General features: G+C 46.7%; 2 pseudogenes; both read left to right on the top strand.

Moving 5' to 3' along the window:
- The first annotated feature begins 20,638 nt into the window (after positions 1-20,638).
- LOC144108549 (uncharacterized) lies at positions 20,639-21,781 on the top strand (annotated as a pseudogene).
- A 191-nt stretch (positions 21,782-21,972) lies between these two features.
- On the top strand, positions 21,973-49,895 carry LOC144108550 (uncharacterized; annotated as a pseudogene).
- The last annotated feature ends 22,194 nt before the right edge of the window (positions 49,896-72,089 follow it).

A 72,089-nucleotide genomic window follows, 5' to 3' on the forward strand; every position in this document is an offset into this window, starting at 1 on the left:
AGCGAGGCTCCAGCGCAGGAGGCGGCCATTTTCGGGAGAGATGGTCTGCAGCCATTGGAGAGGGCAGTGATCCGTCTCAATGATAAACCTCGAGCCGGCTAGGTAGCATGACAATTTCTGAACGGCCCACACGAGACACGCACACTCTTTCTCGGTGGCGCTGTACGCCTGCTCACGACAGGTCAGCTTACGACTAGCATACAGGACGGGGTGTTCCACTTCTCCATTGTCCCTTTGGCACAGTACAACGCCCATGCCTCGCTCACTAGCATCGCACTGAACAACGAACCCTTTTGTGTAGTCTGGCGATCGTAGCACAGGCTGGCTTGTTAGGGCGCTCTTTAGGGCGCTAAAAGCTCTTTCCTTTGTCTCGCTCCAGACGACTGTTTGGGGCTCTGTTTTTCTTAGAGCATCCGTCAGGGGAGCCGCGATATCGGAGTACCTGGGGATGTACCTCTGATAGTAGCCGGCGACACCTAAGAACGACCGAATATCGGTCTTCGTGCGCGGTTGCGGGAAGTCTCGCACAGCGGCCACCTTTATTTCAGAGGGGCGGCGACGACCCTGTCCAATCACGTGACCGAGGTAGACAACCTCGGCCTGTGCTAATTGGCACTTGGGAGCCTTGACTGTCAAGCCCGCTTCGCGCAGGCGGGTTAGCACTGCCCGCAAGTGTGCCATATGCTCAGACCAGGATGCGGAGAATATCGCTACGTCGTCTAAATACGGTAAAGCGAATTCTTCCTGTCCCCGCAACACTTTGTCCATGAGGCTTGAAAAGCAGTATGGCGCGTTCTTCAAACCAAAACTCAAATCTTTAGGACGGAATGTTCCCATTGGTGAAATGAACGCCGCATACCTACTAGCCTCTACTGTAAGTGGAACCTGCCAATAACCCCTGACAAGATCTAGGGTGGAAATAAACTGAGCGCTACTAACTTTCTCAAGGCGCTCCTCGATGTTAGGGATCGGATAAATTTGATCCTTAGTGATGAAATTAAGCCTGCGGTAGTCGACGCAAGGACGAGGTTCCTTGCCCGGTACCTCAACTAAAATCAAAGGGGAGGTATAATCACTCTCACCCGCCTCAATAACTCCGAGCTGTAGCATTTTCTTTACCTCAGCCTCCATAATATCGCGCTGGCGGGGTGACACCCGGTACGCCTTGGATCGTACTGGCTCTGGGGAAGTAAGTTCTATATCATGAGTAAGGACAGAAGTCCTACCAGGCCTCTCAGGGAACTGACCTTGAAACTCTTGTAAGAGTTGGTGTAGTTCGGTTTTCTGCTCAGGTGACAGCGGTGCTTTACTGAGTAAGTCACTAATGATTTGATCGGTGTCTTCCCTGTTCGTCACTGAGCCTAGTCCCGGAAGCTCGACCGGAAGCTCTTCGGGAACGTTCACCATCATACACACCACTGCTTCCCCTTGTCTATAGGGTTTGAGCAGATTACAGTGGTAAACTTGCTGTGCTTTCCGCTTTCCTGGCAGACTCACCACGTAGTTAACATCCGACAGTTTTTGAACAATCCGTGCTGGGCCCTCCCACTGCACGTCGAGTTTGTTTTTTTAGCGATGTGCGCAATATCATAACCTCATCGCCCACCTCAAAACGACGGGCCCTGGCTGTCCGATCATAATAAACCTTGGCCCTCTGCTGGGCCTTTGTCATTGCTTCACCTGACAGCTCCTGTGCCCTTCTTAAGCGTTCGAGGAGACTAAGCACGTACTCGACCACGACTGGGTCGTCGCCCCTGCCTTCCCACGAGTCTCGAAGCATGCGAAGCGGAGACCGCAGCGTGCGACCGTACACCAGCTCAGCTGGCGAAAACCCCGTAGCCGCATGCGGCACGGTCCTTAATGCAAACATCACCCCAGGCAGACACGGCTCCCAATCACTTTGTTGCTCAAAACACAGTGCTCTCAACACGCGCTTCATGACGGAGTGGAGCTTCTCAACGGAATTCGACTGTGGGTGGTACACTGAGCTGTGTAACAGCTTTACCCCACACCTTTCGAGAAAGGCTGTCGTCAAAGCGCTAGTAAACACTGTGCCCTGATCTGACTGGATTTCCGCAGGAAAACCAACTCGCGCAAATATGGACAGTAGTGCATTGACAATCTCAACTGAGCTGAGTTCTTTAAGCGGCACTGCTTCAGGGAACTTTGTCTCTGGGCAGATCACAGTCAAAATGTGTCTGTACTCCGTGGCTGTTACCGGCAGAGGTCCCACTGTATCAATAACGAGCCGTCTAAAAGGCTCCGTAATGATAGGTACCAACTTCAAAGGCGCCCTCGATTTGTCCCCTGGTTTGCCAACCCGCTGACAGGTGTCACATGTCCTCACAAAGTGTTCTGCGTCACGAAAACACCCTGGCCAATAGTACTCTTGCAAGAGACGGTCCTTAGTCTTCTTAACTCCTAGGTGTCCGGACCACGAACCGCCATGCGACAAGCGCAACAGATCCTGACGGTAACACTGAGGCACGATCAGCTGATCGAACTCCACTCCTCTGCGGTCAAGATACTTCCGGTACAGGACCTCACCTCTTTCCATAAAACGAGCATTTTTCTTGGCGATACCTTCCTTGACATTGCAGCGCATGTTTTCTAGGCTGCCATCCTTTTTTTGCTCGGCTATCAAAGCCGACCGGCTGACTTTTAGCAACCTATTAAGTCCATCGGACGTAGGCGCGATGAGCAAATCTGCAGATAGCTCTTCTAACTTTCCCGTGTCGGGCATTTCCTCTCCAGTACCTGGTGCCTTCAACGCTACAGGCTCAATTTTATTCAGTTCGGACGTGCTCTGAATATCAGCTTGCTGCGCCTCCGACCCTTTCTCATTGTTCGACAACGTCGGCCCCGCAACTACCGCCTTTGCAGCGAGCTCCCGAACTCTCGATCTGGTTAAGGTCTGAACGCTAGCCTCACCAAACAAAAGCCCCTTCTCGCGCAGGAGGTGATCGGACCTGTTCGAAAATAGGTACGGGTACTGGGGGGGGGGGCAGCATAGATGACACTGCGGCCTCCGTCTCAATTGCTCCGAAAGGTCCTTCAATAAGCACTTTTGCTACGGGCAGACACACGCTATGAGCTTCCACGGCTTGCTTGATCCATGCGCACTCGCCCGTGAACATATCGGGTTCTACGTAAGAGGGGTGAACTACATCCATTGTAGCTGCGGAATCTCGAAGCACTCGGCACTCTTTCCCGTTCATGAGGAAGTCTCGCATGTAAGGCTCGAGAAGCTTCATGTTCGCGTCAGTGCTGCATAATGACAAAAACACGACTTTTGTTTTTGTTTCTGGACACTGCGCCGAAAAGTGACCCGGCTTCTGGCACGTAAAACACACGCGCGCTTGCCTCGTCTCGAACCGCTTTCTGCGTTCGGCTTCGGCTGCCGCCGTCTCCTTACGTTCGGTCGGACTGCTTTCACTCGCATCCGCACTACGTGTGTCCCCCCTTGCTCTCATGGGTGTGAACTTCGGCCTCTCAGACTTGGAGCCAAATTCACCCTTTTGACCGTCCTTAGCTCCGCGAGCCCGACGCGTCACAAACTCCTCGGCTAGCTCGGCGGCTTTAGCCACTGTACTAACGTCTGGCCTATCCAAGACCCAGTACCGCACGTTCTCAGGTAACCGACTGTAAAACTGTTCCAGCCCGAAACACTGCAGAATTTTCTCGTGGTCACCAAACGCTTTCTCTTCTTTGAGCCACTCCTGCATGTTTGACATAAGCCTGTAGGCAAACTCTGTATATGACTCACTTCTGCCTTTTTCATTTTCCCTAAACTTCCGACGGAACGCCTCCGCTGACAGCCTGTACTTTTTTAGCAGACTCGATTTCACTTGGTCGAAATCCTCTGCCTCCTCTCTCTTCAAGCGAGCGACTACGTCGGCCGCCTCGCCGGGTAACAAAGTGAGCAAGCGCTGTGGCCACGTTTCCCGAGAGAACCCCTGCTTCTCGCACGTTCGCTCAAAGTTAACCAGGAACAAACCAATGTCCTCTCCAAGCTTAAACGGCCGCATCAGGTCAGTCATTTTGAACGATACTCGTTCTCCTGCACCGTGTGCCTGACTTCCATTACGAGCGCGTTCCATCTCTACCTCGAGACGCTTCATTTCCAAAGCGTGTTGAAGGTCGCGCTCTTCTTTCTCTTTATCTTTTTGTTCTTTACGTTCGCGCTCGTCTTTCTCTTTTTGCTCTATACGTTCGCGCTCGTCTTTCTCTTTTTGCTCTTTACGTTCGCGCTCGTCTTTCTCTTTTTGCTCCCTCTCCTCAATGGTCTCAAGGCATTCCGACAGCTCGTCATCCTCAGCCTCCAACTCAAGAATAGCCCTTAGCAGTTCTGGTTTTCTGAGTTTGTCTGAGACATCCAGACCCAACTCTCTTGCAAGCTCCAGCAATTTCGGTTTGCGCAACGACTTCAAATCCATGGCTGCTCCGAATGCTGCTTTCTCTACTGCCTACTATTGTCTTGCCGCAAACTAACCCAGCAGCAACGACAACACATTTACCAGCTCTGTTTCTGACACTAACAAAAGCCTGGCAAAACTCAGAAGAAGAAAGTCCCGCACTCACCAAACCTCGCAGCCAAGAATTCAGCGCAGTCGTTCCGCTGCAGGCAACCAGTCATCACACAGGGCTCGTTGCACTGCTCCCTGATGGTCGTTGTGCTGCTCAGCATACAGTTGACCGCATATCTTCGCTGCTGGCCTCCGTTGTCGCGATCTCACCGCTGGCAGCCAGTTGTTGCAAAAGGGTTGCAAGCCCCAAGGGTAGCGTTGGCCTGGCGGCCTGGGGCAAAGCTGGAAACATCCGAAGGTCCCGGCAAAGGATGAGTCGACTGGCAACAGAACAACTTGTTTATTCTGGCTTCGCAAAAGAGAAGCCGGTCAGGGCGACCACGATACTCGAAGGAAAAAATCGAAGTCTCTCTCTGGCGTCCGGGGCAGCGGCTTTTATACCCTCGGAGTCGAGGGCAAGAAGGAACGGCTTGGGATGAGTCGCACGAGACGGCGACGCACGGACATGTTGAGACGTGAAGTGACGCGTCCGCCGGGCCGGCTCCGGTCAGACCTCCTCGCCTCCCAGTTGGGGAGCTCCTACCCCGGCTGCCGCGCTTTGACAAGCGTGGGCACCAACATGCACACACACACACACGACGACACGTGGCATTGAAACCTGCCTGGACGCGCTTGGCGGGAGGCGTTACGGCAGCACTGAACGGGCCCAAAATGACCGCCACTTTGAACGAAGCCCCGGCGTCCGTTGCATCCGCGCCGGCTATACCGCGCGTCGTAGGCGAAACGTAACAGCACTCACTGTTTCGTTGGCTAGACGACGACTGTTGCCACACCATCTTTTTGGGACCATCTCTCGCCATTCAAGCCGGACGCCAATGGAATTTCTTCTAATGGGGCTAGTAAGGCTTCTGCCGTAAGAAAAATCGCAGGTCATGCTGGAAAGCAGTTGGCCACACTCACGACTACTTGGCCAATTTTCAGACTGCAAACACCATTTGTTGGCTACCCAAAACATCCCATTCAATTACTCAAATTCTGCTGCACCAATTCCACTAGCGTCCTGTTCACACCTCATCATTCTTTTTATTTTAGAGCAAAAGCTCTATTCATGAAGTACAAACGCAAAGAAAGGATAAACCTGGCAATTTCAAGTTGAAGCTCACGCCCTCGCTTTCGCATTTCCCACCCCTCCTGCCCGGTTCTCCAGCGAAACCTGGTCCTCCAAATGTGAGCTGGACAGCGCCGCCTCCCCGTCCTCAGTTTTCGGGTTATATAAGCTTGGTATAGCTGGGTTTTTCTGGCATGCCCTTAATATATGGTATAAGTCCGCCACTTCATCGCAGAAGGCGCTCTAGGGATCATAAGTATTTGTAAACATTTAGCGTAATTTTAGACGTTATAGACAAGTATTAGATCGTAATTTCGTTAAAATGACGCCTTGCTCACTGTGTACATTGTTTTGAGGTTCGGCGTATATTTCCTCGTTAATCTCAAATGGTCGAAAAATTCCCTGCAGCTTAACTTAATTGTGGTCAGAATAATTAGGTTCCGGAGAATGTTGCCGGGCCCAGGATAAAACCCCGCTGACAGCTGCGTGAGCGCCTTCGTTTCCAACATTCCCTGACTGTTCTGGGGTCCATATGACTCTGGATGGATTTACAGCCTGCATCTTCTTGAGTTCTTAGTATTCAGTGTTGGCGTTTATCAATCCTTCCTCTAGCATTGTTACAACATGCAGTTTGGGAGTCCGTAATAACACACGAAATCTTCGTCGAAACCATCGCCACAGCTATCGCCGCTTCGTCAGCCTTGGCAGTTCTCTGACATTGAATTGACGGTCTATTAACCAATTTTCCTTGCGCATCCGTGCATGCTATCGTTGATATTCCGTTGATGACTCCTGCCGCGTCCACGTAAACTGCCTCTTCCATCGCGCCCCATGTTCTCCTGATGGCATTGGCCCTAGCCTTCCTTCTTTTCTTATTATATTCGGGGTGCATTTTTCTCAGAATGGGCAGCACAGTCAATCTTGCTTCCAAGCTGATCTCCCAACTCCTCTCTGTCCTCCGTAGACAAAATGCATGGAAGCCCTATTCTATCGACTACGTTCCTTCCTGTACATCCTCCTAACAGCCGTATTCTCTGCGATATGGAATCGCCCTCAGTAATTCCATCTGCAGTATTGTGAATGCCCATGTGCAGTAATATTTATGATCCTGCGTTGACCGGGATAACAAGTGCTCTTTTATATAGTTTGTGTATTGTGATGTCCAGCTTGTTTTCATTTATCTTGCATTTCAGATAAGCTGCAGTGTGAGCTATCCTCCTCACTCTAAAGGCCTGTATTAACTTCATGGTTTCTTTTTTCTTTAAGTCTATGCTTTTGGTTTGATACCCTCATAAAAATTCTCGCCACTTGCTCAGTTGTTGCCTCCAGTGGATTAACTACTGCCGCGTTGTTGCCCTTGGCGTATTTTTAAAAGACCTAAGATTTTCGCAAGTGGCACCTCTTGAATTTGCTCTACCCCCAAAAATGCAACATCAAGGTCAGAGTCTCCTGTCTTCCTAAATATTAGTAACTCGGATTGGTTGGGTGCGCACTGGAGTTCACAGCTATTAGCGTATTCTTGCACGGTATTCGCCCCACAGTCTAGTTTTTCCTGCATGCTCCATATTGGCCCTCCGGAGGCCCAAATCGTAAAGTCGTCAGCGTACAGTGCGTGTCTGACACCCTGTATGCTGTGCAATTCTCTCGGTAGTCCTAATAGTGCAATGTTAGATAGAAAGGGGACAGCACTGCCCCGTGAATTGCGCCCCTAGTTCCTAGCCGCTTGAACTCCGACTTGACTTCTCCTTCTAGAGAAATTCTTTGATATAATTATACATCATTCGATCACAATTGCAGTCCTGTAATTTTTTGATTGAGATATCATGTTTGATATTGTCAAATGTACCTTTGAGGTCTATTGTTACAATTTCTTTGGTCGGACAGCCTCTAGTGTAGTCTGTTATTTCTTCGTTTGGTGGTACATGTACATCTTGAGTCAAAAAATTTGGTCTGAACTCTAACATTGTGTTTTGGAAGAGGCCACTTTTATTTAAATGTCTGTAAATTGTTTTATATTTAACTTTTTCTATTAACTTGCTGGTGCACACCTTTAGCGATATTGGCCTGAAATTATTGATATCGACCTTTTTACCGCTTTTCAAAACTACAGAACTTCTACCGTTTCAAATTCCTCAGGAGTTTTACCTTCCGACCTGCATTTGTTAAAAATTCTGTGATAGCCTCCAACGAGTTCGCGTCCAAATTATCTAGCATTTTGGTGGTACCCCGATCTCGTCTAGGCTCTAGGGCAGCTATTCCTTCTCATCTCCACGAGTGTGGCCCGCACCTCTCAGGTTGTGACCTCCGTGTACATTTCCTCATTCCGTGTCCCCGTGTTTTCTGCCAAGTCAAGACCTACACCCTTAGTTTTTGTGTATCTCCTTGAAAGCTCTGCAGTGACCTTCCTTTCGCTCCCCTTGAAGTTGTTTATAGACTTAGATTTGCTTTGTGCTCAACTTTGCCCTTTGCTGAGTCCTTGAAACGTCCGAAGCACGGACTGTTCGGCGATTGGTGCTTTGCAAACACGTAGAAGCGCACAAAAATACACGCGAAGAAAGAGACTGAGGCACCACGAACACTTACTTCCAACTGAAAACTTTATTGAGAAAAACACACAAAAATCGACCTTGCTGCATGACGTCATCTAACCGCGCTACCGACCTCAATTGCCCACGCTCAGAAAATTCATTTCTTTGGCTGTCAGTGCCACAGATGGTACGCTGACGCATGACACACACGCTTTCTTAAACAGATCCGCTTCTATTATTTCTCTTTCCAAATATTCTTTTCCAAAGGCAGGCGACGCGCCTCGAGTCAGCCAGGTATCCGATCAGCCTTATTGCATATGTGTGCGAGGGGATGCTGAAAGAAGCAAAGAAAATGGATAAGAACCCTAGTGACAGAAATGCCAACCGAACAGAGGTAAAACCACACTTGCATAACACTTCGCACCGCCTAAAGGAGATTGCGAAACGCAGTGACGTCATTTTGGTGCTCTCTGCTCCTTAAAAGCTGGAAAAGCTGGTTCAAAATGCCTAATCCTTTCCAATAGCCTAAAGAACTACGCAGTATAAAACACCGTGATCCTTTTGTAGCATGTGCTTCTGGTGTGGTCTAAGAAATTCCCCTATTGTGTGGCTCTAGGTGTATAGGTCAAACTGCCCGATGCCTAAATAAAAGATTCCTTGTGCACGGGATGAAAGTAGGCAATCACAGGGACAGAAATCTGTCCGTACATTGCTATGACTGCGCTAAAAAGAACAAAAAGCCATGTAAACCGTTTTTCAGTGCGTGCAAGATAGTAGCCAATCATAAATGCCAGGATGTAAGGGAAATAATAGAAGCTGATCTCAATACGAAAACGGGTGGGTCTTTCATCAGCGCACCATCTGTTGCACAGACAGCCAAAGAAATTAATTATCTGAGTGTGGCCAATTGAGGCCGGTAGCGTGGTTAGATAACGTCATGCAGCAAGGTCGATTTATGTGTGTTTCTGTAAATCAAGTTTTCAGATGGAAGTAAGCGCTGGTTTCGGCTCAGCCTCTTTCTTCATGTGTTTGTGTTTTTATGCGTTTGTACGTGGCTTCTATGAAACATCTCAGGTTATTTTGAAGTTAAGTCTCCCATGGAAAGAGCCGTAGAGGTTGTGCCAATTAGCACTGGCCGAATTCGAGGCATACTGCTTCGCGTGCTTCGTAAGGACTACTATTTTCTTCAGTTTGCTGTTTAGCTTCTGCCTCCTCCCTCTAGTTGTGATCCCTCTCCTCGCTTCCCATAGATGCTATATGTGCAGGTAAGTGGCCGGAAAGTCTTCTGATGTCTTAATCTTTTTGGTGTGAATTGTCACGTCCTATAAAAAGAATTTTTACTCGCGCCTTATAATCTTCAATTCAGTAATCCTCGATTTCGCTCCTGCAGTCCCTGTCTTTATCCGCAGTTGTAATTCTCCCTGCCGCCATCTTCCTGCTGCTCCTGTTGCTCTCAGCTGTATTCTGAAGGATAAAGTGATTAGCCCTAAGTGCACCTTCAAGTTCTCTTAAGCTTCATGTCTTAGATTTTTTCCTAGGCTTTAATCCGGACTGCTTCCCTTACAGACAATATTACCCACTCTAGTAGGCTCGCCTGGGTCCCTGAGGACCATTAGCGCCTCCTCCGTGATAGCATCTGCTAAGTGTTTTCTCTTCGAAATCGCATACGAGCAACCCCCTAGGTAGCTTGCGGCGTTCAAGTTCCCTACAATTAGTGGTGGACCTCTAATAGCCGGAATTTTTGGCTTTTATAATGATTTTCTCAAACTTGGCAATTGTATCCTTCGGCCTGCGATAGATATTTAAGGTCCAAGTACTCTTCTTTTCTCTACGAATATGCTTGCTTTCTATCCAAGTATATTCCACTCCCTCCACCTACAGGTCAAGGATTTGGCCCGTGTATTCTTTGCGTGCTACTATGCACGCGCTTCGGTGAAGCTGAAAGGTCTTGTATGTAATGAGCTCCGCGTCCGCATTGGTGTCCTGCAGCGCTATTTCCGCGGGTTTGATATCAACGCTATTGACTTATTGCTATAGTGGGGACTGTCTTTTCTGAAATCCTCTGCAGTTTCATTGCAAAACTTATTTTGATTATGGCGGTCCATCTTGTTCGGGGCGCTCAAAATCATCATCGTCTAAAAATCTATTTACCTTTCAAATCTTAACACAGGCCCTTTTCACCAGAGTTGTAATTAATATTTCCTGTTTAGCTTGATTGTAAGGGCCACTATTTTAATTTGGCCTATGCCTGCCGTCTGTTGGAGGTAATGCTGGTTGAGCTTCAACTGCTGGATGTCTACTTGCATTTGCTCCAAGGCTAGAACGCATCTGCAAACATTCCTCTCTAAATTCTGCGTTCGTGTGCATGATTATATTCTTGATTTCTCTGAGCCTATTTTCGGGAACTCCAGTTTGCGTTCGGAGCTTTTGGGACAGGCCCCGCATGACAGATTTTCATAGTTCATTTTAAGTTTTCCATTTCCTCCTCAAGGTAACCATTTCCTGTCCTAAGCTCTTCCAGTTCCTTTTTCAGTTCTCTAAATTCATTATTGTTTCCCAAAACTGCGGACCCCAGGAAACTAGCGTTGCCCAGCTCACATTTTTCGCTGTTTTCTCCATGGTCTTCTTGCATCCCTCCTTCGAACCACCACGGTTTCTGTTGGTTGACGCGCAGCTGACCGACTGTGAGTGGCTGCTTGATCTTTAACCGCGGGCTGCGCCCGCTCGAACCTTGTCCTGGGCCTTGACTTCCTGCCCTTTGCAACGCTGTTTTTACGCATCTTCTATGCCTCCCTCTCAATTATATGCATAGTCTTGAATTTATGCTCAAAAAGGTAGTTTCCCTTGCGTTCGCCGTTACACACTGAACAGCGGAGCACACATTCATGTTCGTCCACAGGATCCCCTGTCCCGCACAGTTCACATCTAGTTACCTTCGGTTTGGGGGCAAACGTCGGCCCTGTGGCCCTGCTTGCCATACCGTTGCAGGCCGGTGCCGTTTTCTTGTAAAGGTGGCAGTACATTTCCCCTCCGCTGTAGCAGACGTAAAAGGCAACTCTGCTACCGGAGAACGTGGCTGCCACTGTGGCAGTTTCCCCAAATTTTCTTACATCCAGGATTTCTGTGCCTTTCGCTCTGATATTTTTGCGGATATCCTTATTTTCCCCCGGATTAATGACCCTCAGTACTCCGTCGCACGTGTCGTCTGGGGGTTTGACGTGCGCGCAGGTCTGATATTTGCGCCCGTCAAACATTATCTATTGCACTCCGAGGATTAGACGAGTCAGTTCTATATTCTATGTCCTTACCACGGTGATATTCTGGTACAAACTCAGCCTGACTTTAATCTCAGTTTTTATTTCGGGCCAGCCAATGGCTGATGCAATGGCCTCTGCCACTTTCCACGAGCTCGCTCTGAATTTTCCTGATAATTGCCATTAAATCTCCTCTTATCAGTGTCGGGAGTCTCGGAAAGACTTTACTTTGTACTGGGCACCGCTTGGCAAGTTCCACGTCATCATTCCGGTCCGACAGCTGCTGGTCTCGCTTGGTTTTTCGCGCTGCATTCTTGTAATATGCCTCAATCCACTGAAGCGAGGTTGGATCCAGGGCATGCTTTTCTTCCACATCTGCTTCTTGAGGACTCAAAACTTGCATCTCGTAGGGACCCTCCAGGCCGAATTCCTCTGCATACTGTCGTACAATTCCAGTTTCTGGACTCGCATCTTAGTGGTTCGCACCCACGTACTTGTGAAAACTTCGTGTATGCAACCGCTCCTAAGGTGTGCTGTGCAACCGCCGATATGGAAGTAAGGATGGAAGGCCTCAGACGTTGCTGGCACATACCCACTACGGGGCTGTGGCGAAGACACAGGTGGTTAATTGCCGGATACAGGAAAGTTTTGTGGAAAAAGGAGTGGTAATAGTATGTAGTCTTATGCGCTTAGGCAACGTGTTGCCGGAATTTGTTGTGTCCAGTTACCCGGCCACAAATCGTGCTGTAACAGGTTTTTTGCGTGAAGTTGTGGCAGCCTTTCGCACTTTGAGCGCTCACTTTTCTACACAGTATCTATCTGCTGTACCCAGGAAAAAACTGTACAAAGATTTGCTAGATATATTTATACCTGCTCCCTTATACCGTTCCTTTTGCTGCGGAGGCCCAGGCAAAGATGTGTTAAAGCGAGTTAAGAAGATGCCGGTAAGACCGACTGTCAAATCCTTTTTCTTTAAACTTCATACCGGTACCCTTCCGGTGAAAACATGGCTAAACGATAAAGGCATTTTTGTGCCCTGGACCACCGACTGCATACTCTGCAAAAAACCCGAGACCATCGAACATGTGTTTATCGACTGCTGGGACCCGGTTTTCCACTGGGACATCTTGCAAAGAACATTGAAGAAAGAACTACCTGTAACTCCTTATGGCATCCGGTTTCTACCTATAGAAAGTGAGGAGGTTCCTTACGACATGTTTATGCTACTGGGCCTCCACAGCATCTGGAAAACGAGAATGGCGGCCAGGCACGCCGACGCAAATGTGCGACCAGTGAGAGAAAACTTTATAGAAAGTGCAGTTTTCCTGAGAGATGTTCTCCGCAGTCAACCCCAGCCGCCGGACTGGGTGGCAGTTATGGATGAACTGATTAACATGAAAAAGTTTTAACCCATTGTCTCGGCCAAAGTGTGGCTAGAGATTTTTATGTATTGTTTACCGGTAATAAAGAAAAAAAAAAAAAAAAGATTGGAAGACGGAAGGACAGGGGTCCTGTTAACTTGGAAATCAAGGACGGGACAAAGACTTAATGTGCATAATAGTACACAATGCCTGTAGAGTTTCAATGCCGTACTGACTGAGAGCGGGAAGAAGGAATTAGAAAGGGAGTCGCTGCGTTTCTTGAAGAACATTTTGCACAGCAGAGCGCACACTCCTGTCGCTTCGCCCAAGCAAAAAAGCGCCAATGGAAAGAACAACCGTGGAGGACACGGGCAAGCCCAGTTGATGAAATAAAATTTGCAAAAGACGCTTCCCCAAATGAGAGAAGCAGCCGCAGAACAGCCGGAAGGGATATATTGTCTCAGGTTCGGCACAAAAAGGGCACAATGGTGAAGCCGCCTGGCCAGATCTGTGAAAGTAGAAATTTAGGAGAACCCGGCAACGCAAAAGCGTGAAAGAGACCTTTAGTCTGCGCGAGCGGCAGTCTTAGCTACTCCACGGATGCAGAAGATGGTGATATTCGGGAGATGATATAAGAGCCGAGGCAGCGAACTCCTGCAATATTGTGTAGCTGCGAAACTTCACCGCAGCTGTATACGCACACGTTGGCAGGACAGCAACAATTGGGCCGCAGAGAGAAGTTCTTGCTAAGGAATCTGCAACCTCATTTAAGTGAAAGTCCGTATGACCTGGTACCCAAAGCAACCTTACCGAATTTAGATGGGGCGGAATCAGGAACTTAAAGAGGCATAATGCCCGAGACTCAGTGGTTGAGGATAATGAAGAGAAAATGGACAGAGAGTCCGTCATAACCACGACCTGGGAATCGGTAGTTTCTAATTTTCGTAAGGCTAAAATTACTGCTAATAATTCAGCCGGAAAAATTGCAGTGAAGTCAGGAAGACGGAGAGAAAAAGACAAATTCAGTGAAAGCGAAAAAATTCCCACACCTGCCTTTCCCGATCCTGCGAGGCATCGGTAGCAATAAGAACATGAGAGGGAAAAGACCTTAGGTGGTACTGCAACAGACCCTGAAGAAGCGGGAAGGGCTGCAGCTTTGCATTCGATGGGAAAATGTCATCGAATTCAATCTGGAGAGATGGTGAGTTGTCATACATTTGGCGCACATCTCTGAAACGAATATTTATGGGATCAAGGAGGGACTGCACGTTACATATCTGCTGGAGTTTGAAAACGAGACCAGGCGGCTCTAAAAAAGGCGGAAGGTTCACTAAGAAATATTATACTGGAAGCGTGAAGAGGTGAGTCGCACAATTTTAAAAATATTTGAACTGTTAAAAGGCGAAACCTAGCTGATAACGATAGGATTCGCGCCTCAAGGTGCAGAACAGCATTGGCGACATATTTTGGAAGCCCCAGACAAAGGCACAAACACTCACGCTCCAACATCACAAGAGGGCGAAGCTTATAGGCAGGAGCTCCTGAGAATGAAACACACCCGAACTCCAAAATTGGGCGGATGTGCATTTTATAAATCATCAGAAGTGTATGCCTTCTCATGCCTGACCTAGCACTACAAAGCCTGCGTAGGATGTCAATGGCCCGAACTCATTTTGCAGAAACTTCCTCAATGTGTGGTCGCCAGGATAGAGTAGCGTCATATATGACTCCGAGATTCTTCACCGTCTGAATTTGAGGCATTATGTTATTTCTATAGACCAGACAGATATTTACAGGAACAGAAACCGGAACTACTAACAATGCGCGTTTCTTCACATTGAGGGACAGGTGAATTCTTCCTAACCAGTTGTCAAGAACATTGAGGTAATTTTGCAGGGGTCGATGAAGAGTGTGAATGTCACCTGCTGATGCAAAAAAATGCAATATCGCCGGCGTGCACAAAAGTTTTCCCATTTTCAATGCATGGAATTGAGCTTAGAAAAATGTTAAAAAGAACAGGTTAGAGAACTGATCCTTGCGGTGCACCTCTTGTCTGTGGAATTCTCTTTGAGAAAACACCATTTTGGCAGCAGTAAAATTCTCTATCTTCCAAAAAACAGAAATCCAGGCTACAAAATAGCTTGGGAAATTCAGTTCCTCTAATCTTAGTATCAGTGTCGAGTGCTCCACGCTGTCGTATGCTTTACTGACATCCACGGTGACAAGCGCAGCAAACTCTTTTCTATTACGAGCTAATTTAATACGAATCTCTGGGTCAGTATGAGCACACCAAATTGAACAACCTACCCTGAAACCAATTTGACATGAATTCAAGAGAGCATTTTTCGAAATGAATGACATGACGCGGCAGAGGAGGACCTTTTCCACCAATTTCACTAGGTTCGATGTTAATGAAATTGGGCGTATGTTGTATATAGTTAAGCCCTCCCCTTGCTTTTTAAGCAGTGGAACTATTTCCGCCAGACGCCACTCATGAGGTATTCATGGACATTTAATAGAATGGTTAACTGTAGCCATCAGGTCTGCAGGAGATTCTTTGAACTAAACTTTAATCGTAGATGAAGTTACCTTACGGGGCAGGGAGCCGTTTGGGATAAGCGCAGAACACTTTGCGACAGCTCAGGCATAGAGACCCCAGTGAAATCACTTGAGGTGCATGTGAATATAGCAGGAGACGGTATAGCGGATGAAAGCGAAGCTCTAGGCCACACGCAATATCCTCTAAAGCCTTTCCGCTGTAAGCAGAGGACTGAACGAGGAATTCAATGTTGGCAGCCGGGGGAATCACCTTGTTGCGCCTCATGAAATTAAACAAAGCTCGTTTATTTCATGATTGTGAAAGGAAATCATTATGACTTGTATTTTACTCCTCCTTTGCACGGGCGACAGTGCGCTTAAATGTTGCTGCAACATACTTATAATCCAAACTATTTTTGGGGACTTTATTGATGAGAAGTATCTTCCAAGCTGCTTTTCGTCGTCTGTATGCACGTGTGCACTCAGCATTCCACCAATTGTTCGTGATTGCAGCCTTGGTTAACTTAACCAAAAATTCAAAATTTTGCCTTGCATGGTCTAGTACTGAACATGGATGTGCAGCCTAGCTTTCGGCACTTATCTCAGCGTAAGGGTCTGAAGTAAAGCAGCTGTAATTTATTAACGTGCACTGATGTCGCTCAGGAGGACTTAGTTTACACGCAAACTTCAAAGTAATTGGTAGATGATCACTGTTTGTTGCACAGTCAACAGGCGCCCAAGACAAAACAGAGACTCCTGGGGCAGAAAAAGTTAAATCGAAAGCCGAGCGGAATTGTCAAAGAACAAACGTAGGTAATCCGGAATTGTTGCAGACCAGGTTGTTGTCAGAAGCCCAATAAAAAAGTCTAGAACCAAAGCTGTCTGTTTTATACCCCCCCCCCCCCCCGTCACAGTGTGCGAATTGAAGTCTCCAATAGAACCTGAGATCGGCTACTAGACATGAGTGAGTCAAGGGGACGAGTGTCACGCACACCAGACGAGAAATATACATTAGCTACAGTAAACGGCTGCTGACCTGGGACACTGAGGTCAACCGCAAGGATTTCACATTCATTGTCCGCATATTGAAAGAAATGCATGCCCTGTGGCAAAACATTGTAGAGATGAGCACTAACCACCCTCCCCCTCGTGATGACCGGTCAAGCCGGAACGGACGGTAATCCTTGAGATGATAATTGAAATTTATAGTTAGCCATGTTTCCTGTAAAGTAACTAAATTTGGTAGAAGGTAATTGCATAGGCAATTTAAATCTGTTGAAGCTGAGAATATAGATCGACAATTCCACTGGAGTACACTTAGGAACCCTATCTTGGCAGCAGTGCCGCAGCCGCGACTGCTTTTCCTGAAATCATGGTCTTAGCATTTTTACTTGCGTTACTTTTCTTTGTTTTTGACTAGGGGCAAGATGCACCTGCAATATTCAGAGAAGACCCACTTCGTTTCTGGCCGCGGAGGTCAGACTCCATATCCATACTGTCCATAGAGGACTCGTCTGCAACGCTGTTCGAAGGAGAGGCCTGACAGGTCTTTTGTTGCTGACATTGTTCTTGGCCCTGTGGAGCGGAATCGATGACTACAGAAATAGGAGCAGCTTCCGAAGCCAAAGAAGGCAAGTGCGGAGCGGTGGACACCTGCAGAAGATTGGTTATCTGAGCAGCTATAACCTGCGAAATGCACGTGGATACGGTTTCCATAATGCGATCCATTGCATTTGCCACAGCCTTCTTAACTGCCGCTGTAATAGCCTGGGACCAACTAGAATCCATTATGGGTGGGCATTTGGTGGCCGCACTAGAGTAGCCTGAGGCTCTCTCCTTGACTGCGGAAAAAGCCTCTCTCCGCATGCATATGTGCTTGTCTATAAGCTCAAGCACCTGAACTTCTTTTGCTCGTGCAGGACAGTCATGCGAATCAGCAGGGTGAGCACCACTACACAAACATTTCTCTTGCTGTTCAGGACATTCCTCTCTGCAATGATGTTCCCCACAGACACAGCAGCGTAACGGCGATTTGCAGGCTTTGCCGCTGTGGCCAAATCGCCAGCAGTTTTGACACTGAAAGGACCGAGAGTTAAAGGTATCTACTCAAAAAACCAATTGCCACAGCTTAATCTTTGACGGGCAAAATATTCCTGCAAATTCGGCAATGACGGACTTCGTAGGAATTTTTACTTCGTCAACCATCCTGCTGCATCGATGGACAGCAATCACTCCCGCAGGCGAGAGGCTCTCAAGCGTTTCCACCGGGCTCAATCGAAAGTCGACCCCTCGGACCAAGCCCTTGGAACATGCTAGATGACGCGGAATGAATGCGCTCACCGGGTGGTTGGCGAAGGTCGTACACTTTAGCAGGTCTTCAATACAGTCTTTATCCGATGACCTGCACAAAATGCCAACCCTGCCGAACTGCCGGACATCGCTAATGCGCATGAAGTTCTTCGATGTTGACTGAAAAGCCACCTGTACTGCCTCCGGGTTGTTCAGTCGGATCGCGCCTCCATCGGAAGGCACTAAGGCGAACGGAATGCTCGAAACTCCACTGCGGAAAAAGAGATAAAGTGGGAGCTGGTTTTGAGGAAGAGATGCCGACCAATGTGAAAACCCACGGCCGGGAGAAGAAGTAGAAATTAAGCTCTCGTCCCGCACCCGATCACTCCAGAACAGGAGGAATCAGGCACAGAAAAAACAAGGAGAAATTTAGCGAGCTAGCGCAACACCGCAAGGTGCTTTGCCGCTGCCCCGCAGCCAGGGTTGCTGGGCCATGTCACCTTCCTCCAACGTCACCTTCCTTCAAAACAGCGTCCGAGTAGATGCAGTTCGTCTTCTCAATCTTAAACTCAGGCTCAAGACGAGCTCACAGAAACCGGTGCACCCACGCCAAGTGGCGCGAGCAGTAGCGAGCTCGGCAATCATGGAGGAACCAAAGAACTTCGGCAACAGATACAGCGAGATTCTACCTATGAAGAAAAAAAGAAAACTGTTGCGAACCAGTGGTCTCGTCCTTTGAAAAAGCAAGCAAACCAAATTTCTACTCGTCAAACAAGGTTTACTCGCGTTTTTGCCACCTAACTTTTAGCTGTCATTCGCAATAGCAGCCTTCTATAGGGGTGGAACAGGACAAACATAACACAACACTAAAAAACTATTAGCAGCTCTCGGCCGTGGCGGCCGAATTTAGATGGAGGCAAAATTCTAGAGGCCCGTGTACTGTGCGATGTCAGTGCACGTTTAAGAAGCCCAGGTGGTCGGAATTTCCGGAGCCCTCCACTACGGCGCCTCTCATAGCCTGAGTTGTTTCGGGACGTTAAACCCTAATAAACAAACAAACCAACCAAATAGCAGCTCTACAATCACAAATCTAACAATATTCAAAGCAGCTCTGCCGCTCAAATTCGGGAGAGGTAAGCGACGGCATCGCCAGGAAATCGTCCACCTAACTGCTTTGGCAGCTCCCTGGTGACCTAATCAATTCGTCAAAGACAAAAACGACCACTCTATACCATGTCACCCGGCTCATACATGGGAACATTAACATTCCCAATGCAGTCGTCGATACACTCTGCGATACCTACACATCGGTCGGCCTACCAAATCGCTTCCGCTCATACACACGATAGCCCAACCTCGAACATGACGGCGACATAACGAAGGGTACGTCAGAGCAGCCCTCTTGACTCTTCGCGCGCATTCCTCGCACAGCTCCGACCAGGTCATCAGCACAATGCTCCGTCATCTATATGATCGATCCATCTCCCACATTACGGAGTACATTAACCAGTGCGGGAAGAAGGGCTCCCAATTCCAGTTCTTGCTCCACGAGAAGGTAATATTCATCGCGAGGCTCAGAAAAACACTTAACGCTCCAAAACATTCACCAAATCTCGCTAATCTCATCTGTAGGAAAAAATTTGAGGGCATGTGGTTTTAGCGAATCTCACACAGCATATGGCGGACCGTGTCTTCAGCCTCAGAGCATTGTGAGGTTCCGCCCCCATTTGTCCACACTAGACGCCATGCTGCAAGTCACCGATGGCATCTTCGATCCTTTTATTCCAGGTCACACCAAGACAGTCTTAGCTTTGAATTTATCTAAAGGCTTTGATTGCGTGGAATGTCATGCGATCACGACTACACGCTCCACACTGAATGTGGCTTGACGTACGTATAACTACATTAATGCCTTTTTCACAGCACGCTCGGCTGAGCGTAACTTCGGCCCGTTCACTTACCTCGTATACTCTCTAAAGAGCGCCGGCACCCCTCAAGGGTTTTTCATCCGAGCTTTCTTACTTCACGTTAGTCTCAATCCTTTAGACCAATAACTGGCAGCCACTCCTGACCTGAAACTTGCCCTCCATGCCGAACACATAAGGCTATGAACCACAATGACAGTGATGGCGCCATAGAGGGCACACTAGCAACCTGAACCAAATTTAAGTAGTTATCGTCGGACTTGTCTGTTTCATACTGAAGTCTGAACTGCTCTGCATCCGTCCCAAGAACTGCATCTCCACCTGCTTCCTTATCGTCATAAAAATGTATGGCAGACTGGTACCATAGGTTGAAACACTCCAGATACTGTGTATGCTTATCCAAAGCAAAGGATTGAACACCACTGCCTCCCGGAGACTCAAGCAGGTTGTAGAGGCGATATCGTACCTCGCCAGCCGGGTGTCGGGCCTCTACAGAGGCATGAAGGAGTACGGCCTACATCGCCTTCTTCACGCCTTTGTACGCAGCCGAATGTTCTACTCCACCCCATATCTCCAGCTATCTCGTCCAGGCATCGACGTTTCGATGCTCACAATCGTCGGGCATTCAAAGTCGTCCTCCACCTTCCCATGAATGCAACAACTGCCAGCCTCTAACAAATACGCCTTCACAGAACAGAGAACATGTGCGCCGGCAAGAAAAACATCTTCGACTGACACAAGCCGCCACTGGCCGGCAAATCCTGCAGTCTCTTGAATTAAGAATACCGATAAATAATCCACATTACTCTTAATACTAAGACACTTACGCCAAGAACGGCTCAATAAGCCGCACCCGCATAACGAGCACTCTGTCTCTCGTTCCTTTCTCCTACTATCATCCTTCTTTCCTCCCTCCTGCCGGCAGCATATGCCCATAGCCTTTCCCCATTTCTATCCATATGCTCCTTCTCCTCTGCCCTGCAGAAACTCCATTACAATTCATACAGTGCCTCAAGAGTCATTCTTCCCCACTCCTGCCTGCACCGTGGTCCCAGAGCTTTTCGCCTTATTTTCTATATCAACTTCCCCTTCCCGGCGTACCCTCCACCATGGTCGTCAGACCCAGAGGGGGACTGGACATCGTAAAGACCGGCACCACCACCGTCGCTGCGGCCATACTCGCCGCGGCCAAGATCACGAGCGAGGAAAGCGCCGCGGACGCCATCTGCCCAACACGCAACAGAACATCATGGTCGTCAGTACACCGAACGAAGACAACGCGGCAAGGTACACTAAAATTCAGGAAATTTATATTCAAGGCAAACCCTACGAGGTCAGCGCATATCGCACGGCTCCTCACGACAATGTAAAGGGGTCATCAGAGGCATTCCCATCGACGCGAGCACCGCCGAGCTAGATAGGAACATCGTCAACGAGAAAAACCCGCTAGCAGTGGGCGCAAAGAGGATCGGCACCACGACCACCGTGATTGTGGTGTTCCAGGGATCCAAGGTACCGAATTTCGTCCGATACGAAGTCCCTGTGATACCGTGCCGCCTCTACAGAAAACAGATCGACGTTTGCCGCCAGCAGTGCGGCCGAGTGGGACACCGAAAGGACATGTGCCCGACCCCAACAGTCAAGACGTGCCTTGCCTGCGGACTCACCAACCCCAAAGATCATCGCTCTAGCCCAAAATGTAAGTTGTGCGGGGACGAACACCCGACTGGAGACCGAACGTACAAGGCGAAATACAAGATCCCCTACGTAGTGCGCAAGCGACAATGGGAGCGCCGATAGGCCGAACGCCAGCTGCTGTCGGAGAGCGATTTCCCGCCACTCGACAAGCCACCAGCTGCCGTGAGCGAGTCAGCTGGGTCGACGCAGCTAAAGAGAACAATATAAGGAACGCGCAGAAAATCAGCGAAGCCACGAAGAAAGACGATATAAACAAGGCGCCAGTAGCCAACCAGACCTTAAGACAAGAGAACGCGGCGTTGCGAACGACCATCAACAGTCTCACGAGAGAGATCGCCGAGATCTGTAATTTGCTGCTATGCAACAACGAGCCTCTACAGAGACCCACGCCAAGTACAAGCAAAACCGACGAAAAAACCATGAACACCCAGGAGACAGCCGTAGAGGAACCGGCACCGAAGAAGCAAGCCGTCGAGGCCACGCGCAAGCAAACAGAAAACGATCGAATCGACAACCCCGAGGCAAAATTCGAAGCGAGATTCACCAAACTCTAACAATTAATAACGACGAACATCACATCAGTGACAGCAATGAAACAAACAATGGAGACCTACCAAGCCGAGAACACGAACAGATTCACCTACATCGAAAGGGCCCTACAGCCGATAGTGAGCCCCCCGACGTTTGCGCCCCTCTTTGCGCAACATCCACCCAACCACGGAACCACGTACACACTAACGCAATCATGGCCGCCAACGCAACAACAGCAGCAGGCTTAACAGCGTGGCAGTGGAATTGTCGCGGCCTCGGAAGGAAGAAGGCAGTCATCCAACAGCACATCGCACATGCCGTGCGCTAGCCGGACGTGATCCTATTACAAGAAACACTCACCGACTTACAAGGGCCAGCCCGACTGGAGAGACCTTTGCACCCTAGTCAGGAAGGGACTCACGTTCGTTGAGCACGAGCTGCAAAGCAATATCACGATCGAGCACACACTCACCGTAATCATCCCAGGCAAGAAGAGAAAAGGAAGCATATTTCTGCTCAACATCTACAGCAACCCATCGCAGAGAAAAGAGAGATTCAAAACAATACTGCACAGAGCTAGCCCCGCAGCAGGCCGCAACACGCTGATCGTCTGCGGCAACTTCAACGCGATGCACCCAGCCTGAGGCTATCACAAGTACACGGCAAAGGGCCGCGACCTGTACCAAGACGCCATGGAACTCGACTTCACCCTCATCACGGACCCGACGCATCCGACGAGAATCGGTAACTCTGTGTCGCGGGACACCACTCCGGACCTCACTTTCGTCAAGAATGACGTCCGGGGCGCGATCACCTGGAGAAACACGGGAACCGACCTCGGCAGCAACCGCACCATCGTGTGAATCAGCATACCGGAACACAACGACACCAGCATCAAAACACACAGATAGATAGACTGGGATGCCTTCCGAGACGCCAGAAGCCAGAAGACAGACGCTGACGACGAGATCGAAGACATAGAGTTGTGGACGCCCGAAATCACCAAGAGCATACCCGACGCGACCAAAGAAATTGAAACGGACGCGGCGATTGATAAAGTAGACAGCCGGCTAGCGCATCTCATCGAAGCCAAGCAGTCGATACTCAGGCGCGGGAAGAAACAACGGCTCAACCGCAGACTCAGAAAGAAGGTGGTGGAGGTCAACCGAACGGTCGAGGAGCACTGCCGCGCGCTATGCACGCAACAGTGGATCGAGATCTGCAACGCGGCAGACGGGCAGATGCATAGCAGGAAGTCGTGGAACCTGCTGCGGCATTTGCTCGACGAAACCAAGACCAAGTCGCACCAAAGGGACAGACTGGCCAAGCTCATCTCGGTAAACGGCGCCGACGAAGTCACCAGGCGCATCAATGACAAATATCTGCCCACTACACCCACCGAACAACCGTGCCGTAGTGCGGCGTACCCAACGCGAAGCTCGATCGTGACATAGACGTCGAGGAGGTCCGCGCGGCCCTGCACGACCTCAACAGCCAGTCGGCAGCTGGCCCAGACCTCGTCACGAACGAGCCGCTCAAGAACCTTGTCGACGGCTCGATTGAGAACCTCGCAAAATACTTCAACAAGTGCTGGAAAGCGGCCGCGCTACCAAAGCAGTGGAAGACAGACAAGACTATCCTGATAACCAAACAGGGGACGCCACCGGAAACGGACAGCCTCCGGCCCATCTCGCTCACGTCCGGCGTGGGCAAGGTGCTGGAGCACGTCCTGCTCAACAGGTGGCAAGACTACCTGGAACGAGAAGGGCTGTACCCGGCCACGGTTATCGACTTCAGACAGCACCTAAGCACGCAGGACGCGATGCTGCAGCTCAAATACCAAATCATAGACGATGGCGGCAGCGCCCGCGACAAGGCAATCTTGGGGCTCGACCTAAAGAGCGCCTTCGATAATGTGAAACGCACGGCGATTCTTTCCCAAGTCTCTAAGCTCAACATGGGCGAAAGATCCTACAACTACATCAAGGACTTCCTCACGGACAGGACCGCCGAGCTACGAGCAGGCGACCTACAAACGCAAGAGAAGAAGCTCGGGAGCACCGGCACACCGCAGGGATCGGTCATTTCGCCGATGCTGTTCAACCTGGTAATGATCGGAGTGGCGGAAAAGCACGCGGACATCGAAGACTTCAGGCACACCATATACGCGGACGTTATCACACTCTGGGTGACCGGCGGCAGCGCCGCCTACAACGAGGGCGCGCTGCAAGCCGCCGTCGACGCGATAGAAGACGAGCTGGAAGGCACCGGACTGAGATGTTCGCAGAGCAAATCGGACTTCCTCATACTCCCACTTACCAACAATGGAAGAGGCAAGAGCAGACAACGCGTATACGAAAAAATCAGAATCGTAACCAAATCCGGCAACGTGATCCCCGAGGTCAGCAAAATCAGGTTCCTAGGCATGGTCTTCGAAAAGCATGGAAGAAACGGCGAAACCATCGCCCGCCTCACGGCAAAAGCGGCCAACGCTATGCGACTCATCAAAAGAGTCACTTCCCGGAAGGCTGGCATGAGAGAGGAGAGCCTAATCAGGCTCGTTCAATCCTTCATCATCAGCCACGCCGCGTACGTTGCAGCCTACCAGAGATGGCTGCAACACGAACGTAACAAAATCGATGCAATCATCACAAGAGCGAACAAGACAGCGCAGGGCCTGTTTGAGTCCACGAGCACGACCCGCCTCTTACAACTCGCGATGCACAACACGCTCGAAGAAATAACCGAAGCGCAACGTACCTCTCTCAACTGAAGCGGCTGTCCACGACCAAAGCCGGGAGGAAGATACTGGACGACCTGGGAATTGGACACTCGAACGAGGCGGGGATGAAGCTCCCCGTCCCCGAAGAGGTCCGACGCCAGACCAGAATCGACCCCATACCCAAGAACATGAACCCCGAGTTTAACAGGGGAAGAAGAGCGGCGAGGGCCAAGGTTCTCATCGACCTGCACGCCAACGACGAGCACGCGCGGTACGTGGACGCGGCCGAATACCAACGGAACGCCTCGCAGCGGTCGTCATAGAGGCGTCGACCGGCTCCACGAGGACGGCAGGGAGCGTGAGAAGTGCCGGAGCGGAACAAGCGGAGGAGGTGGACATCGCCCTGGCAATCGCCGACGCAGACTGCTACACGGTGCTGAGTGACTCCAGACAGGCGGTGCGAAACTTCGCCAAAGGCCAAGTTTTCAGGGAGGCCGAGCGCGTACAACGAGCGACAAAACTGCAAGACAGAAGAGTAATAATCAAGTGGTTTCCGGCGCACGCGGGCGACACGTCGGAATGCAGTGCGAACAACAATGAGACGGCACACGCAGCGGCGAGAGCGCTAACCAACCGCGCCCCGGCAACACACCGTCCGACGTGGTTCGGAGCCAAGGACCGCATGACGGACTACAGCGAAATCCCGAAGGCCTACCGCCTGGCTCGCAGGACTCTCCCACCCCCGCACCCGAGGCTGAGTCGAGCGGAGGCGGTACTACTGAGACAGCTCCAGACCGGATCGCTATTGAGCCCGGGACTGATGCATCGCATGTACCCCGATACGTACCCGACCGATACGTGTAGAGTCTGCCGGAGGGAGACGGCAGATCACACGCACATCTTGTGGGACTGCATCAAAAATCCAAAGGAAGCAAGATTAAGAATAATCCCGCCGAGGCTGGAGGCAGCCGCGAAGAGCAACGACCAAGACCAACAGCTATGGGCTGTCCAGTAGGTCCTCGGGGCGCTCGAAAGGCAGGGACCCAGCGAGCAGGCAACGGCGAGCGGAGACCCGCACCGAGTAACGGCAACCTCGTAGACGACGTAGGCCCACGTCGGGGCGCGCGAGCGCCCAACTGCAGGCACAAATAAAGTTTGCTCCAATCCAATCTAACGGTGCCTACAGTGCTTTAAGACACGCGGAGACGAGGAGTGTCTGATGCGCTGTTAGAAACCTGCCATTCAGACAATTGCCACCGGCCGGGCTGCCAGTGTTCTGCAGTGAGGTTGCACAGGGACCCAGGGGCCTGCATGCCTCCAAGTTCCTCTCTCTGTGTGTCTATTTCTGTGACGCAGAACGACCATACACGTATCACTGAAATCACTCAACCCGCCTACAAATGTACCGCATTAAAAAGATATCTGATATTAACACAGTTCGCAAATCACAACCAAACCTCTAGGCGAGCCTGCCACGATCCTCATGAGCCCCCGCATACGTGCCTGGTCAAGCTTATTAGAAAAAAATTTATTTACATGTGTACGCATACCAAAATTACCGGATACACTGACATCACAAGTAGACATGACGTTAAGCATGTAAGGCGAGCCAATTAAAGAGGTACCATAACCATTCTTGAGTAACAGGAAGTTCTCGTGGGCGATGTAAAACAGGATTGCATACCTATTCACGCAAGAGTGAAACAGCAATAATATGACACAGAAAAAATACACCTTAGCTCCAGTTGGGCCTAAACACCAGGACGAGACGATCGTTGCTAAGAGAAATGAATGGGCATCACCACTTCCGGAGAAACTCTTCCTCTCCCAAGAAAAAGAGTTTCTCCGACAAGAAATTGGTCAGCTCCCTTCGAAGACGGTCAAGTTTTGGCCACAGTGCGCGGCGTCGAAAGCCACCAGCAACCACGGCGCATCGACTGCGCCATTAACTAAGGCCGGCAAAAATTAACAGACGAGCAAAACGGCCGATGGGCAAGCGGTCGCCGGAGACAAAGCACGAAATTCCCTGTCCATGGAATCCCGCATGAACCTCGGGCCAGAAGACACGTGCTACCACGCAGCTGACAAACGTGGCGGTTAGGTTCCGGGATTGGTCAATTCGGACGGGTATTGGAGTGTAACACACCTAAACGCTGGAGCTGATCACAAGTAGGCAGCTGTGCTCAGCCAACTTTCCAAAGTCGCGTAGATGGTGTAGCGTCGAGGCTAAGCGCGCAAATTGAACGCGGCGCATCGGTGAGCGGTGAGCCGCCGGCACAGCAGGCAACAACAGGGAGCCCATAATGTCCACCATACGGTCTGCAACGAAGTTGATATCAGGTGCTACTGCTCTTACATGCCTAAAAAAAGCCACTTCTTATCATAAAAACCGATAGGTTGCTCCGACTGAGACCCAAAATTAACAAGATCCGCGGGATCCAAACTGCGCAAAGAAGGGCCAAAAAAGTACAGCTTCAGGGTTCGCGCAGGAAACGCGTACGTCAGTAAGACACGCAAAATGCCCTTCAAAACGAACAGCGATGACGCGACGCACAAAGTTGGAAATGCAAAACCGCCTCTCTCCCGTGGTTGTCCAAAACACAAGCTCGGTTCCACCTGGACAAAAGAAAAAAAAACTGTAGTCTACACCTGTCTTATGACACGGAGGGGTGGATTAACAATGTGGCAAATGTACAAGACGGCACCCAGCATGACGGACTGAACCAGGTAGTGCATTTCAAGCAGAGGGAGGTCAAATGTCTGCTTCCTCCGCAAACGGGCTGTAATGCCCTCCACGGCCGAATACCACACACAATCCCAAATTACAGCACAGTCGTAGGTCACGCCTAATATGCTATCTGCGCACGCCATTCCAAAGGCATCGCACAAGTAATACGTGTCTGGGGACACCCTTGAAAAAAGTAACGACTCTTCGAGTAATGAACAGCAGCCCCAGACATGTAGGAGTACTCATGAAAAACGCTTAAAGGTTCAAGCAGGCTGCATTCATCCTCTAAGTAGAGTGTGATGTCATCTGCAAAAGTGGTGACGCGTACTGCCTTACCTGGCAAAGCCAGACCTCTAATAAGAAAGTGGCGATTGACTGCCGCAAGGAAAGGCTCTAATTCTAAGGCAAACAAAAGGGAGGAGAGCGGACAACCTTGACGGACGCCGCAGCCGAAAACAAATGCGGTACTTTCACGGCCTTCGAGGAACAGAGTGCATGAACTAACCCTGTACATCTCTTTAATGATATGCACGAAAGAAGGTAAGCAGCCGAAAGCATCCAGTGTAGCGTACATATACTGAGGCTCGTCGAACGTCTTTTCTTGATCGAGGAAACAAGAAGACTCTGAGCGCGCTGCCGTATATTATGCTCTAGGATTGCTCACGTTAGGAAAGATGAACTATAGCCCTGTTTACATGAAGCCGATAGAGTCGAGTAGAGTTTGCTTGTCGGGTAAAAAAAAATGGCCGTAGATTAGCTTGGTTAAGCCTGGTGATTGCGAAGCTTCTCGTTCTTCTTCCGTCTCCGTAGCTCACTGATGCTTCCTCTGCATTCTGCCGAGCTGCCTTGTTCGTAGGCACCATCGTAACATCTGGCTGTATGACTGCCTTGGCGAGAGGAGCGGAGCTGTTTTATACAGCTGGTGTGACGTCACTCTGACCGTAGCGTTCCTGGTGAGAGGAGCGGGAGTTAGGCCGCCGTTGGTGGCTACCGCCTCGCCTCGCGACGGCGTGAGATGGGGCCCCGTTTTTACACAGCTGGTGTGACGTCACACCGACCGTAGCGCCCCTGGTGAGAGGAGCGGGAGTTAGGCCGCCGTTGGTGGCTACCGCCTCGCCTCGCGACGGCGTGAGATGGGGCCCCGTTTTTACACAGCTGGTGTGACGTCACTCTAGGTCACGTGGTGTGACGTCACGCAGCGAGGTCACGCTAAAGGTCAATGGTGCCTACCACCGCCTCGCCACGGAACGGGCTGAAGTGCGACCTAAAGTAGTATTGCTTCGCAATAAAACCCGTTGCCGGGTTCATGTAAATGCTGTCGGGTAGAGTAAAATAAGCGGCAGAGCGAGTCGAGTTAACTCGCCTGCAGGGGGTAGGTTAACTCGCCTGATCCGCCTTTCCAAAAACCATGTATACGCAGTCGGGTCAGGGAGTCGGGTAACAAGGAACTCTGGGAAAGATTTCGGTCATGTGACCAGTCGACCAAAATGGCAGCCGCCTTCGGTCGCCGCGCTGTTTCCACCCGAGCTTCTTGGACCGACCGCGAAGTGGAATGTTTTCTCGGGCTAATAAATGAAAAAAAAAGTGAGCGAAGCGCTGGACAGCGGACAGCAGCGACACCAAGATGTGTTCAAAGAGCAGCAGGCCGAAATGCCCAATCTCAGCTATCAATGGACGTGGCAGCCGTTGCGGAACTGCTGGAAGAATTTGAAGAAGAGATGCACGGCCGTGAGTACAAGCATTCCCTCACCCGAATTTCGAAACCCATACGGAATGATACGATGTTGCAGCACAATTCTGTCTTGTGTGACAGGAACGGTTGGAGGAAGAGAGAAGTGGAGCTGCACCGTCTGCTTGGAAGTGGTATGACCACAGGAGGCGCTGCTCAGCCACAGACCGATGGTGCATCCCCGCGAGTACGGCGTGGACTCGCAACATATCCCACCAGATGTCCCACCAGACTACGGCGACAACTCGCAGCTAGGCAAGTATACACCCAAATATGTTTTCACGCTCGTTTCCTTTTATGTGATGTAGCATGTCAGCAGCGCCGAAGTCGGCGACTCGGTGCTGCGTTGTTTTCGTGAGCGCTGATTTGAATGCCGCAACGTAGAGCGGTAACGCAGTTTCAACCAGCTTTCGCATTTCTAATAGCGCGATCATTTACAACCCCCTACATTAACATGGAAAGCGGCAGCGCGAAGCAACAAGGACGAAGGAGAGACACGAGGACACTGGACAAGCGCTGATCTCGTGTCTCTCTTTCGAACTACATTAAATGCTATGTAAAGACAAAAAAAATCGATTCCAGAAAACGTATAATCGTAAGGAGAAATGCGGCACTGTGCTTTCCTCAAAAAATGCAGCGAGCAAAAGTGACAGTTGTGTTTAAGAAGGGAAATAGAAATGACATGTCAAACTACCGCCCCATATCCGTTTTACCTGTATTCTCCAAAGGTTTAGAGAAAATAATTCAGAAACGCTTGACCTCTTTCACTGAACGCTACAACTTAATAACATCTGCTCAGTTTGGCTTCCGCAGGAACAAATCTACGGAACTCGCACTGCTGGCCCAAAAGGAGTTCATTCTCGAAAATTTTGAATGTAAAAATATGGTACTTGGGCTGTTTCTGGACTTCTCCAAAGCCTTTGACCTCATTAATCATGAAATTCTCCTTCAAAAACTCGATCACTATGGCATAAGAGGCATTTCGCATCAATTAATTGCGTCTTACTTACAATACCGTACTCAGTTTGTCGTCATTGAAGGAAAACACTCCACATCAAAGTCAATCAAAACAGGTGTCCCACAGGGAAGCATCCTGGGACCATTTCTTTTCATTCTTTATATTAACGAGATAGTTCGCGTTGATGAAACGGCACATTATATAATCTATGCTGACGACACAAGTTTATTCTTTTCAGGCAAATCGTGTGTTGATCTAGGTATCCGAGCGAATAGAACGTTGTCCGAGATTAATGCCTGGGCTCAAATTAACTGCCTAAAGCTAAACATTAATAAAACGAAGGCTATTTTATTTCACCCCCGACAGACACATGTCCAGCGACCTTCTATTTTTTTAAATAACACTGAAATTGAAGTGGTAACGAGCTTTAAATCACTGGGCGTGTATTTCTCAGAAAACATGACATGGGATGATCACGTAAACTATATCGTTGGTAAGCTATCTAGGACAGCTGGCGTTATGCGCCGTTACTGCTACAATTTTCCCATACCTGTTAACATGCTCATATATAACTCTTTATTTTCCTCTTTATTAAATTACGCGTTTTCTGTATGGGCAACAACAACAGCTGGAAACATTAGCAAACTTACCGTCTTGCAAAAAAGGGCTTTACGCCTCGCCTGTAAAGTTCCATATCGCTTTCACACAGCAGGCCTATTCAAGAAGTACCACATAATACAAGTTCCATCGATGAACGATCACAGACTGTGCCGCTTATATAAACTCAGTTTAATAAAAAATAATGATGCCATTACTAGCCTAGCAAGGCTAGAGAAAAACATTTCTGCTTATAATGTGCGCCATCCTGAGATGTGGTATGTTATAAAATGCAGAACCAATTATGGAAATCAAATGATAAAATTTAAATTGCCTACACTTCTGAATCACATGATAAAGGATGCTAACATTGACATATCAGATATATCACCAAAAGAACTGTGTTTGTTGTTTGTATAATGCTGTGATATGATTTTCTAGTTCTTCTTGCCTGTTTTATACTAACGTTTTCAACGATGTTGCCATATCCGACTGTGTTCTCTTGCTGCACGCTTCTGTCCTACCCCGTGTGTTGGGGGGTCAGGGCTTTTCAAGCTGTTCACACAGCTTTTCTCCTGTCCTCCTCGCAGCATCTTTTTGTTGTGGAATAAATTTCGAATTTTCAAATTAAATTAAACGAGGGCACACAGCTACCCTTCAGCGAGACAAGCAAACATTATTGTTTCCAGTAAAGAGCCTCAATAAGATGGCAACTGAATTTGTTCCTTGACAAATGCACTGGGCATGCAGCGGAGCTGACTTAATTTTTTTTATCATGCAATCATGTAACTGTGCGGATGTATTTGACAAATAACTAATGTGGCCTGCACTTGGCCCTAACATGAAATGCTTTTTGCTTCTAGTGCACGTTTTCATTGACTGCAGTGCGCACCAACAGCTTTGAAAATGCAGTGGCTTAAAATTTGTGTGCCTCAGCACAGTTCCCCTTAAAAACGCACTCTTAAGAACATCTTTTCTTTGACGTAGATTATTATTGTGCTTTCATGAGACGTGGTTAATCACATCCCAATTTCACTGCACTAACATATTACAAGGGCCTCTAGCATTTCGCCTCCATTGAAATGCGAATGCCGCGGCTGGAGTCAAACCCGCGTCTTTCGGCTCAGCAGCACAGCACCATGAGCACTGAGCCACCACGGTGGCTTTATATGCTGATGGGGTAAATACTGTGTTGAAAGGCTGATATCTCCCAAATAATAATAATAATTGGTTTTGGGGAAAGGAAATGGCGCAGTATCTGTCTCATATATACCGTGGGACACCTGAACCGCGCCGTAAGGGAAGGGATAAAGGAGGGAGTGAAAGAAGAAAGGAAGAATAGGTGCCGTAGTGGAGGGCTCCGGAATAATTTCGACCACCTGGGGATCTTTAACGCGCACTGACATCGCACAGCACACGGGCGCCTTGGCGTTTTTCCTCCATAAAAACGCAGCCGCCGCGGTCGGGTTCGAACCCGGGAACTCCGGATCAGTAACACTTCTTGCTAGTGTTTGCCCGCGGGGCTGAAACTTGGAAGCTAACAAATAAACTAAAAACATAATGAAGGACTGTACATATGGGGTCAGAAAAAACAATAAGTGTAATGTATAAAGGACACAAGAACAATGTGTATGAGAGAACATGAATTAATGCTATCTCAGTTCAATAAGAGCAAGAAATAGACATGGGTTAAAGATGCAATATGTATCATGGTGTCTTTGAGTGACTGTCAAGGCAAGGCACAAGTAGTTAAAGTTTGTGGAGAGTCTGTTGCAGTAAGGAAGCGAGGAAGTTTGCTGGTAACAAAGTGGGCATGCTAGTTGCAAAGAAGAGGTGATTGATGATAGAGGGCCCATGTTGTGCAGTGAGATGGGATGGCATCTTACAGTCTTTAGATTGCGAGATGAGCAATTTCAGCACTTTTGGCTATAGGAGCAGTGATTTTTTTGCTGTTTTGCAGATATCAGAGATGGTGACATTAGGACTGAGGGGGACGACGCTGATGGCCTTCAGGAACAAAGTGAACGTAAGCTTGATCAATTTTTAGGCACTGAATGGAATTTAATAGCTCGGCTGCAGAACAGAATTGTTTCCCTGGGCCCATGTTCACACTTCGATTTCTCGTGGTATTGATCCTTTGAGGTTCTCAACGATTGGCTGAGGCAGCGGAAGCGGGTGTGCTGCTCAGCTGCACTGCAAAGTGTCGTCGGACGACCCTTGAAAATAGTGAGGTACACGTGATTACCAGAGTGCACCTGATTTGGCAATCCTGTTTTTTGCTGCATAGGTACTGACAATGCAGATGTGGCTGCAGTGTCTTGAGACACATCATTTCTGGGACAAGTGCACATGGCATTTGTATAGTTTAGATGTACACAGCTGTGATCAAATGGAGCAGCTAAATATTTATTCTTTTTAACGAGCAAAATTATATTTCTAGACATCGTTTAAGATTGATTGTGTGGATTTCATTCGCGCAGAGTTGTGTTTTTAAGGTTACTGCATTTTATTTTTTATATAAACAGTTTACTCTTCTGTGGCACCGTTCAGGCTTTTTACCCGCAGATGCAGACGATGCAAGTGCCGCAACTGCTTCTGCTGCTTCAACCAATCAAAGTATGCTTGCGAGTCTCTCGAGAGGTTAGAATTATAATATTTGCCCTGCTTTATGCTTCCTGCATACTTCTTGAGTTCAATTTTGATTCAGTAGTTTTGTATCTCTGTGTAGCTGAAGATAGAAAAAGACAGCCTCATTTCTTTTCTTGTTTATCCAATACTTGTTCAAATATAACAAGAAATGACACTGAGTTTTTCAAGATGAAGACAAAAACATATTTGCTTCAATTTTTTAACAGAACCAATATGCACCGAAACTTGAATCTACAGCTACTAGCCATGTAGTCAATACGAAAGCAAATTTTACTCTGCTTAGCCTGTAATTTTTCTGCTGAGCTTCCTTTTTGATCTGTTCTGCATCTCTCTCAATGAAGTACTTTCTACTATGGTCCACCTCACACAGCTGTGCCACGATGTAGTGTCCCGGTGATGCACGAAATACCTTGGTATGTCACCGGGTATATCAAAGGGCATCAATTTGGGCTATGCTCCCATGACTGAATGTTAGTGCTGCGTCTAAGATGGTAGTTCGGATATGTGGCTGGTAAGGAAGGTATTCTTTGGTGCACATTCCCAAACTGCATGGTTAAATGACTCGTAAGTATTTTTGCATCTCCTGTAGAAACACTATTCTAGAAGTTTTGGTTGTGCATTGCACTGCTTGCTGGGGAGCTGGCTTTGTGGTGTGAGGAACTGATTTGAGCGAGTACCTATGCAGGAAAGGCTTGTTCATCATTTGGCTCTTGTCAGCACAGCAGGTGCCTCAGTCTTTTGAACACTGCATTTGACAGGCATTGCTTTTGAGAGCCAACATGTGGAACAACCTGCGCCAAACAGCCTTATGCATAATTGCTGTGTGGCCACTAAAAAGCAAAAGAAATGTTTAAATACATACATACAAAAGCGACGTCTTACGCTTCACGTGAGGCAAGAATAGCGCACAATAAAAGTGTCAGCACTGAATAAAATATGCATAATGCCTTTCTTGCATTTCCTGGAGGCTGTCAATGGATCAACTGCGTTTATGAAATTTCCAGTTTTTTTTACATTTTTTCCATGTGAGGAATGTGAGCAAATGGAAGCTTCAAAGAAATTGGCTTTGGAAAAAAAGGCTATCCTGGCTCTATTAAAGGGAAGAAAAGCATGCGTGATGCTGAATAATATTCATGAAGGTTTTGGAATTTGTTATGAGTAAAAAAAACAAAAATGAAAATTTTTTCCTGCACTTTAGACTTTCCTGCATCCTGGAAGAACTTGAGGTGCGTGGTTCATTTTAATCCGGGGATCTCCAGTATGGCATATCTCACGGCCCATTTGTTGCTTTCGAATGTTGAACCCAAATACCATACCATTCCACACATACTTTGTGCTCTCCCTGTAAGGGGCAATGCTAAGCTGCTCTAAATGACACAAGTGCCTGCCAAATGCCCTCCATTCTATTTGTATTCTCCTGGCTATTTCACTGTCATAGTCCAACTCTACGGTCATCACTTGCCCAAGATAGATGTATTCTCTTACAGTATACAATAAATTGCTGCCTATCTTTAACTGTTTGTCCCTTACCAAATTGCTGGACGCGACTTCAGTTTTCTTCTTAACTTTTAGCTCTGCCATTCTGCTTGAATGTTGAGGCCCTGAGTCATGCACTGAAACTCCTTCTGAGTTACGTCGCTGGGCAACATGAGCAGATCGGGGGTTCCTAGGATTTCCTCCATTAATTTTTGTCCCAAGCTCCTCCCAGTTCAATCCTTTTACTCTTGTAAACATGCAGTGTAAACATCAAAGAGCTTCTGTCGCCTTACTCTAAACACCTTCCGAGTGGCATTTTGGTACATCACTCTACACCACAGACCTCTTTGTTCCATTTCCTCAACACTCATTCTATCTTTCTCTGGTGGAGAATTGTGCGGCACAAGGATTTGAACCACGGGTCTCCTGCACGCGAAGCGGATGCTCTACCTCTGCGCCAGCGCCGCATGCACTGAACTAGCCACTATAGTGGCCACTGTACTGCACCCTGAACGCCTAGTGGCATTCGCTGGTGCTGATCTATATGCAACAGTAATGAGAGAACAAGAGTAGAACACGTATTTTATTCAAGAAAAAGGCATTCAAACACAGCACAAAGATCTTATACCTATGCTATTAGCAAGTGTTGTCAAAGTGAACTGATTCAACTTGCTATCTTTAAGTGTGGTTTTTTGCAGAATCCTGATGTGTTGTATTGCCAGGAATACTTAGGTAGTGAAAACTTAAATACACATGTGACCAGCGTTGAGACAAAAAAAAACTTTCTCTTATAGTGAAAGGAGCAGTGTGCATGTGATAGGCATTGCTGAGGTGGTCAGAATTTATGCATACAATGACATTTTTCCATTCTGGTAATTTTAACGTTTTCATCTAAACTGTGTGTAAAATTTGTACCACAAGGTCTGGTGGACTAAGCTTCACTTGCACAAGGTAAGGGTGAGTATGTGCCTGCAGTTTTTCTCTTTTTTTGACCTCTAATTGAAAATTGACTCTCGGTTTATTTAACATGCCTAAAGCTGTTACCTCACTTTGTAAACATGGACATTGCCATGTATCACACAGAAATGTTACTAGTGAAAGGGGGACATCACGACACAGGACGTAGTCTCAAATTCTAGGTCTAGTACCTTGCCACAGCATCTTTCCTCTCTCTCGGAGTCATAGCATTCTAGAATGTGTTTTCGAAAAAAACAAATTGCCTGGACAAGCACTGGCAGCAGGAGCCTAAGTTATTGCTGCATCCAAAGAGTGTTATATACCAGAATGATAGTCATGACACATAAAATCAGAACTGTCTTCAGTTTCCAACCTGCATGGACTCAGAACACTGGTTCCTCTAAGAAATAAAAAGTAAACAATGTGCAAAGAAGTGAGCACCCTGGTATAGTATGTGTGTTGGTCAAGAACATAAGGCAGTGTTTTTCTGTTCAATAAAGGGGTCAGCTGGTAGGATGCAATAAATGTAATGGGCGCTTGTCACATTTGAATATGGCTATGTTTTAGGATATGCATAAACACAGAGGGAAAGCTGTGAGCAGTTTTCAGAAACTTTTTAGGATTAGCGCCGCACGCAAAAAGTGTGTCGGTGATGCATAGAAAACCCGCGGAAAGGACGCGTTCACAAGCAGAAGTACACAGGGAAAAGTTGCCGTGTGTACTTCTGCTTGTGAACTCGTCCTTTCCACTGGTTTTCCACGTACCATGCAGCAACCGGCGCAACAATCTACGCTTCTTCAATAGAATGTCAGTGACAACTGCTAGTACCCATTCTTTTTTTTTACACCAGCAACAGTGTCCTGTGTGGAAGGTTACCTGTAGCACTGTTCCGTTTAAGCTCCGTGTAGTTTTCTTGCAAGAATTGATTACTTCAGCCACAGCATGTATAAAAAGTTAAATGTTCAAACCTGTTTTTAGCAGAACTGCCTTTTTTGCTCTTCAATTCTTTATTTTTCAGGAAAGTGTGAATATTCCACGAAGGAAAGTTGTGACCATTTGCATGTGTTTTCCTTCTTTTTTTAGCAAGCACCTCAGGCAGATCACCGCCACAGAAACGACGCCGCATGGAAAAGGCGAAATTGGAAAAGGTGCTTTTAAATATGCACCGCAAAAACGAAGAATATTTGACGAAGCAAGCAGACATACAATTTCAACAACAAAAACATCTGCTTGCAGATGAAAACAAGCAAATGCAGGAGCTCCTGCAAGGTGTTGCAGGAGCTCCTGCAAGGAACTAGGCAGTGCACAGGATTCCACATGATATATAAGAAGAAACATGTGGCACACACAGTCGCATATATTATGAGGACTATCATAATAGTCTGTCTGGAGCAGAGCACATTTCAAGCCCATTCAGTCCACAGACACGGTAGTTCAGTTGTCACCAAGACCAGGAAAGCAGTCGTTATTGTACAGCCAAATAAAATAATCCCGACTGCTAAGATACTGAAAGCATTAATGATTTTTCGGGCTACTAAAAACAAATGCCTTGTGCATGAGTATTGCTTGTTGTGGTGCTCTTCACATAAGTGGCTGTGCAAAATGGACGTGCTTGATATAATGTGTGGGATCTCCTTTGCTGTGTACTTCCACAAGATGCACGTTGTGTGTAATAAATGCCGTAAAATTTGCTTGACAACAAAATTCTATTGACACCTCATGCCTATCCTGTGCTACTGTGCTCTTCGTTCCGGTATTCTGTGCTAACAATTTTCTGCTAAATGCACTTTAGTGTTCGAACCCGACCGCGGCGGTTGCATTTCAATGGAGGCGAAACGCTAAGGCGTCCGTGTGCTGTGCAATGTCAGTGCAGGTTAAACATCCCCAGGTGGTGAAAGTATTCCGGAGCCTTCCACTCTCTTGCTTCCTTTCATCTTTCACTCCCTGCTTTATCCCTTCCTTTACGCGCAGTTCAGGTGGTCCACCGATTGGGAGACAGATACTGCACCATTTCCTTTCCCCCAAAACCAATTTTCATTTTCACTTTAGCGGAAGCTACTGGTGCGAATCGGGAAGTTATGGGCTAAATAATTGCTCAGGCAGTCCCTTACATCCGACAGTTGGGTGCCTGCATAAGGCCTTTTGACGGGCTGCGGAAAGTCTTCCGATTCAGTAGGTGAAACAATGACACCCCAGGAATCCTTATAGGTTTCTGAATGCTGCTCACAAAAGTTGTGCAGCACCCATGCTGTGAGGGCAACGGTTGGCACAAACTTATAATTTGTCTGTGCGCTTAAGTAAAACGCGCCAAGGAACCTTTAACCTGCCAAATGCCTGTTCTACAACATTCCTCCTAGTGCTGTGGTACACGTTGAAGGACTCTGCTTCTTTGGATAGCCTCCCTGTGGAGCCTTTCAACATCCAGGGCAGTGTGGGATACGCAAGGTCATCGAGAAGCTTGAAAGGAAGAAGCTTCCCCTACAAGAGCTGGCTGCCCTTTGGCAAAAGTTGGTCGCTGTTCTTGTAGAGTTTCGACATCTTAAATGCTGTCGAGTCATGCGCACTGCCTGGCGCAAGGCATGAAATGCTGCGGAACCTGAATGCAGAAAAAGTGGGATGCAAGTCAAGACAAAGAAGCTTTTGAGGTTATCATTTACACAATCTATTAGGTGCTAGAGCACTGGTACAAAATAAAAGCAATAAGTTTGTATTTGAATTGTACCCTTTGGTACAAATCTAGCCAGAAAAACAATGTCAAAAAGGAAATAGAAGTAATTACAAAATATCTTGAAAAAGCAAAAACAAACTCCAGACCACTCTGAATTGCATTCGAAAAACTTCCTGGCATCACTGCCACGAAATGTGCCACAGGGCACATCCACAAGAGCTGTGTTGAGCTCCTTACTGCCATCTTTATATATTTTTTTTGCTATAGCTATGACCCTAATTGCAAATTATCCATGTTTTGCATTCATAAAGCTTGTTTCTGTTTATGTGCCAAAAAGTTATTATAGGGTTAAAAGAAATAGTTACTTATGGATATCCCACAGTTTAAATAGAATAAGATACATGCACTACAGTACCAACAAATGGATGCCATGTTAGTCAATCATGATAACCATATCTTGGAAGATGTCCTAGCACACAAGAATGTCAAGTTTGAAAATTCGTCATGCCTGTCCTTGCACACAAGCACAACAAAATAATTATTTAGCTTCGAATTTCAGAGTACTTAGTATGAAACACTTCATCAGCATGCTTCATTACTGTTTTCCATAAGTTTTCAGTTATTGCTGTTGCATACAAACAGCAAAGCTTAGTTGCAATAAAGAATAAGCAAATATACTCACAGTCCACGGGCGTCCACGACTCCCTGCATGTTGTAGGATGCCCACATTTTGCGGTTAATAAAGTCTCTGTACCCTTTTTTTGGTGTAGTGATGGGAATATGAGTGCCATCAATGACACCGCGTATCTGTGGGATGCGGCACTTCTCGGAGAACCTCCTGCAAATCAATGTGGCCTCTTCAGTTGATGGCAGGTAGATAAATTTATTTGAAAGGTGCCTTTTTACTGTACTGCAGAAAAGGTACACCAATTTCTGCACAGTGCTTTTTTGAATTCCGAACTGATTTGCAACTACTCTGTATTCCCAACAGCTCGCCAGTTTGTATAGTGCAATTGCAATTCTTTTGTGAACTGGCACTGGCTCTCGAACGTAATTACATTCTGGTGACAAAAATGAAGCAAGGGCAGCAACCAATTCACAAAAATTTGCCCGGGACATTCTGAACCTTTTTTCATTCACCACCATCAAAATTTGAGCAAACAATATTGTCCCAGCAATCACTACTTCTGTTCTTCATCCACATGCGCCGCTTTGGTGGTGGTGCCAGGAATTACAGTCCCGCAAGATACCTGGTGTTATCAATTTGACACGAACTTTTCTTTCACTACCTTTTTATGATCTGCAGAAACGGCAGACTAGCGCGTGGATCTCACAGTCCTAAAAACGAGTGTCACAAAAGATGCCATGGTGCTACCTGAGGTATAGGAAAGCATGAACTGTGTTGCTTGATTTTGAGTATTTCCAATTCACTTGCTTCTGGCTTTTAGTGCAGTTAATAAAAGTAATCATTGAAAATACAGGATTGCATATTTCTTTAGGCTTCTCCATCGTTATGAGGTTAATGAACTTATGCAACACTTACCAAAATCCTGCTACGTTATATAATTACTTTTACCACATGTGCTTGCATCCTGCTGCCCTATGAAAGCCAAGAAGCAATTTATGAAAATCTCGCGATTGCTGAAGCGTCATAAAGTAACGATGTTTAATATTATGTAATGCGATCATCTGCAGCCGCGTCACCATGCTGTTCAGCACTACACCAAACACAGGAGAACGTATTCCCGTAACAGCGCAGTGCATGTTTGGTAACGAGCTGTACGTACCCCCTTTGTAAAAGCAACTGAGCAACGGGGCTAGCTTTTCAGCCCCCTTATGGCACTCTTACTGAGTGAAAAGTCCCGAGAGGTGAGTGAGTACAGGGGTTCTTTTGACCTTACACAGAATTAGAGCTTAAGGTCTGCCATAAGTGTCATGCTACTCGGCTAAGATGCAAAACGTGTTGATCGGTTAGTTTTGGAAAAGGCGGCACTTACAGCGCTCCATTTTTCGTCTCACACTCCACAGTTAAAACTCCTGCAGCCTACTGTATTCGAGATATGTAGCCTGCGACATTAGGAATGCCACATCATTCGTTATATTAGTTTCTGCGCACAGGATTAGCGAGGACAGGCGTAGAAGAATAGATACTAACCATACATGACGGCGACTTGGACGGACCAACCGGCGGTGAGCGGTGTTCGGCTGTTTGATATATTCCGTATACGTTGACAGCGAGCCCGGCAATAAATCACCGCGGCAGGGAGAAACACGTTATGAAAGCTTATCCATGACATCAAAAGGGTCATAAAATAAAGCTGATGGAAAGTGAGCATCATGACCAAAACAGCAGATGACATGGGCATTGCGAACGCGCGGGAACCCGCGGGCCAAAAACAGGAACCGGAAACTTGAACGATAACTGCGAACATCGACGCTAGGCGCCGCCGCGATACTTACGCGCTTGAACAGAGTTAATGTACACACCAATCCGGGCGAGTCAGAGGCGAGTCACCTAGCCCGACGCTGACTCTACCCGGTCCTGTCAGGTTCATGTAGACAGGGCTTATGTATTTCCCGACCAAGAATGAAGAAAACCTGGTGGCAGGAAATGAGAAGCGGGTGTAGAGGCCGTAGACGGCGAACGATTAATTTTGCTGATAATTTGTAATCTGAATTTACGAGGTGGTAGGGCGCCATTATGCCGGACATGTCAAGAAAGGACCCTTTTTAGATATAAAGACAGTGCGGACTCTTTTAAATGACCCTGGAAAGACATGCTCAGTCAAGCAGATTTTTAACAATTCCGAGAAAATTGGACCTACAATATGTCAGAATTGTGAATAGAACTCCACAGAAAGGCCATCTGCCGCAGCGGTGGCTGAGTGGTTAAGGCGCCCGGCTATTGGCCCGAAAAACGGGGGTTTGATCCCGCCCGCGGCGGTAGAATTTCGATAGACGCGAAATTCCAGAGGCCCTTGTGCTGTGCGATGTCAGTGCACGTTAAAGAACCCCAGGTGGTCGAACTTTGCGGAGCCTTTCACTACGGCGTCTCTCACATACTGTGTCGCTTTGGGACGTTAAACTCATATAAACCAAACCAAACCAGAAAGGCCATCTCGGTCAGGCGCTGAGCCTCGTTTCATGGAGTCTAACACCTGCATGATTTCTCCTGTTGTTGGCAGAGCCATAAGGCCATCATATAGTTCAGCGGCAACCGTTCACAAGCCTGCAATAAATTAGTGTTCGGAAACGTCATTGAGACAAACCAGAAGGAGCGACTGAGCAATATCCCGGAAATGGCCGAAAAACGCACTGAAATTTCTGGAAACTTTCTGGGCCACCGACCTGGCGGAAGGTGTAAAAGCAGGGGCACCTTGAGGCGGTAGACGGTCCGAAAACTCATCTTTCCATGCGCGCATACGCGACGAGGGCGATGGCGTGCGCTGAGCAATATGCAGCTTCGCGTCGTCATGAGCACATCTTATACGCAAGCCCTAAGGGCTCGACCAGAAGCGGCGCAATGGTGACGCCACTGCTCGTTCAGAGGGTCAGTCACCACGCACGCCCCAACAACCGAAAAACGCAAGGTCCTTCTTTCTTGCTGGCGTCGTGAAAGATGCGCGCATCCAAACGCCATGGCCAGTGAGGAAACACTGCAGGCGCTGGAACCCCTACTGGCCGAATAAAGGGGCGATGACTTGATATGTGTACCAGCAAGGATGGCAGCCTGATTATATTAGCAGCGCACATTGTCCCCTGGCTGTATACCAGTAATGATGGCAGCGCGATTACGTTAACAGCGCACACTGTCCCCTGACCTGTACAACGGAATAAATGGCAGCGCGATTGCGTTAGCAGCGCACACTGTCCCCGAAAGGCCCGTCGGTACATACGCCCTAACTTGTTCGACGATAACCCGCGACGCAGGGTGCACTCAAAGACGCGGTTATAAGAGTCTCTGAGCATAAACCGGTCGACTACGCGGCGCAACTCGCGCGCATTCCAGCCTGGCCTTCCCCTACCGGGGTCCTGCACATGTGACCGTACCGAAAACAGTTAAAATCGCCCGACATCACAACGTTACGTCCTCAAAGAAACTACACATCTGGATCTTTAAATAACAAGTTTACCATAACAGAATTCTCACGCGAAGAGCCTTAATCCTGCAGTCGATCGCCAGCACATCTCCAAGCGCATCGTAGATAACGTGATGGCCCCGCAGGAATAATCGGTTTGAAAACATGAACGCGAACGCCGCTAGAACACCTGCCGCTAGAACACGTGCAGGAGTACGAAAAAAGAAGGCGCCGACGTCAAACATACGCTCTAAATCGAACACGTCATCGAGACGAAAACACCAATGCGAGGTCCTACTATCATTGGAGCTAAATCCTTCTTCTCTGTCGCCTCAATGCCATGACAGAAAACGCGCATTGGCTCCCTGGCTAGGAGTAAAATCTCTGCCGCGGCATTCAAGGACTTCAAAAAGCTGTCGCCAAAAAAGTGTCGCCTTGCCTTCCGCTTCTTGCGGAGTGCTCACTTGTTATCTGGAATTTTGAAGGATTTTATGCGGAGGGGACGCATTCTAAAGGGTGCGCTGTGTAGGAAGTTCAAATATCGGACTCACCCCACTGCTCTAGCCGAGCATGACTTTTGAAATATGCAAATACTGCAGTAACTGTCTCCATCTCGGTGGACGACACTACCCCGCCGCGAGGAAAGCGAGCGAGGAGGGTTTGAAAGGAGAAACAAGTGCAGTAATGGAGAGCTCCGGAATAATTTCGACCACCTGGTGACCTTTTAGGTGCCCTGAACCGCACCGGTGGCGTTTGCCTTCTGCCTCCAATGAAACGCGGCTTCCGCGACCAGGTTCCAACCCGAGTGCACTGAATAAGCAGCCGAGCGTCTAATCGCTTTTAAGAGCGTTTTCCCTTATTCATCACGTTTATCGATTTTTGGGGTCTGCTACCAGCTCCCTTCGGCGTGAAATTCTCTAAGCCGGAGGAATTCAAGATGCCGTCCATCATAGTAAATCGATATAGCAATCCACTTGCTGATTGATTGATGACTTCATTAGTATATCGAATTGGTGATTGATAGGTGAGGTCTTTGATTTTGCGATGTTATAATTAGCTGGCCACATGACTATGTTTAATCCTTTAAAACACAGTAATTGATGAGATATTCATAAAACGTATTAGATTTTTTGAATCCTCTAGATAAATAAAACACGTTATACTTAACATTAACTAATGAAGTTAATATTAGTTATGTTCGGGCTTAACTTTATTTGCTCATAATTAATTAACCAATTATGTTATGATATGGCTAATGCCGTATTCTTAACGAATTCGATGAGTAGAACATTATAGAAAGCAAAATTGCCTAATCAGGTTAATATTTAGTTGTCATTAGGCTTAACGTGGTGGCCGTGACGCCAGCATTCGGCAGCCCACAATTGCATACCTCATGGGGACCAGGCACCTACAACCTTAATAATATTAATCGGTTTTTGGGAAAGGAAATGGCGCAGTATCTGTCTCACATATCGGCGGTCACCTGAACCGTGCCGTAAGGAAAGGGAGGGAGTGAAAGAAGAAAGGAAGAGAGAGGTGTTTTTCCTCCATAAAAACGCACCCGACCGCGGCGGCTGCGTTTCTATGGAGGAAAAACGCTAAGGCGCCCGTGTGCTGTGCGATGTCAGTGCACGTTAAAGATCCCCAGGTGGTCGAAATTATTCCGGAGCCCTCCACTACGGCACCTATCCTTCCTTTCTTCTTTCACTCCCTCCTTTATCCCTTCCCTTACGGCGCGGTTCAGGTGTCCAACGATATATGAGACAGATACTGCGCCATTTCCTTTCCCCAAAAACCAATTATTATTAAGAGAGAGGTGCCGCAGTGGAGGGCTCCGGAATAATTTCGACCACCTGGGGATCTTTAACGTGCACTGACATCGCACACCACACGGGCGCCTTATCGTTTTGCCTCCATAAAAACGCAGCCGCCGCGGTAGGGTTCGAACCCGGGAACTCCGGATCAGTAGCCGAGCGCTCTAACCACTGAGTCACCGCGGCGAGTGGCACCTTCGGCAGCATTCGGCAGCTCATAATTGCATACCTCACGGGGACCAGGCACCTCCTGCCTCCAGGTTAGGAAAAATGGCCCTCCAACGAGTCGAAAAACTTTTCGGCCCAAATTGGTCAAAAAAGATTAATGTCGATTAGCTCACCTAATGAAGGATATACAAAGCGAAATATATCGGCGCTCACTGTGCTCATTGGCGTTGGCGTTGACAATGTTCCAGACTCCATGGATATGTGCACACCTCATTCGTGCTTTGATTCGTGATGAGAGAGAGATGTGGAATTAAAGAATTAGCGCTGACAGCGTTGTGGCTAACATGCGGCCCTGCAGCAATACCTAGACCGCAGCGTTCATTTGGTGATCAATCTGTCGCTATCAACCATTAACTGCATGCCACCTCCCAGCGCAGCAGGAACGGTGCACTGCCTATTCAGTGTGCGGAACGCATTCAAAGCAGGCTTTTGACACCAACGTCATGCACCTGAAAGCGACTTTGAGGTCTTCACTGACCCACGGAGCCGGCTGTGCGCCTTTCCTTTCGTGAAAATGAACAGCCTTTGCAAGGTTGTCAACGCAAATGAATTCTATGGTTGCACGCTCAATAAGGTTGGACGCTCGGTTATGGTTGGTCCAAATCGGCCGGGGTCTAATTTCGGGGCTGGCCCGGGTCACATTTAGAGGCTGCCATCGTATCGATCATATTAAAATCCGTCGGCAAACTTCTTTAGTTTGGTTTTTGAGGAAAGGAAATGGCACAGTAACCGTCTCATATATATCGGTGGACACCCGAACCGTACCTTAAAGGAAGGAATAAAGGAAGGAGGAAAAGAAGAGAAAACTGAAAGTTGCATTTTGAGGAAAGGCGCGGCACTGCGCAGTGGCGTAACGACTGTGGCTCAGTGTGACTAGGAAGAGAGAGAGATAAAAGGCGACGGAGTCAGCGGCGGCCATTTGCACCGTGCGTGACGTCACTCGTGCTTCGACATACGCCGGCTGGTGTGACGTCACACCGACCGTAGCGCCCCTGGTGAGAGGAGCGGGAGTTAGGCCGCCGTTGGTGGCTACCGCCTCGCCTCGCGACGGCGTGAGATGGGGCCCCGTTTTTACACAGCTGGTGTGACGTCACTCTAGGTCACGTGGTGTGACGTCACGCAGCGAGGTCACGCTAAAGGTCAATGGTGCCTACCACCGCCTCGCCACGGAACGGGCTGAAGTGCGACCTAAAGTAGTATTGCTTCGCAATAAAACCCGTTGCCGGGTTCATGTAAATGCTGTCGGGTAGAGTAAAATAAGCGGCAGAGCGAGTCGAGTTAACTCGCCTGCAGGGGGTAGGTTAACTCGCCTGATCCGCCTTTCCAAAAACCATGTATACGCAGTCGGGTCAGGGAGTCGGGTAACAAGGAACTCTGGGAAAGATTTCGGTCATGTGACCAGTCGACCAAAATGGCAGCCGCCTTCGGTCGCCGCGCTGTTTCCACCCGAGCTTCTTGGACCGACCGCGAAGTGGAATGTTTTCTCGGGCTAATAAATGAAAAAAAAAGTGAGCGAAGCGCTGGACAGCGGACAGCAGCGACACCAAGATGTGTTCAAAGAGCAGCAGGCCGAAATGCCCAATCTCAGCTATCAATGGACGTGGCAGCCGTTGCGGAACTGCTGGAAGAATTTGAAGAAGAGATGCACGGCCGTGAGTACAAGCATTCCCTCACCCGAATTTCGAAACCCATACGGAATGATACGATGTTGCAGCACAATTCTGTCTTGTGTGACAGGAACGGTTGGAGGAAGAGAGAAGTGGAGCTGCACCGTCTGCTTGGAAGTGGTATGACCACAGGAGGCGCTGCTCAGCCACAGACCGATGGTGCATCCCCGCGAGTACGGCGTGGACTCGCAACATATCCCACCAGATGTCCCACCAGACTACGGCGACAACTCGCAGCTAGGCAAGTATACACCCAAATATGTTTTCACGCTCGTTTCCTTTTATGTGATGTAGCATGTCAGCAGCGCCGAAGTCGGCGACTCGGTGCTGCGTTGTTTTCGTGAGCGCTGATTTGAATGCCGCAACGTAGAGCGGTGAACGCAGTTTCAACCAGCTTTCGCATTTCTAATAGCGCGATCATTTACAACCCCCTACATTAACATGGAAAGCGGCAGCGCGAAGCAACAAGGACGAAGGAGAGACACGAGGACACTGGACAAGCGCTGATCTCGTGTCTCTCTTTCGAACTACATTAAATGCTATGTAAAGACAAAAAAAAATCGATTCCAGAAAACGTATAATCGTAAGGAGAAATGCGGCACTGTGCTTTCCTCAAAAAATGCAGCGAGCAAAAGTGACAGTTGTGTTTAAGAAGGGAAATAGAAATGACATGTCAAACTACCGCCCCATATCCGTTTTACCTGTATTCTCCAAAGGTTTAGAGAAAATAATTCAGAAACGCTTGACCTCTTTCACTGAACGCTACAACTTAATAACATCTGCTCAGTTTGGCTTCCGCAGGAACAAATCTACGGAACTCGCACTGCTGGCCCAAAAGGAGTTCATTCTCGAAAACTTTGAATGTAAAAATATGGTACTTGGGCTGTTTCTGGACTTCTCCAAAGCCTTTGACCTCATTAATCATGAAATTCTCCTTCAAAAACTCGATCACTATGGCATAAGAGGCATTTCGCATCAATTAATTGCGTCTTACTTACAATACCGTACTCAGTTTGTCGTCATTGAAGGAAAACACTCCACATCAAAGTCAATCAAAACAGGTGTCCCACAGGGAAGCATCCTGGGACCATTTCTTTTCATTCTTTATATTAACGAGATAGTTCGCGTTGATGAAACGGCACATTATATAATCTATGCTGACGACACAAGTTTATTCTTTTCAGGCAAATCGTGTGTTGATCTAGGTATCCGAGCGAATAGAACGTTGTCCGAGATTAATGCCTGGGCTCAAATTAACTGCCTAAAGCTAAACATTAATAAAACGAAGGCTATTTTATTTCACCCCCGACAGACACATGTCCAGCGACCTTCTATTTTTTTAAATAACACTGAAATTGAAGTGGTAACGAGCTTTAAATCACTGGGCGTGTATTTCTCAGAAAACATGACATGGGATGATCACGTAAACTATATCGTTGGTAAGCTATCTAGGACAGCTGGCGTTATGCGCCGTTACTGCTACAATTTTCCCATACCTGTTAACATGCTCATATATAACTCTTTATTTTCCTCTTTATTAAATTACGCGTTTTCTGTATGGGCAACAACAACAGCTGGAAACATTAGCAAACTTACCGTCTTGCAAAAAAGGGCTTTACGCCTCGCCTGTAAAGTTCCATATCGCTTTCACACAGCAGGCCTATTCAAGAAGTACCACATAATACAAGTTCCATCGATGAACGATCACAGACTGTGCCGCTTATATAAACTCAGTTTAATAAAAAATAATGATGCCATTACTAGCCTAGCAAGGCTAGAGAAAAACATTTCTGCTTATAATGTGCGCCATCCTGAGATGTGGTATGTTATAAAATGCAGAACCAATTATGGAAATCAAATGATAAAATTTAAATTGCCTACACTTCTGAATCACATGATAAAGGATGCTAACATTGACATATCAGATATATCACCAAAAGAACTGTGTTTGTTGTTTGTATAATGCTGTGATATGATTTTCTAGTTCTTCTTGCCTGTTTTATACTAACGTTTTCAACGATGTTGCCATATCCGACTGTGTTCTCTTGCTGCACGCTTCTGTCCTACCCCGTGTGTTGGGGGGTCAGGGCTTTTCAAGCTGTTCACACAGCTTTTCTCCTGTCCTCCTCGCAGCATCTTTTTGTTGTGGAATAAATTTCGAATTTTCAAATTAAATTAAACGAGGGCACACAGCTACCCTTCAGCGAGACAAGCAAACATTATTGTTTCCAGTAAAGAGCCTCAATAAGATGGCAACTGAATTTGTTCCTTGACAAATGCACTGGGCATGCAGCGGAGCTGACTTAATTTTTTTTATCATGCAATCATGTAACTGTGCGGATGTATTTGACAAATAACTAATGTGCCCTGCACTTGGCCCTAACATGAAATGCTTTTTGCTTCTAGTGCACGTTTTCATTGACTGCAGTGCGCACCAACAGCTTTGAAAATGCAGTGGCTTAAAATTTGTGTGCCTCAGCACAGTTCCCCTTAAAAACGCACTCTTAAGAACATCTTTTCTTTGACGTAGATTATTATTGTGCTTTCATGAGACGTGGTTAATCACATCCCAATTTCACTGCACTAACATATTACAAGGGCCTCTAGCATTTCGCCTCCATTGAAATGCGAATGCCGCGGCTGGAGTCAAACCCGCGTCTTTCGGCTCAGCAGCACAGCACCATGAGCACTGAGCCACCACGGTGGCTTTATATGCTGATGGGGTAAATACTGTGTTGAAAGGCTGATATCTCCCAAATAATAATAATAATTGGTTTTGGGGAAAGGAAATGGCGCAGTATCTGTCTCATATATACCGTGGGACACCTGAACCGCGCCGTAAGGGAAGGGATAAAGGAGGGAGTGAAAGAAGAAAGGAAGAATAGGTGCCGTAGTGGAGGGCTCCGGAATAATTTCGACCACCTGGGGATCTTTAACGCGCACTGACATCGCACAGCACACGGGCGCCTTGGCGTTTTTCCTCCATAAAAACGCAGCCGCCGCGGTCGGGTTCGAACCCGGGAACTCCGGATCAGTAACACTTCTTGCTAGTGTTTGCCCGCGGGGCTGAAACTTGGAAGCTAACAAATAAACTAAAAACATAATGAAGGACTGTACATATGGGGTCAGAAAAAACAATAAGTGTAATGTATAAAGGACACAAGAACAATGTGTATGAGAGAACATAAATTAATGCTATCTCAGTTCAATAAGAGCAAGAAATAGACATGGGTTAAAGATGCAATATGTATCATGGTGTCTTTGAGTGACTGTCAAGGCAAGGCACAAGTAGTTAAAGTTTGTGGAGAGTCTGTTGCAGTAAGGAAGCGAGGAAGTTTGCTGGTAACAAAGTGGGCATGCTAGTTGCAAAGAAGAGGTGATTGATGATAGAGGGCCCATGTTGTGCAGTGAGATGGGATGGCATCTTACAGTCTTTAGATTGCGAGATGAGCAATTTCAGCACTTTTGGCTATAGGAGCAGTGATTTTTTTGCTGTTTTGCAGATATCAGAGATGGTGACATTAGGACTGAGGGGGACGACGCTGATGGCCTTCAGGAACAAAGTGAACGTAAGCTTGATCAATTTTTAGGCACTGAATGGAATTTAATAGCTCGGCTGCAGAACAGAATTGTTTCCCTGGGCCCATGTTCACACTTCGATTTCTCGTGGTATTGATCCTTTGAGGTTCTCAACGATTGGCTGAGGCAGCGGAAGCGGGTGTGCTGCTCAGCTGCACTGCAAAGTGTCGTCGGACGACCCTTGAAAATAGTGAGGTACACGTGATTACCAGAGTGCACCTGATTTGGCAATCCTGTTTTTTGCTGCATAGGTACTGACAATGCAGATGTGGCTGCAGTGTCTTGAGACACATCATTTCTGGGACAAGTGCACATGGCATTTGTATAGTTTAGATGTACACAGCTGTGATCAAATGGAGCAGCTAAATATTTATTCTTTTTAACGAGCAAAATTATATTTCTAGACATCGTTTAAGATTGATTGTGTGGATTTCATTCGCGCAGAGTTGTGTTTTTAAGGTTACTGCATTTTATTTTTTATATAAACAGTTTACTCTTCTGTGGCACCGTTCAGGCTTTTTACCCGCAGATGCAGACGATGCAAGTGCCGCAACTGCTTCTGCTGCTTCAACCAATCAAAGTATGCTTGCGAGTCTCTCGAGAGGTTAGAATTATAATATTTGCCCTGCTTTATGCTTCCTGCATACTTCTTGAGTTCAATTTTGATTCAGTAGTTTTGTATCTCTGTGTAGCTGAAGATAGAAAAAGACAGCCTCATTTCTTTTCTTGTTTATCCAATACTTGTTCAAATATAACAAGAAATGACACTGAGTTTTTCAAGATGAAGACAAAAACATATTTGCTTCAATTTTTTAACAGAACCAATATGCACCGAAACTTGAATCTACAGCTACTAGCCATGTAGTCAATACGAAAGCAAATTTTACTCTGCTTAGCCTGTAATTTTTCTGCTGAGCTTCCTTTTTGATCTGTTCTGCATCTCTCTCAATGAAGTACTTTCTACTATGGTCCACCTCACACAGCTGTGCCACGATGTAGTGTCCCGGTGATGCACGAAATACCTTGGTATGTCACCGGGTATATCAAAGGGCATCAATTTGGGCTATGCTCCCATGACTGAATGTTAGTGCTGCGTCTAAGATGGTAGTTCGGATATGTGGCTGGTAAGGAAGGTATTCTTTGGTGCACATTCCCAAACTGCATGGTTAAATGACTCGTAAGTATTTTTGCATCTCCTGTAGAAACACTATTCTAGAAGTTTTGGTTGTGCATTGCACTGCTTGCTGGGGAGCTGGCTTTGTGGTGTGAGGAACTGATTTGAGCGAGTACCTATGCAGGAAAGGCTTGTTCATCATTTGGCCCTTGTCAGCACAGCAGGTGCCTCAGTCTTTTGAACACTGCATTTGACAGGCATTGCTTTTGAGAGCCAACATGTGGAACAACCTGCGCCAAACAGCCTTATGCATAATTGCTGTGTGGCCACTAAAAAGCAAAAGAAATGTTTAAATACATACATACAAAAGCGACGTCTTACGCTTCACGTGAGGCAAGAATAGCGCACAATAAAAGTGTCAGCACTGAATAAAATATGCATAATGCCTTTCTTGCATTTCCTGGAGGCTGTCAATGGATCAACTGCGTTTATGAAATTTCCAGTTTTTTTTACATTTTTTCCATGTGAGGAATGTGAGCAAATGGAAGCTTCAAAGAAATTGGCTTTGGAAAAAAAGGCTATCCTGGCTCTATTAAAGGGAAGAAAAGCATGCGTGATGCTGAATAATATTCATGAAGGTTTTGGAATTTGTTATGAGTAAAAAAACAAAAATGAAAATTTTTTCCTGCACTTTAGACTTTCCTGCATCCTGGAAGAACTTGAGGTGCGTGGTTCATTTTAATCCGGGGATCTCCAGTATGGCATATCTCACGGCCCATTTGTTGCTTTCGAATGTTGAACCCAAATACCATACCATTCCACACATACTTTGTGCTCTCCCTGTAAGGGGCAATGCTAAGCTGCTCTAAATGACGCAAGTGCCTGCCAAATGCCCTCCATTCTATTTGTATTCTCCTGGCTATTTCACTGTCATAGTCCAACTCTACGGTCATCACTTGCCCAAGATAGATGTATTCTCTTACAGTATACAATAAATTGCTGCCTATCTTTAACTGTTTGTCCCTTACCAAATTGCTGGACGCGACTTCAGTTTTCTTCTTAACTTTTAGCTCTGCCATTCTGCTTGAATGTTGAGGCCCTGAGTCATGCACTGAAACTCCTTCTGAGTTACGTCGCTGGGCAACATGAGCAGATCGGGGGTTCCTAGGATTTCCTCCATTAATTTTTGTCCCAAGCTCCTCCCAGTTCAATCCTTTTACTCTTGTAAACATGCAGTGTATAGCATCAAAGAGCTTCTGTCGCCTTACTCTAAACACCTTCCGAGTGGCATTTTGGTACATCACTCTACACCACAGACCTCTTTGTTCCATTTCCTCAACACTCATTCTATCTTTCTCTGGTGGAGAATTGTGCGGCACAAGGATTTGAACCACGGGTCTCCTGCACGCGAAGCGGATGCTCTACCTCTGCGCCAGCGCCGCATGCACTGAACTAGCCACTATAGTGGCCACTGTACTGCACCCTGAACGCCTAGTGGCATTCGCTGGTGCTGATCTATATGCAACAGTAATGAGAGAACAAGAGTAGAACACGTATTTTATTCAAGAAAAAGGCATTCAAACACAGCACAAAGATCTTATACCTATGCTATTAGCAAGTGTTGTCAAAGTGAACTGATTCAACTTGCTATCTTTAAGTGTGGTTTTTTGCAGAATCCTGATGTGTTGTATTGCCAGGAATACTTAGGTAGTGAAAACTTAAATACACATGTGACCAGCGTTGAGACAAAAAAAAACTTTCTCTTATAGTGAAAGGAGCAGTGTGCATGTGATAGGCATTGCTGAGGTGGTCAGAATTTATGCATACAATGACATTTTTCCATTCTGGTAATTTTAACGTTTTCATCTAAACTGTGTGTAAAATTTGTACCACAAGGTCTGGTGGACTAAGCTTCACTTGCACAAGGTAAGGGTGAGTATGTGCCTGCAGTTTTTCTCTTTTTTTGACCTCTAATTGAAAATTGACTCTCGGTTTATTTAACATGCCTAAAGCTGTTACCTCACTTTGTAAACATGGACATTGCCATGTATCACACAGAAATGTTACTAGTGAAAGGGGGACATCACGACACAGGACGTAGTCTCAAATTCTAGGTCTAGTACCTTGCCACAGCATCTTTCCTCTCTCTCGGAGTCATAGCATTCTAGAATGTGTTTTCGAAAAAAACAAATTGCCTGGACAAGCACTGGCAGCAGGAGCCTAAGTTATTGCTGCATCCAAAGAGTGTTATATACCAGAATGATAGTCATGACACATAAAATCAGAACTGTCTTCAGTTTCCAACCTGCATGGACTCAGAACACTGGTTCCTCTAAGAAATAAAAAGTAAACAATGTGCAAAGAAGTGAGCACCCTGGTATAGTATGTGTGTTGGTCAAGAACATAAGGCAGTGTTTTTCTGTTCAATAAAGGGGTCAGCTGGTAGGATGCAATAAATGTAATGGGCGCTTGTCACATTTGAATATGGCTATGTTTTAGGATATGCATAAACACAGAGGGAAAGCTGTGAGCAGTTTTCAGAAACTTTTTAGGATTAGCGCCGCACGCAAAAAGTGTGTCGGTGATGCATAGAAAACCCGCGGAAAGGACGCGTTCACAAGCAGAAGTACACAGGGAAAAGTTGCCGTGTGTACTTCTGCTTGTGAACTCGTCCTTTCCACTGGTTTTCCACGTACCATGCAGCAACCGGCGCAACAATCTACGCTTCTTCAATAGAATGTCAGTGACAACTGCTAGTACCCATTCTTTTTTTTTACACCAGCAACAGTGTCCTGTGTGGAAGGTTACCTGTAGCACTGTTCCGTTTAAGCTCCGTGTAGTTTTCTTGCAAGAATTGATTACTTCAGCCACAGCATGTATAAAAAGTTAAATGTTCAAACCTGTTTTTAGCAGAACTGCCTTTTTTGCTCTTCAATTCTTTATTTTTCAGGAAAGTGTGAATATTCCACGAAGGAAAGTTGTGACCATTTGCATGTGTTTTCCTTCTTTTTTTAGCAAGCACCTCAGGCAGATCACCGCCACAGAAACGACGCCGCATGGAAAAGGCGAAATTGGAAAAGGTGCTTTTAAATATGCACCGCAAAAACGAAGAATATTTGACGAAGCAAGCAGACATACAATTTCAACAACAAAAACATCTGCTTGCAGATGAAAACAAGCAAATGCAGGAGCTCCTGCAAGGTGTTTCCGCCACCTTTCTGCAGGGAACACAAGCTTTAATGGGGCAGTTTTTTTTCTCAGCAGGCAGCATTGGTGGCATCCCTACAACACATGCCCAGCGTCCCGCAATTTATGGGACCACCGAACATGAACTTGCAACACCAGTTTCCACCACCGCCACCAGCCACCAACACCTAAACACTGAGGTGAACTACACACGTAACCTTGCCACCTTTTTCAGTTTCCTTTAATTACTTCGACAGTACAAAATAGCGACTGATGCCTCCTTAACGTGCACCAGCCTCGGAAACATTAAAGAGACGCTGAGGACAAATCCATCCAATCATTGTTGTTGATACAAATTATGGTTTATGGAGGTTTAACGTCCCAAAGCGACTCAGGCTATTAGGGATGCTGTAGTGAAGGTCTCAGGAAATTTCGACCACCTGGGGTTCTTTAACGTGCACTGACATCGCACAGTACACGGGCCTCTAGAGTTTTGCCTCCATCGAAATTCGACCGCCGCGGCTGGCATCAAACCCGCGTCTTTCCGGTCAGCACCTGAGCGCCATAACCACGGAGCCACCGCGGCGGCTGATTCTTTGTCTCTTTCTGGCTGTATTGGCATTTCTCTAGCTACAAAAGATGCATTTCTAGCAGAGAAAATTGTATTTAAAAAATTTGCCAGCAGTCAATTCAAATTCGGTTCGAACCCGACCGCGACGGCTGCGTTTTTATGGAGGAAAAACGCTAAGGCGCCCGTGTGCTGTGCGATGTCAGTGCACGTTAAAGATCCCCAGGTAGTTGAAATTATTCCGGAGCCCTCCACTACGGCACTTCACTCTTACTTTCTTCTTTCACTCCCTCTTTTATCCCTTCCCTTACGGCGCGGTTCAGGTATCCAACGATACATGAGACAGATACTGCGCCGTTTCCTTTCCCCCAAAACCAATTAATAATATTATTAATAATTCAAATTTGTGACATCTGTACTTTCTGCCACCGGGCTGCCATCCTGTACAAGTTAATGGTGGTGTAGCTTAGCTTCTGAGATCCGCGCCCAAATATCTGTGTTGATACATGCATTCCACTTCCGAAATCGGCCGCTGACGGCAACGCCTGTTTTTCTTTTCTAGCTTACAAAAAGCTCCAATTTTGGTGAGAATGGTCTCTTTGTGGTTCGTGCACGGTACCGTTACAATACAGGCCAGCTCCTATTTTTTCTCAGTGTCCAGTTAATCTACCCTAATACCTTATGGGTAACTATAAGAATTCACAATATTATCACATACAGTATAAGTGCAATATTAGATTCCTGAAAAGTCAAAAGTGTGCAGAAAGTAAATGTACTTTTTTGTTTTTAATAATATGCTCCTATCTCTATTATTATTATTATCTACCGAGGCAGTGGTTTTTCTTGCGTCCTTGTTCAGTTTCAATTTGTGATTTTGTGTGATGTGTTTGTCAGTTCCTAGTTTGTTTACAAGATAATGGCATTGTTTTTCAGATTATTTATATTAAAACTTTTATTGAAGCTTGCTTTTGCTTGGTGTCTTTTAATGAACTATAATTACGCATGCTTTCTTTTAGTACTTGCCAAAGGTCATTTGTTTTCCTTCAACAGAGAGTACAAACTATATGATCTGTTTCTCAGTTCTTAATTTGATTTTAAGATATTTTTGGTAATCCTGTTTCAAATGTGATAACCTTCAGTTTTAATGATGCCAGCTTTTTGTTGGAGTCGTTTAATGAACTATATTTCTGCATGTTATCTTGTATTACTAGCCGAAGTCATTTATTTTACTTGACTGGAGAGGTACAAAGTATGTGATATGTTTTCCTGTTTCTAATTTATTTTTAAGATTTTTGATAACCTTGTGTCAGATATGAGTTTATCTCAAATTTTAATGACATCTGTTTTTGTTGGTGTCTTTTAATGAACTATATTAATGCGGGCTTTCTTTTAGTACTTGCCAAAGGTCATTTGCTTTCCTTCACCAGAAAGGTACAAACTGTGTGATCTGTTTCTCAGTTCCTAATTTGATTTTAAGATATTTTTGGTAATCTTGTTTCAAATGTGATAACCTTCAGTTTTAATGATGCCAGCTTTTTGTTGGAGTCTTTTAATGAACTATATTTCTGAATGTTTTCTTGTATTACTTGCCGAAGTCATTTATTTTGCTTCACCAGAAAGGTACAAACTGTGTAATCTGTTTCTCAGTTCCTAATTTGATTTTGAGATTTTTGATAACCTTGTTTCTGATATGTGATAATCTCTAATATTAGTGATATCAGCTTTTTGTTGCAGTGTTTTATTTAACTGTATTTATGCATGCTTTCTTTTTATTACTTGCCAAAGGGCGACATTTATTTTGCTTCACCGGAGAGGTACAAACAGTGCTGTGCTTATCTGATGTGAAAACAATTGCAATAACATTAATAATCAGGGGTCCTCCTGACAGTTTTTGATTCTGCACCCTTTAGTGTTGTTCGAAAACACATTTATATTTCTTGTATGTGGTTTCTGAGACAAATAAAACAGAAGCTCAACATTCCAATCTCGGCTGTATAATGTATTTATTTATCACATTACCCAAAGCGCCTCTTTGGCATTACAGTGGGGGGAGAGAGTTACAACATAATCATACAACATAGTGCCAGAGAAAAAATACTCACGGAAAATACATTGCAGCATAATTTGATACAAACAAACATAAGCATAAAATTACAGCAGCGCGGTGAACAATTCTTTAGATTTTGTTGAAACGGCTTCATGGGGCAACTTATTCCATTCATTCACGGCAGGAAGTAAGCTTTATGAAGCGTGCCATTGCCCGAGCGTCGAAGTGCCGATCCTACGTGACTGTGCATGCGGCAATTATTTTGGCTCGGTTATCATGAGCAAAGATGGATTCTTTTTCATTACTGATTTTTTATGTCTTTGATGGTTTGTCTATAGAAACTCGCTCGGGATGATAGAGCTACTTTTAGCCAGTATTGCACAAGCACGAAAAACAGATAGAGTTTATCTTTCCGATGCAACTAATTCACACAAGTCATTTTGTTGGGAAAGTGCAGTAACATTATTAACAGGAGCACTATCTCATCAATTCAGGGAAAGAAGTGAGGAACACAGCCAGTTCGTTGTCGTGATGCGATGGCAAACACGTCGTTGCACTAATGGCGTGCGTAGGCCCCACCGACCCTCACAACGCTCTGAAAGCGCTCAGGGAAGGAGTCAAACAGGCTGCTTGCAAGGTCAGGAAGACCCTGGAGCCTGCTCCATTCCTCTTGAACCACCGCCCAAAGGATATCTGTTGATGATTCGTGCAGCTGCTTTACAGCTTGTCGCTTTTTCATTAATCCTCATATATTTTCAATTATATTTAAATCTGCTCCTTTGGGAGGCCATGGCAACTTCTGGATGCAGAGCTGTTCAAGCAGTTACCAAGCGCAGCGCGGCTGAGGCTGCTTGCAAAAATAACTGCCAAATAAGCAAAAAAAAACCAACTAACCTATTCTTCACCCGTTGCCTGCGTGAGCATGACTGCGCTAAAAAAAAAGAGAGGGCGAGTTAGAAAAATCAATTCTGCTAGGCCGTGACCGTCCGCTGAACCCCCCTAATACTGTAGAATGGGAACGTCCCGGCACTCTCGTTATTAGCCTCTTCGTCATCCCCAGCGCCACGCATTGTCATTCCGGTGCTCCGGTGTTCTGTCATGTGTGCTAATCTCTTTTACTCGTGACTGTACTCCTGAGGTTACAGAAACTTCCTCCGATATTTCACCCCTAACCACCCCGCTTAGTTTTCTTAAATGAGGGTACGCTTTGATCCATGCTACTACTTTACTGCTAATGTTATACAATGATAATTTTTTTAGTAATGAAGTATGCGGTACAATGTCAGACGATTTCATAAAATCGAGAAACATCCACTCAACAGAAACTGCTTTATCTAACGAACTAGCTATATTATGGGCATGTTCAGTTTAGTGTGTGGCACATGAAAACACTATGAAACCCATGTTGGTTATTAGTAATGAAGGAAAACTTAAGATCGTGTACAATGTAAAACATACATGTTCCAAAACCTTGAAAACTGCACTTGTGAGGGCCACTGGGAGATAATTTGAAACCAGATTACGTGGCCCTGATTTATCAATCGGCACAACATACGCCATTTTCCAGTTATTGGGCTAATCACTGTCTTCAAGTGATTTTGAGCATCACTCGATTAATGCATGCATAGTAGGGCTGTTCAAGATACGAGTGAAAAAAAAAGGCTGGCAGTTATAGTATGTCAGCACTAACTGCAAAATGCAATAATACTTTGGTTTCAAGTAGGTGACGCATGCTACAAAAGCAAAACTGTTTTCAGTACTAAATATGACAGAGTAGCCGTCGCAGTGGCTCAGTGGTTATGGCGCTCGGCAGCAGTGGGGACCCGAAAGACGCGGATTCGATTCCGGCCGTGGTGGTCGAATTTTCATGGAGGCGAAATTCTAGAGGCCCGTGCACTGTGTGATGTCAGTGCACGTTACAGAACCCCAGGTGGTCGAAATTTCCGCACCCCGTCACTACGGCGTCCCTTATAGCCTGAGTCGCTTTCGGATGTTAAACTCCATAAACAAAACCAAAAGATAACAGAGAACACATTAACTCAGGACAGGAGCGAGCTGCAAAGTGAAGAGTATTGCCGAGCCAAGCTCTCTGTGACAACCACACATTGCTAGATACAATCCACAAGGAACTAGGCAGTGCACAGGATTCCACATGATATATAAGAAGAAACATGTGGCACACACAGTCGCATATATTATGAGGACTATCATAATAGTCTGTCTGGAGCAGAGCACATTTCAAGCCCATTCAGTCCACAGACACGGTAGTTCAGTTGTCACCAAGACCAGGAAAGCAGTCGTTATTGTACAGCCAAATAAAATAATCCCGACTGCTAAGATACTGAAAGCATTAATGATTTTTCGGGCTACTAAAAACAAATGCCTTGTGCATGAGTATTGCTTGTTGTGGTGCTCTTCACATAAGTGGCTGTGCAAAATGGACGTGCTTGATATAATGTGTGGGATCTCCTTTGCTGTGTACTTCCACAAGATGCACGTTGTGTGTAATAAATGCCGTAAAATTTGCTTGACAACAAAATTCTATTGACACCTCATGCCTATCCTGTGCTACTGTGCTCTTCGTTCCGGTATTCTGTGCTAACAATTTTCTGCTAAATGCACTTTAGTGTTCGAACCCGACCGCGGCGGTTGCATTTCAATGGAGGCGAAACGCTAAGGCGTCCGTGTGCTGTGCAATGTCAGTGCAGGTTAAACATCCCCAGGTGGTGAAAGTATTCCGGAGCCTTCCACTCTCTTGCTTCCTTTCATCTTTCACTCCCTGCTTTATCCCTTCCTTTACGCGCAGTTCAGGTGGTCCACCGATTGGGAGACAGATACTGCACCATTTCCTTTCCCCCAAAACCAATTTTCATTTTCACTTTAGCGGAAGCTACTGGTGCGAATCGGGAAGTTATGGGCTAAATAATTGCTCAGGCAGTCCCTTACATCCGACAGTTGGGTGCCTGCATAAGGCCTTTTGACGGGCTGCGGAAAGTCTTCCGATTCAGTAGGTGAAACAATGACACCCCAGGAATCCTTATAGGTTTCTGAATGCTGCTCACAAAAGTTGTGCAGCACCCATGCTGTGAGGGCAACGGTTGGCACAAACTTATAATTTGTCTGTGCGCTTAAGTAAAACGCGCCAAGGAACCTTTAACCTGCCAAATGCCTGTTCTACAACATTCCTCCTAGTGCTGTGGTACACGTTGAAGGACTCTGCTTCTTTGGATAGCCTCCCTGTGGAGCCTTTCAACATCCAGGGCAGTGTGGGATACGCAAGGTCATCGAGAAGCTTGAAAGGAAGAAGCTTCCCCTACAAGAGCTGGCTGCCCTTTGGCAAAAGTTGGTCGCTGTTCTTGTAGAGTTTCGACATCTTAAATGCTGTCGAGTCATGCGCACTGCCTGGCGCAAGGCATGAAATGCTGCGGAACCTGAATGCAGAAAAAGTGGGATGCAAGTCAAGACAAAGAAGCTTTTGAGGTTATCATTTACACAATCTATTAGGTGCTAGAGCACTGGTACAAAATAAAAGCAATAAGTTTGTATTTGAATTGTACCCTTTGGTACAAATCTAGCCAGAAAAACAATGTCAAAAAGGAAATAGAAGTAATTACAAAATATCTTGAAAAAGCAAAAACAAACTCCAGACCACTCTGAATTGCATTCGAAAAACTTCCTGGCATCACTGCCACGAAATGTGCCACAGGGCACATCCACAAGAGCTGTGTTGAGCTCCTTACTGCCATCTTTATATATTTTTTTTGCTATAGCTATGACCCTAATTGCAAATTATCCATGTTTTGCATTCATAAAGCTTGTTTCTGTTTATGTGCCAAAAAGTTATTATAGGGTTAAAAGAAATAGTTACTTATGGATATCCCACAGTTTAAATAGAATAAGATACATGCACTACAGTACCAACAAATGGATGCCATGTTAGTCAATCATGATAACCATATCTTGGAAGATGTCCTAGCACACAAGAATGTCAAGTTTGAAAATTCGTCATGCCTGTCCTTGCACACAAGCACAACAAAATAATTATTTAGCTTCGAATTTCAGAGTACTTAGTATGAAACACTTCATCAGCATGCTTCATTACTGTTTTCCATAAGTTTTCAGTTATTGCTGTTGCATACAAACAGCAAAGCTTAGTTGCAATAAAGAATAAGCAAATATACTCACAGTCCACGGGCGTCCACGACTCCCTGCATGTTGTAGGATGCCCACATTTTGCGGTTAATAAAGTCTCTGTACCCTTTTTTTGGTGTAGTGATGGGAATATGAGTGCCATCAATGACACCGCGTATCTGTGGGATGCGGCACTTCTCGGAGAACCTCCTGCAAATCAATGTGGCCTCTTCAGTTGATGGCAGGTAGATAAATTTATTTGAAAGGTGCCTTTTTACTGTACTGCAGAAAAGGTACACCAATTTCTGCACAGTGCTTTTTTGAATTCCGAACTGATTTGCAACTACTCTGTATTCCCAACAGCTCGCCAGTTTGTATAGTGCAATTGCAATTCTTTTGTGAACTGGCACTGGCTCTCGAACGTAATTACATTCTGGTGACAAAAATGAAGCAAGGGCAGCAACCAATTCACAAAAATTTGCCCGGGACATTCTGAACCTTTTTTCATTCACCACCATCAAAATTTGAGCAAACAATATTGTCCCAGCAATCACTACTTCTGTTCTTCATCCACATGCGCCGCTTTGGTGGTGGTGCCAGGAATTACAGTCCCGCAAGATACCTGGTGTTATCAATTTGACACGAACTTTTCTTTCACTACCTTTTTATGATCTGCAGAAACGGCAGACTAGCGCGTGGATCTCACAGTCCTAAAAACGAGTGTCACAAAAGATGCCATGGTGCTACCTGAGGTATAGGAAAGCATGAACTGTGTTGCTTGATTTTGAGTATTTCCAATTCACTTGCTTCTGGCTTTTAGTGCAGTTAATAAAAGTAATCATTGAAAATACAGGATTGCATATTTCTTTAGGCTTCTCCATCGTTATGAGGTTAATGAACTTATGCAACACTTACCAAAATCCTGCTACGTTATATAATTACTTTTACCACATGTGCTTGCATCCTGCTGCCCTATGAAAGCCAAGAAGCAATTTATGAAAATCTCGCGATTGCTGAAGCGTCATAAAGTAACGATGTTTAATATTATGTAATGCGATCATCTGCAGCCGCGTCACCATGCTGTTCAGCACTACACCAAACACAGGAGAACGTATTCCCGTAACAGCGCAGTGCATGTTTGGTAACGAGCTGTACGTACCCCCTTTGTAAAAGCAACTGAGCAACGGGGCTAGCTTTTCAGCCCCCTTATGGCACTCTTACTGAGTGAAAAGTCCCGAGAGGTGAGTGAGTACAGGGGTTCTTTTGACCTTACACAGAATTAGAGCTTAAGGTCTGCCATAAGTGTCATGCTACTCGGCTAAGATGCAAAACGTGTTGATCGGTTAGTTTTGGAAAAGGCGGCACTTACAGCGCTCCATTTTTCGTCTCACACTCCACAGTTAAAACTCCTGCAGCCTACTGTATTCGAGATATGTAGCCTGCGACATTAGGAATGCCACATCATTCGTTATATTAGTTTCTGCGCACAGGATTAGCGAGGACAGGCGTAGAAGAATAGATACTAACCATACATGACGGCGACTTGGACGGACCAACCGGCGGTGAGCGGTGTTCGGCTGTTTGATATATTCCGTATACGTTGACAGCGAGCCCGGCAATAAATCACCGCGGCAGGGAGAAACACGTTATGAAAGCTTATCCATGACATCAAAAGGGTCATAAAATAAAGCTGATGGAAAGTGAGCATCATGACCAAAACAGCAGATGACATGGGCATTGCGAACGCGCGGGAACCCGCGGGCCAAAAACAGGAACCGGAAACTTGAACGATAACTGCGAACATCGACGCTAGGCGCCGCTGCGATACTTACGCGCTTGAACAGAGTTAATGTACACACCAATCGGGGCGAGTCAGAGGCGAGTCACCTAGCCCGACGCTGACTCTACCCGGTCCTGTCAGGTTCATGTAGACAGGGCTTATGTATTTCCCGACCAAGAATGAAGAAAACCTGGTGGCAGGAAATGAGAAGCGGGTGTAGAGGCCGTAGACGGCGAACGATTAATTTTGCTGATAATTTGTAATCTGAATTTACGAGGTGGTAGGGCGCCATTATGCCGGACATGTCAAGAAAGGACCCTTTTTAGATATAAAGACAGTGCGGACTCTTTTAAATGACCCTGGAAAGACATGCTCAGTCAAGCAGATTTTTAACAATTCCGAGAAAATTGGACCTACAATATGTCAGAATTGTGAATAGAACTCCACAGAAAGGCCATCTGCCGCAGCGGTGGCTGAGTGGTTAAGGCGCCCGGCTATTGGCCCGAAAAACGGGGGTTTGATCCCGCCCGCGGCGGTAGAATTTCGATAGACGCGAAATTCCAGAGGCCCTTGTGCTGTGCGATGTCAGTGCACGTTAAAGAACCCCAGGTGGTCGAACTTTGCGGAGCCTTTCACTACGGCGTCTCTCACATACTGTGTCGCTTTGGGACGTTAAACTCATATAAACCAAACCAAACCAGAAAGGCCATCTCGGTCAGGCGCTGAGCCTCGTTTCATGGAGTCTAACACCTGCATGATTTCTCCTGTTGTTGGCAGAGCCATAAGGCCATCATATAGTTCAGCGGCAACCGTTCACAAGCCTGCAATAAATTAGTGTTCGGAAACGTCATTGAGACAAACCAGAAGGAGCGACTGAGCAATATCCCGGAAATGGCCGAAAAACGCACTGAAATTTCTGGAAACTTTCTGGGCCACCGACCTGGCGGAAGGTGTAAAAGCAGGGGCACCTTGAGGCGGTAGACGGTCCGAAAACTCATCTTTCCATGCGCGCATACGCGACGAGGGCGATGGCGTGCGCTGAGCAATATGCAGCTTCGCGTCGTCATGAGCACATCTTATACGCAAGCCCTAAGGGCTCGACCAGAAGCGGCGCAATGGTGACGCCACTGCTCGTTCAGAGGGTCAGTCACCACGCACGCCCCAACAACCGAAAAACGCAAGGTCCTTCTTTCTTGCTGGCGTCGTGAAAGATGCGCGCATCCAAACGCCATGGCCAGTGAGGAAACACTGCAGGCGCTGGAACCCCTACTGGCCGAATAAAGGGGCGATGACTTGATATGTGTACCAGCAAGGATGGCAGCCTGATTATATTAGCAGCGCACATTGTCCCCTGGCTGTATACCAGTAATGATGGCAGCGCGATTACGTTAACAGCGCACACTGTCCCCTGACCTGTACAACAGAATAAATGGCAGCGCGATTGCGTTAGCAGCGCACACTGTCCCCGAAAGGCCCGTCGGTACATACGCCCTAACTTGTTCGACGATAACCCGCGACGCAGGGTGCACTCAAAGACGCGGTTATAAGAGTCTCTGAGCATAAACCGGTCGACTACGCGGCGCAACTCGCGCGCATTCCAGCCTGGCCTTCCCCTACCGGGGTCCTGCACATGTGACCGTACCGAAAACAGTTAAAATCGCCCGACATCACAACGTTACGTCCTCAAAGAAACTACACATCTGGATCTTTAAATAACAAGTTTACCATAACAGAATTCTCACGCGAAGAGCCTTAATCCTGCAGTCGATCGCCAGCACATCTCCAAGCGCATCGTAGATAACGTGATGGCCCCGCAGGAATAATCGGTTTGAAAACATGAACGCGAACGCCGCTAGAACACCTGCCGCTAGAACACGTGCAGGAGTACGAAAAAAGAAGGCGCCGACGTCAAACATACGCTCTAAATCGAACACGTCATCGAGACGAAAACACCAATGCGAGGTCCTACTATCATTGGAGCTAAATCCTTCTTCTCTGTCGCCTCAATGCCATGACAGAAAACGCGCATTGGCTCCCTGGCTAGGAGTAAAATCTCTGCCGCGGCATTCAAGGACTTCAAAAAGCTGTCGCCAAAAAAGTGTCGCCTTGCCTTCCGCTTCTTGCGGAGTGCTCACTTGTTATCTGGAATTTTGAAGGATTTTATGCGGAGGGGACGCATTCTAAAGGGTGCGCTGTGTAGGAAGTTCAAATATCGGACTCACCCCACTGCTCTAGCCGAGCATGACTTTTGAAATATGCAAATACTGCAGTAACTGTCTCCATCTCGGTGGACGACACTACCCCGCCGCGAGGAAAGCGAGCGAGGAGGGTTTGAAAGGAGAAACAAGTGCAGTAATGGAGAGCTCCGGAATAATTTCGACCACCTGGTGACCTTTTAGGTGCCCTGAACCGCACCGGTGGCGTTTGCCTTCTGCCTCCAATGAAACGCGGCTTCCGCGACCAGGTTCCAACCCGAGTGCACTGAATAAGCAGCCGAGCGTCTAATCGCTTTTAAGAGCGTTTTCCCTTATTCATCACGTTTATCGATTTTTGGGGTCTGCTACCAGCTCCCTTCGGCGTGAAATTCTCTAAGCCGGAGGAATTCAAGATGCCGTCCATCATAGTAAATCGATATAGCAATCCACTTGCTGATTGATTGATGACTTCATTAGTATATCGAATTGGTGATTGATAGGTGAGGTCTTTGATTTTGCGATGTTATAATTAGCTGGCCACATGACTATGTTTAATCCTTTAAAACACAGTAATTGATGAGATATTCATAAAACGTATTAGATTTTTTGAATCCTCTAGATAAATAAAACACGTTATACTTAACATTAACTAATGAAGTTAATATTAGTTATGTTCGGGCTTAACTTTATTTGCTCATAATTAATTAACCAATTATGTTATGATATGGCTAATGCCGTATTCTTAACGAATTCGATGAGTAGAACATTATAGAAAGCAAAATTGCCTAATCAGGTTAATATTTAGTTGTCATTAGGCTTAACGTGGTGGCCGTGACGCCAGCATTCGGCAGCCCACAATTGCATACCTCATGGGGACCAGGCACCTACAACCTTAATAATATTAATCGGTTTTTGGGAAAGGAAATGGCGCAGTATCTGTCTCACATATCGGCGGTCACCTGAACCGTGCCGTAAGGAAAGGGAGGGAGTGAAAGAAGAAAGGAAGAGAGAGGTGTTTTTCCTCCATAAAAACGCACCCGACCGCGGCGGCTGCGTTTCTATGGAGGAAAAACGCTAAGGCGCCCGTGTGCTGTGCGATGTCAGTGCACGTTAAAGATCCCCAGGTGGTCGAAATTATTCCGGAGCCCTCCACTACGGCACCTATCCTTCCTTTCTTCTTTCACTCCCTCCTTTATCCCTTCCCTTACGGCGCGGTTCAGGTGTCCAACGATATATGAGACAGATACTGCGCCATTTCCTTTCCCCAAAAACCAATTATTATTAAGAGAGAGGTGCCGCAGTGGAGGGCTCCGGAATAATTTCGACCACCTGGGGATCTTTAACGTGCACTGACATCGCACACCACACGGGCGCCTTATCGTTTTGCCTCCATAAAAACGCAGCCGCCGCGGTAGGGTTCGAACCCGGGAACTCCGGATCAGTAGCCGAGCGCTCTAACCACTGAGTCACCGCGGCGAGTGGCACCTTCGGCAGCATTCGGCAGCTCATAATTGCATACCTCACGGGGACCAGGCACCTCCTGCCTCCAGGTTAGGAAAAATGGCCCTCCAACGAGTCGAAAAACTTTTCGGCCCAAATTGGTCAAAAAAGATTAATGTCGATTAGCTCACCTAATGAAGGATATACAAAGCGAAATATATCGGCGCTCACTGTGCTCATTGGCGTTGGCGTTGACAATGTTCCAGACTCCATGGATATGTGCACACCTCATTCGTGCTTTGATTCGTGATGAGAGAGAGATGTGGAATTAAAGAATTAGCGCTGACAGCGTTGTGGCTAACATGCGGCCCTGCAGCAATACCTAGACCGCAGCGTTCATTTGGTGATCAATCTGTCGCTATCAACCATTAACTGCATGCCACCTCCCAGCGCAGCAGGAACGGTGCACTGCCTATTCAGTGTGCGGAACGCATTCAAAGCAGGCTTTTGACACCAACGTCATGCACCTGAAAGCGACTTTGAGGTCTTCACTGACCCACGGAGCCGGCTGTGCGCCTTTCCTTTCGTGAAAATGAACAGCCTTTGCAAGGTTGTCAACGCAAATGAATTCTATGGTTGCACGCTCAATAAGGTTGGACGCTCGGTTATGGTTGGTCCAAATCGGCCGGGGTCTAATTTCGGGGCTGGCCCGGGTCACATTTAGAGGCTGCCATCGTATCGATCATATTAAAATCCGTCGGCAAACTTCTTTAGTTTGGTTTTTGAGGAAAGGAAATGGCACAGTAACCGTCTCATATATATCGGTGGACACCCGAACCGTACCTTAAAGGAAGGAATAAAGGAAGGAGGAAAAGAAGAGAAAACTGAAAGTTGCATTTTGAGGAAAGGCGCGGCACTGCGCAGTGGCGTAACGACTGTGGCTCAGTGTGACTAGGAAGAGAGAGAGATAAAAGGCGACGGAGTCAGCGGCGGCCATTTGCACCGTGCGTGACGTCACTCGTGCTTCGACATACGCCGGCTCGCGCGAAACGTGACTAGCGTAGTGAAGGTTTTCGCTTCAATATCAGATACCCCAAGGAGGAAGGCGCCCGCTCGCTATGCAGTATGGAAAAGTAGCCTAATCACGTGGTAATACATAGCATGGACGACAGATTGCGCTACCAAAGAGCTAACGGTCGTTACTTGAACGTCTTCCAGACGCTGGCGGCTTATGTTTTAGGAAAGGAAAGTAGTAGTAACAGTAGGTGGTTTTTATTAAAATAATAATAAAAATTGAAGAAAAGATTTTTGCCAGCCCCGGCATTTGCCTTCGATACTGATGCACCTGAGCTGGGGCAGCGGAAATAAAGGATAGCTGGCAGAATGGAGAAATGAAATGTAAGAGGTGAGGTTTCAGGAAGAGAGGATCAGGGGACAAGTAATATACACAAACTATTCACACAAGAATTGTGTCCATGTTGTGCGCCTGATTAGTTCATGATGGAGCTATAAAAACATGCGCACAGCACTATGTTGACTACAACTGGAGCGGGGCGTCCAGTTGTTAATCGTCCGAGGTAGAACTCACGTAGCGTTCGGTCACTGCGTGTAACTACCCGGCGGAGAACAGACGGGACGTCAAGCCCGCCTGTTCGAGGAGTGCAGAGAGGCTCACGAAGGTTCGCTCATGGGTGCGCGTACTGACCTGTGGCCACAATAGCGTCTTGAGGGAGTCTGTTATTATGCCCAGCGCTCTATAGGCCGCAATCGTATCGCGACGAGCATCGGCGAACGCGGCACAGTGAAGGAACAGATGCTGTAGTGTTTCTACTGCACCGCATCCGTCACACACATCACTCGTCGCAGTGCATGTCTTCCCGGTGGACACCTCAACATATGTCGCTTTCAGTGCAGGGAAGAAGTTGAGAATGAAAGAAGAAGAAAAGCGACTCTGCAGTCAATGGTTCCGTGTAATTTACCAGGCTGCGTAGAGGTGGCTTCCTGGTCATACGGGGCAGGGATCTAGTAGCTCTCACCAATGTGGCGAGGGACCCTTATCACTTGATGTATCTGTTGATAAATTGTCGTCATCGCTACAGATGACGCGGTCGCTCCTACCTCGCGTCCTTTCTTTCAATGTTTCCTCTCACATCTCTTTTAACTCTCCTACTGTCTGCTCGTAGTATCGATTGTGGCTCAGCTTGAGGCAATGGGCAGGCCCGTGCACTTTCTTTTTCATTTTTCCTGCAGGCGCCACAACACCTACCAGGCTGCGGCGCCGGGTTTCGATGGAGGCGAATCGCAAAAGGCGCTGGTGAGCTATGTCAGTGCACGTTAAACATTCCGGGGTGGTTGTTTTATTGCAATAGCGTTAAGGGCCCCATGTCGCAGAACAGCCGGTGTCGTCGGCGGCGTTGGCCGTGAGCGGAAAATCCCAGCATTAATAAATTAAACCAGGGGGGTAAAGCGCGGAGAGGAGGTTGTCATACACTCGGGCAGCGCCATCTTGCTACTCCCATAGTTGCCTGTACTTATTAGTTGTTTGCGCTACTGAAAATTAAGCGAATATTTTCAGTATAGCTACATTAAATATAGACTTCTAAAACTTTAAACATCCAAGAAGATGTTTGAGCATTACACCAAACTCTTTGTGTTGTTTCAAAATTTGAAATATGCAAACGTCTACAAGAAAACTTGGGAAAGTTTCGTTTTCGTTTCGTCTGCTGTAGCAGCTGTAGGTTACCTACGTATGCTAGTTTATTACTACTTACGGCGTAGACTGCAGGACAAAATTAAGATACGGCAGTTTCATACGCCCAATACGCTCTGCATTACACACCTCTCCACCCCATGTGTCTGCTCAAGGCACTCCCTTGCATAGTCCGCTGAGAGCGGTCTCCCTCTTTTTCGACCGTGCGTTCTAGCCACTCTTCGCACTTTGGACTCATTCACTCCCGCCGCTCGGTTCGCAGTCTTTCGCACGAACGTTGCTTTCACTGCTGGTGTTGGTTTTGGATGTCTGATTCTGGGCCAGGAAAGCGCTGCACACGCAAGTCGTTTCCCGTGCGCACGTTGGCCGATCGTATCTCTTGCGCGCACGGCGGTCGATCGAACGCACACAAGAATCTGGACTCTGGACCCGTCGGCAGCGTTCAGAGCGACACCCGAAACTACCATAGAAGTTGGCCGGGCAAGTAAGTCCGCCTTCGCTCAAAAGCATAAGAACACAGATAACAAACAAGATAATACAGAGAACAGAACCGTCCGCTTATACACGCTCGCCTGTCAGTTGCTCAGTAGATGCGGTAAGCACGAAGCGCTGTGGCTCCGCGCCTCGCGATCTGCCGCTTTGTCTCGCTCGTGCACAGAGTTTCCGCAGAATGCCGCCATCGTGCTTTATGTGTAAGTACTGTTCTTCTGTGAAAAATTCATAACGGCACTGTCGCGTTTTTTTTTAAGATTTTCCGCTGCGGTGATGAGCAAAGGCACAAAAACGTTGACCGCTTGGCCACAGTCCTTCCAGCAGTTCTGCCAACATGAGCAGAGCTTGAATGAAGTAGAACATTACAAACAGAGCGCAGCACATGCAATTGGAGTGATCAAGTTCGTTTTGAAGAAATATGTGACACTCAGACTGAGAGAGGAGGCTAGAAGGATAACAGAGAAGGCAAGAGGGGCATATGTTAGAGCACTGCTTACAAAGCAAATCTTGTTTCAGCATCAATAACAACCATTTCCAATTGCACTAATCAACTTAACGACATATACATGAAGGAATCCAAAGTTAATGAACTGTCAGTGTATATGTCATAATGAGCCCCTCGATTATCTCCCTTTGTCTGCACCGCAACTTAATGACAATTACTTAGGGCAAAGCAAGGAATGAAGGAAACACGAATAAACTAATAATAAAAAATTTTTACAAGCCAAAGTCGCACTTGGGTTATGCAGCACGCTGCAGAAGAGGATGCTTCAATAATATTGATATTTGGGGGTCTTACACATGCCGAAAATTTATTACAAAATACAGAGTACCAGCTGTTCCAACTAGCCGCATTGCATATTCTCTTAAATACTCCTGATTTTACTTTATCACAAGTTGGCGTTCAACAACTGTTGATACAGTGACAGTAGTGGGGTGGCTTCACCAGTGCATTGTAGGAATGAACCTGGCCAATGTGCATGTATATAAAGTAGTATCGCAGTGTAAAATTCGGGACTGCGTTCCATTACCTTGCAAAGATCTCTTGTCGCGCCTTATGTCAGATAAATGCCAATGATGCATGACACTCAAGGTAAATATGTCTGTTGATTGTAGTAGAAGAAACAAGAATTCTTTTGTTGAAGTTCCTTAAAACACACCTTATATGTGTAATGCAACAACTCTTCACCAGTGCAATGTTCAGTGCAGAAAATGTTTCCGAAACTAAGATCACTGAAGTGCTCAGCAGGTACTCAAACATCTATTCGCGTTAAAGAAATCTAAATGCAAAGCAGTTGCACATTTCAGCTTTTACACAGATGCTCATGTGCATTTCTGAAGGTTCTATTTTCTTGGTTTTGTGGTGTTTAACATCCCAGAGTGGCACAGGCTTTGAGGGATGCTATTTCTGAAGGGATCTGTACCAGATGCACAGTCCTGCTATAGATAACAAGTATGATGAAGAGTGACATCGAACATTTATTACAACATTGTTCATGCAAAATCACTGTATTGATACTATGTTGAACATGTGTTTTTTTTCCAAGTTTCCCTCAGTACTGCATCAAGGCTGCCCTATTAGGTGTTCAACAAATGTGAGCAGGGGTCTTGGTACTGTTTCTATTTTTTTTTGTCATGTGCATTCTTTGAGTGTGTGAAAATATGTGCAAAGTATTGAATGCTATATTGTGTATGACTGAGACATTATTTACAAGCTATGATTCTTTTGTCTGGTGTGGACAACAGTAACATCAGTGAATTTATGGTAGAAATAAAGATCAGGCATTCACAAACATAACTGCTGAAGTTAAATGACTGTCAACTATGAAACCAGCTGTAACTTTGCAGTGGCAGGTTGCTTAATGATCTCACATGCTTTTAATTGTGCAGATACACTTATTGTCAATTTTTTGTTTTACAGAATATGGCCTGAATTGTTAATATTTTCAAAGCTGTACGCAAGCAAACCGCATTCCAACGTTTCTCTTTACTATCATCACCTTGCACAATACTCTTAGTGCTCTCCGAGTGCGACTTATCCCACATGTCTTTTGCATAAAGCTCTTCCATGTATGTACGCTTTGGTGCTTCGTTGCCAGCAGATTAAACCTTTCAGAACGGAGTCTGTTACAGATCTTCCGTTGTATTCAAACAGAATTCACATCTTAACAGGCAGCGGTACAGAAGGCATGCGCTGCACTCCGCGCGAGTGTCGTCTACCTTCTGCCTCGTCTCCTGTATGGAACACCAACGAGATCTGACCGCCGGAGAAGACAGGAGGTGGCGATGGTGCACACTTTACTAAAGGGACTCCAGGTTACGCCAAAAGGCATGGGGCATGCATGTTTTATAATACACCGTACATCAAAACAAACCTTGCTGAACCTTGCCAACCATCTTCGTTGATCTCGGCTCGCACAAACACAAATCATACGTAATGAGCGGCACAAGATTCGCCACCATCTCGAAGTATCTTCGTGCGCGCACCATCGCGAACATTTTGCGCATGAACTAGAAAGGAATTCAACACAGTACGTAAGCAAGCCGCAGCACCATTCCTCGTACAACTTTTTGACGCGCACTACGAAACGTGCGGCCATACTGGGGGAAGTTGTGAGGTTGCCAGATTAGTACGCTGCAAACTGCCGCTAAACCTGGTCTAGGTCGCCTGGACCATGCAGGGAACCATGTGCGGAGTAACAAGATGGCTGTCGTCGACGGTTATAAAAAAAGTGGAGAGGGTTTACATGGGAGTGCTGCCGCCACTTTCGCTCTGGTGTTGGTAGTAGTAGCTCTATGAATAAAACCGAGTAGGAA

This window comes from Amblyomma americanum, chromosome 10, assembly GCF_052857255.1.
Source record: "Amblyomma americanum isolate KBUSLIRL-KWMA chromosome 10, ASM5285725v1, whole genome shotgun sequence".
Taxonomy (NCBI): Eukaryota; Metazoa; Arthropoda; class Arachnida; order Ixodida; family Ixodidae; genus Amblyomma; species Amblyomma americanum.